We start from the raw sequence: 62,670 nt of genomic DNA, 5'->3' as shown, positions 1-62,670 counted from the left end.
GTCACTTCTACATTGTGATATTGTATCAGAATCAGAATCAGAATCAGAAATACTAATAATCCCAGGGGGAAATGACTTGATGTTCACATAAAAGATCCAGTTAGTATGTAGTATATAACTAAAATCCTCCATTAGCAGTGCACAGGAGACCAAGCAGGTACAGCGGCACCTTGTGGCAAACTTGTGCATCTTCTACAATTCCCTTCAGTGCATCTGAGTTGAATCCTTAAAGTGTCTTGTTATATGACACCACGAGGAAACTAAGGAGCTATGTTTAATGAATGACAACTATGTCTTAACTCAACTTCCTTATGGGATCAATGGTTGATTGTGCAGTGAGGCATTCACTAACAGGGGAAATATGAAGCTTTATACGACAACTGCGAGCTTTTATTTTGTAAAACTAACAATGACAATATATTGGTGACAGATATGAACCGGCCACATGTTCACTGTGTGCAAACAATGGGGGCAAATCAAGTTGTTGACAGCTGGACATGCTTAGTTGCACTTTTAACATGACAGCTGGCTAGCTACAGTGAAGCTACCTGCTAAGCTACTTTGCAACACAAGAGACCGCCGGCGTTTGGTCGCTTACCTGCGCAATCCCTGCTCCCATCTGACCGCTTCCGATGATCGTCACATGCTTGATAACGACGTTCCTGACCGCCGAAGAGGAGAAACCTCTGCAGACTTGGTGAGAGAAGAAAGCCATGTTGTATTAACCTGATACAGGACTTCTGCACTGAAACAGACTCGGATTTTTTTTGTCCCAGGGTGGCGAAGTCATGACCCGCCCTCCTCTGCCTCTGATTGGCTCAGCCTGACGTTCTTACTCTGATTTTAACCAATCCCAACTCCTCACGCCTTCCAATAAACGAAGGCAGTGAGTACTAGCCAATCAGAGGCAGAGTAGGGCGGGTCATGACTTCTCCAGCCTGGGACAAAAAAATAAAATAGGTTGAAGGTCGACAGTCACGTGACCACGAGGACACTTCTATGACCTTTCACATAGATAAACTCAGGTGTTACTAAATATTAGATTGTTTAAGTAAATATATGACTCCAATATTCAGAATTAGCAACAGGGGATCTAAAAATACTGCATTCAAAATAAAAAAGGTCAAAGCGAATTTTACTTTAAATATCAAAAGTAAAAGCAGTTAACTTAACTTTCAGTCTGGTAACACAAAACTGTTTTAATATCAAACAGTGAGATGGGCTATTCTGTTCCATAGTAAGTATGGAGTTAACTCAAGATAATTAGCTAATAATACTTATTCCCCTATTAAATGAAATAAAATAAAATGGAAATAATCAAGTAAAGTACAATACAAATAAATCAAAATTATACTTCGCACAGCAGTTGTAATATTTTGGAGCTGAAGTGGATGTTTGCTTCTGGTTCTGGTGGGGATGAATGAAGCACATTGACTAGTGTAAACAAATGGATGGACAAGTCAGCAAATAGAAATCCATAAACTTCCTTAATCCCCCCATTAGGTGTTGATGGGCTGGTTTGGAAAGTCCCAACTTGCAGTCAGTCACTTCTCCCAACCTGATCTTAACTCCACTCTGCACAGTATGTGTGTATTCTAGATACCTTAGTGTTTATCCAGTAAACTCCTTATAATAACAATTTGGAATCAGATTGTTCTTTCAGAATATAAAAAAGTTATTTAAATGACGATATTTAAGGGTGCACATGTCAGTGGCTCTAGGGCAGTGGTTCAATTTCACACTGGCTTTGTACTCAAAACATAATTGTTTAATTGAACCACTGACATACAGTAAGAATTTCACATACAGTATTTTTGTTCTGATGAAAGAATAGTCTTCTCATAAATTCTTCACTGGACTGCAATGAATCCCATCCTAAAATGTCAACAATTTAAAACAAAAGCATTGAAAACAGTAAATAACTAACCAAAAACATGCATTCATGACACAGTCAGGTAATCATTATTCAGATAATCAGTTTTTTATTGACAAGTTTCCAACAATCCATTCATAGAGTCTGTAAGGAAATACATTTATAAACTCTTGGACAGAAAACTTAAATCTTTCTTTCTCTAATGCCCTTATAGGGGGAATCATATGGACAGATATATATAATAAGTGTGCACTTATTTCCATTATTAGTGGTATGCAATATAAAACAGTAAAACAATTAAATATCAATATAACACTTAATGGCTCAAACAGCTGATTAAGAAAAAACTAATCAATAGAATTTTTAAAATATACCTTAATTATTACTTGATTATCAAGCAAATATACAAAGCATTTGCTGTTTCCAGCTTTTTAAATGAGATGATTTGCAGCTGTTCTGGATCATATCATTGTACATTTAATACAGGAGTTCAAGGTTTATCTCAAGGTGACCGAGAGCCAATTTCTGGAGGCAGCATATGACTGAGGGCTGCACAAGAATCCCCATGAACTTGATTTTGTGATTGGTCCCCAATTGGAGTTTAACATAAAATTCCTTGAGCACCAAATTCACCTGGCACTGTATCTGTCCCCTAAGGTCTGAAGAAATAAGAAATTATAAATATTTCCTGAAATCTCCTTTTCTCTTCAACCATACAAAGAATTTTTCACAGTGGCTTTTTCATTAACACTGAAATAGCTAGCATTGATGGCAGACCAGAATTTCACACTCCAGATGCCGTTAATTGCCATGCAACCAGAAGGTTTTTTACAAGTTGTCATTCCTAACCAGACAGACGCTCTTTAGGGGGGCGCAGTTTGACGCAGTAGCCAAATAGTAAATGAAGGCTATTGAAAGTGAACGTATTGAAAAGGACTGCTGGTGATTAAAGTATAATGTATGCATTTCATGTTATGTGAGGGTTGACATTGGCACTTGTCAAACTATGATATAATACCTACTGTAAGACATCACCTTGGATTCATTTCTGACGGGTATTTGTCATTATTTTTGAAATTGTATGGACAAATTAAAAGTATAACAGGTGCGTTGGAGTAAAGCACAACTTGAAAACAACTCTTGCACACTTTAATGCACAATGTAATGTTCTTTGATAAATTGAAACTTGTGTCCCTATTTAGTTTATAGATTAATTTAACGTTAATGTTGATTTAATGCTTCATAACACTGTACAAAACTTGTAACATGTTTGCCCTTAAATTGACTTGTTGACATATAAAGCGTTGTCATGGTTCCTATATACCTGATGACGGTTGTGTAGACTGAAACGTTGTGTAAATAAATATAATACTTTTTCAGCAGTAACCGAGTGTGAGTGAGTCCCTCTGTTTTGAAATTTCGTGTACTAAATAATTTCTTGAATAATCAATAAATGAAGTGATAATGAAATCTGATATGCAGCCATAAAAGGCAAAAGAGCTACATTTAAATCAAAATATACTTTTTATATTTTCTACAGATTATATTGATTCTCCAGGAGACCTTTACCAACATCTTTGGCCTTTTGCAAGGTGCTTGATAACAGAGCCCCCAATTTACAAAAAATCTGTTAAAACCAAGCTGTTTCATCTACGAGGGCTCACACACACAGTGAATGGGCAGGGTGCCAGCGTCAGACCGAAGCGTCCGTGCATGGGAGGAGGAGGCGCTCCCTCTGGGAGTCTGAATTTGAAGGCCTGCAGTAAGCTGGTAACTGTCAGGAACAGCTCCATCTTCGCCAGCTGTTCACCCATGCACACCCTGCGCCCTGAAGGATTCAGAGGATAAATCATTAGAGCCTGGTGCACAGACAATTTAAATTAATTTATAGATCAGTGTTTAAGTTATTTAGCCAATATGAGTAAGGAATAGCATACCGATCCCGAACGGTATAAAGCACTCTTTCCTGAGCAACTTTCCTTCATCATCCAAGAAGCGTGCTGGGTTGAAACGGTCTGGGTCGTCCCACACAGTGGGATCTCTATGGACAGACCACAGATTGGGCAAAACAACTGTTCCTTTGGGAATAGTGTAGCCTCTGAACTCTGAAAAAAGGAAAACACATTACAATGCCATCACCTCAGATGCTTGTGAAATTATGAGGAATAAACCAATTTCAGCTCTGTAGATCTTTATTATCCCTGACATACAGTTATCCTCTGAGATATCAGAGATCTGACTCTGAGCATTAACAGAGGATTTGGTGAAATATGAGGGCACACAGGGGTTGTTTAAGTTTACCTGTTCTCTCAGAGGCCATGTGAGGAATAGCCAAAGGAACCACTACAGTCAATCTCTGCACCTCCATGATGGTGGCTTCAGTAAATGGCAAACTTCCCTTATCGTTGAAAGATGGGTCCCGGTCTCTGCCCACCACTTCATCAATCTCTGCCTGGACCATGTCTGAAAACAAAACAGTAGAAGCAAAGCAACATTAAGCACATCATTCTTGCATGATTAATGAAGCCTTCACGGACAAAAAGTAAACAGATCAGCAAATATTGTGTGTGTGACTCGTGGACGCACCTCTTGCCAGTCAAAAGAAGTACCAGAAAGCGGTAGTGAAGTGCATGTTTTAATGTGTGGTTAAATCAGCATGGTTGTGAAACACTTGGAGAAGTGGTTAAATTTATAATGGAGTCAGACATTTTGCCACCTTATACTAGGAAGTATTCGAGCCGTGGCTTTTTTCCTCAGCAAATTTCCAATTCCCTCTTCCATTTAATTAGGGAACTAAATCTGTGGTTCATATCAGACTAAAAACATTTCACATTCGGTTCTGCAACACAAATTTCACCCGTCAGTATCTCAGCTACCCGCTTTGAAGCTTATATTTTATATTATTTAATGTAAACGTATTGAAATTACAAATGAATTGCATCGTTGATTCAAATGTAGTAAAGTGTGTTGATTTCTAAAAACTAATGTGTGCAAAAATGTTTGTGTCACATATGATTAGTTGTTTTGTACACTGTTTTTTTTCTTTATTCACCCAAAAAAAAATATCGACTGGAAAATTTGCCCTGGAAACTCTGAGCAGAGGTTCATGTCTGGTTGGCCAACAGAAAGAGATAATCGCCTTACTCCTTTATAACTTCCTACAGAATCTGATTAGAGAACGTCCGATGTTACAGCAGATGGTCCCAGCTCCACAGCTCCACTCTGGTGTCATTGTGGAGGTCAGTATTAAACACGCAAACTACACATAGAGCTCCAGCTCACAAGGTAATGCAATGGCTGGACTATAAAAGTTGCTACCTTTACCTTGGATATCAGGATGTGAGACCATGTAGAGCAGAAACCACAAAACTGAGTTAGCGGTGGTGTCAGTGCCAGCGATGAAGAGATCTCCTATTATATAAAAGAGATAATCTTCAGTGAAGCTGCTGTCCTCCTCTCCAGCATCTCGCTTGGCCAATATCTCTATCAGGTACATGTCTGTGAGATCCCTTGGGTTGTCACGATCTAATGTTTCCCGGTGCTCCGCAATACACCTCTTCAGAAAGGCTGTGATGTCTCCTTCCACTTGCCGTAACTCCTTGAAGACCCCGAAAGGTAAGTAGTACAGCAGAGGAAAGATGTTGATCAGGACCGCGGGGCTGTTCACGCAGATCTCCAGCCCACGCGCCATCAGCTCCAGCATGGTGCAGAACTCGCTGTCTTCGTGATGGAAGCGCTGACCCAGGATCAGCGAGCAGATGACGTTTGACACAGCATTGCTGATCAGTGGAGCCGGGTCCACACCGGCACCACCGGACTCCTCATCCAGTCGCAGCAGCTCCGCTTTGATGGTAGCCAGGCCTTTCAGGATGCAAGGCTCCAAGCTCAACTTCCCCAGGCCAAAGCTCCGGAGTGTGGCGTGGCAGAACCTGCGCTGCTTTCTCCACACTGGGCCGTAAGGTGCGAAGACTATTCCTAAAGTTCAGTTAAACCAGAAAGGGAATAGCATACAAGGAGAGCATTTAGATCAGTCTTTTTTTTAAATCCCAGCTGTAGGATTTAGGGATGCTAAATAGACTGTTTATAAGTTACAGCTATTGACCAGTGTAAATGTGTATATTTGTCAGTATATTACATACAATTTTCAACTAATGGAGTCCATACTATGGTCCTGCAATAAATCCTACCAACGTGAAAATAGTGTTCTGTTTTTTGTTTAAATTGTTTCAGTATTTATTCAACTTTATGGTCATTATGATTACAACAACCAAGAACTCCTTCAATGTGTAGTATTTTATTGTAAATAATGAGGATTATATAAAGATAAACATGAGAACCTATCCTTTATTCTTACTGTGGATATATATATATATATATATATATATATATATAGGTGTTTCTACTTATTTACTTTGTCTACTCCATTTACTGTATCAGTAAGAGCAGACTTATATTAAAAACATCTCTCAGTATAAAGCAATAAAATACAACACCACAACAAACTATAGGCTCCAAAAGTGCAATAAAGTTGAATCAACACTTTTCTAAAGTTTAAACAAAAACGTAAGTTATGGCTGATTGGACTGCATTAGTAAGTGAGTCCAATAAAGTGTAAACTGTTTATGCATGTCTGTCTAACGCATGCTTTAGGTTTAACACAACACAGAAATAAGGTTAAAGATGAATGAAATGTCCCTTTAATGCACCTTACCTTTGCGTTCAGTCATGATAGTAATAACAGGAATAATTGGCCTGTCGGAGAACACCTCGGGGTGGTTGGAGAGAGCATCCTTGACCACTTCATAGCCATTAAGCACAACGACCAGCTGGCTCCCTACAAAGAGGCTATAAACATTACCATACACTTCGGCTTTTTTCATTAAATGAACCGCAGCGTTAACGTGGGTGCTCTCTGCTTGTTGTCCAAACCTCCTCTGCATGAAAGTGGGGATAAAAAAGCCGCCAAAGTTGCCGACAACCGGCCACGGTTTCGGACCTGGCGGGATATTTGCGAGGTCCCGTCGTTTCTGATAAAAACGGATTAAATAACCCACGATGAAGAACACTATCAGAGCTACAGTGTTTTCATGCGACAGTACAGAGCTGCTCAGACTGTCCGGCCACGACAGGGACACCATGGCGCTAAAGTTAAAATAAAATGAATTCAGTGACAAGCCGATAATACTATCCCATTTTCGGAGTAATGATAAAATCCGTGTTAATATGCCAACCCAACGACACCGCCGGTTAACTAGCTCAAGCTCTTCCTGTGTTGTTGTGAAAACGTATCCAGCCAACGTGGTACCGTTACTGGCTTTCTATTGGCTGACAGCGCTGTGGTCTGCTGTCATTGGTGCACTTGGGACAGCGAAGACGGAGGGATTTTGAGCCCTTTAAGGTGTCTTACAGGCTACACACCAAGGCTTGCTATTGGCCAGGAGTTGTTAGTTACACTACTAGTTACTGGGGTTAAGTATTATTATTACTGGAATATTATTACTAGTAATGAGTTACCCCCCAACACTTATAATATGTATGTAAATTAGTGAAGTTTGACACAGTAGCTCCTGGCCCTTAAAGTGAAGCAATGCAGTTTAGCACAAGCACTTACACTACATTTTGCACTGTTCATCTCTTTCTTACTTTTCAAACTATTCCCTCTTTTAACTTTTATGAATCTCTTCAGAAATTGTCCCCTCTAGTTCTGTTGCAACTGAAAATTACAGTACATGTGCATATTTGTTCAAGATAGACATAGCGGATAGAAGAAAATGTTGAGGACAAAAAAGACCATATAAAATATTTAATCCAAATTTAGAAATAGATTTAATGTCAAATGTGAAAATAGCTTGTAAAGTTAATAATGAAAACTTCTATAGCATAATGATTACTTTGATTGATGATTTCAAATGAAAAAAATACACACATGGCTTTGTATGGTTAAATTTTAATACAATAGTACAATGTTGAGGCTACAGCTAGGATATACATAATCAAGGCTACTCAAATTAATACTTGAAGAACAACAATAATAATAATATTTATCATAATAAAAACTCATAGAAAAACAAAACAAATACACCAAGACTCGTAATGGCAGTTTTGAAACACCTACTGACGTTAAACATACTAAGGCACCTTGTGACTTGAGCACATTGATATCATGTTGAGGTAAACCCCGTCAACACACACAGTATGAAAAACTTATGGTAGCACATCTAAAATAATCTAAAACAAGTCTTGCAAATACAGCAACAAATCTGTGAGTCAGTTGCCACTAACTGTCAGTTCATGTACGAAATACACCAGGATCTGACACAAGTATCATTTACAAAAACAACACTGGCTTTGCAGGACTTAACTCATAAATAAATTACACTGACGAAGAACACACAGAGACAATATGATTATCCTTCTAGGCACATTTTTGCGGAAACATTTCTCTCATAGCTATGCATTTGGTATCAATATGTCCTGTCCAGTAGACAAGACTGAATGGAGGAATACCACTTCAATGGATTATCAGGAAACGCTGCTGGGGGTATCAGGGTTGCGTCACTCCTCTCGTGTGCTCTGTACCATGGAATACTTCTTGCAGGGGTTCTTAAGGCAGGCAGGAGGCCAGGTTATGGGCCAACTGTAAGAGCATGGCACCGAGGTTTGGACGTTCCTCTCCAGGAAGTTGAACAGTGGGTTCCACCAGGTGTTGGTGAGGTAGTTGTTGGGCGAGCATTTCAGAGTCTGTGAAAAAAATAAAAGTTGTCATTTAGAATTATATAAGTTATTATACATTTTTTAAAATATATATTACCTTCCATACAAGGAATGCAGCTCAAAGTGCTGCTGATGAAGAGGCCAAACTCTCCATGACTTCCTTTTATTATAATGTGACTAAGTTGTCAGATAATTCAAGTAGCCATATCACAAGGATGAAGCATGTAGACCCTTTCTTGTTGTTACTGTCTTAGTGCCCTAGGAGTGTAAAAGTTGCATCAGAAAAGAACACACCATTTTTTACTAATATCAAAGGAGGTGTTTTTGCTTGCTGTAATCATTCTTCTTGTTCATACTGGCATTTAAAAGATCCCTCCCAACAGTATGAGCAAAAAAATATTCAAAAGTTTATCAGAAGTTAATTTGAGCCTTCAGCAGTCTGAAGGCTGCGTTGACACTGCAGGCAAAAGGGGCCCAAATCAAGTTAGTATCTTCTGAACCCAATTCTAACATTAGTCTTTTAGTAAAGAGTTTCCATGCTGAGCTGTTGCAGAGGTATAGTAACACAAAGAGAGAATTTTGGAAGATACTTGGTCTCTTTACAGGCAGTATGAACAGAAGAAATTATTGCAGTAAACATAAACTGTTTCAAGGTACGTATGGAAACCTGACAACTATTTTAAGACTTGAAAATCTATCCTTTAATACCCTACCTGAACAGTATAATTTGTAAACAGTTCAACTTATATCAACAGTATCAATATGGCACTCTCTTTAATAGTGGAGATAATATACAAATATTAAATATTATTCAACCTTTGTCTTTATTTAATTTTTTGTTTTGTTTTTGTATTCATTGCAAAGTTGTTGTGAATGTGTTAAACATGTTAACCATAAGGTCAATATTTAAATGTAACTTAAAGAGTCATTTTGCTTGATACCACCCCATATCAACTGTCTGTTTTGGCCAGTAGAGGGGGTAATTCACCACGTTGAAAAGCTGCATACTAACTATGAGGGAATGTCATCCAGAGAATTCTGAGAGTCTAAAAATATACTTTGTACTTACTGTAAAAATATAATTATATGTGATATATAGACCATTTCTTTTAAACATAAACTGTTATACATTTTTGTGGTGACATGCAACTTTTAGCCGGTACACTTAAAGTAAACTCAGTGAACAAAATACAGCCATGTACATGTATCACCAAACTGACAATAAAGCCTTACATGCATAATGATTCATGTTTAACAGTGTTCACTGAGAAGGGAGACTTCAGCTCTTGAAGCTCTTTTTTACTCTCTTGCACTCCAACACACACAAACCTCCACCACCACCCAGTATTCAGCTTTGCGTTCAGACCTGTAAGTTGGCCATGGTGTGGTACCACCAGAAGAGGCGGGAGGTGATGAAATAGGCCACGACCACATCCACACTGTAGTGTTCATGTGCCACCAAGATGCACACCACACCCACAGCACTCAGCAGCCAGCACATCAGATGGTACCACCAAAACGACCGTGGCGAGTCTTAAGTGAGAGGGAAGGAGAGACAAGAGTGTTGGTAATATTTATGACAACACCCATTTGCGGTCTGTTCTTCCATGTTTCCGCTGTCAAAAAAAGGCAGTCCGTAACATTTCAGTGCAATCTGACAAGAACAGAGGGATTTCCTGCAACACACAGACAAGCAGTAAAGAATATGGTAATAGGGGAAACTTAACCACTTAATCTCTGTCTGTAATAGTTCATCCTCACAACATATTTTTGAATTTTAAAAACCTTTTTTTTATGTACTTTGTACTACCATTTATCCAGCATACACTCAGTTGCAAATTTATCAGGTACATCTGGCTAAAATTAATCAGTTTAATACAAAAGCCCAGCAAAAAATTCCTACCTTAATGAAGGTTATAACATTCAAATTGTGTTGAAACTGTTTTATAGGAGTGTTGATTTAATTCTATGGTCATTTGTATGTAATTTGTGGTGTTGTTGAATAGTATTGCATCACACTGAGGGATGTTTTTAATATTTTGTCTACCCCTACTGATACTGTAGGCAAAATATTAAAAACACCTCTCAGTACAACACAACATAATCCAACAGCTCCAGAAACTACAGCCTTCAAAATGACAATAAAGTTGAATTAACACCTATCTAAAACACTGTTTAAATTAAAACTGTACATTGTACAATGAAGGCACAATTTATTGCAGGGCTTATGTAGGTAAAGTGACCTACAGCTTTACATGTTATAAAACATATCTGCAAATAAATAATACAAATAATTTGAATGTTAAAAGAAACATTGCAATAGTGGCAACACACCTCACTTTTTCTCACCTCACTCACCTCAAACCTCACTTATATGCTGTTAGCACCTAGCCCATGTGTTCATATATTATTCAAGGGAATTTCACATAAATTATTCTATACAAGCAAACAAACAAGTGCTGCTTTGAGTACTCACACTCCTTAATGAACAGGTAGGTGAGAGTGAGCATCACAGTGTGTCCACTGTAAAGGAAGTCTCCACACAAGAGATGAGAGCTTGTAATGGACAGACCCCCGCCTGATACCAGTCGCAGAATTCGCTGGATTTTTGCATGGGAGTCTCCGTGGAGCTGACAGAGAAACAGGAACATAGAGATGGAGAGATGGAGAAATAAACACTGGCTCAGCAGCAACATTAAAGCTAACAATTATTGCCATTATCAATTCATTTGTTGGATGTTATAACAATTAATTAAAAATGAATGCCCAAATTGCATGTTTTGTCCGACCAACAGTTACAAAACTTACTGCACCCTTGTTGTTTTAGACTTTCTGTTTTTTGTGTGGATTACTAAAGTGAGATATAACACATAATAGTGAGCTTTAGAGGTTCTGGTAGGCGGATTTTGTAACCATTGAACAGAGTCTAGCTGATTTCCGCTGTTTTGGGTAAGAAAGTGGCAAAAAAGTGAAGAACTGTATTTCCCAAAATGTCATACCATTCCTTTAATTTCATGTTGCTCTTTTCAACTCTAGGCAACATAATTTGAACTGTGGTCAAAATGAAAAGTAAAACAATTTAACACAATCATCAACTACACATGATCATATCTTGCGCTCTTGTGCTTGTTGCTTGAATTAGTGAGGATAATTCACTTCTTATGAGTAAAATTACTGAGGATAACTCATTCTCATATTTCTTAGGAGCAGCTAAAGGCTTTCATACACTCTCCAAAACATTCCAAAATCTTGCGAACTAAACAACTACTAAACAGTCTGTCCTCCGATTCTTTTGCACTACACAACCCAGCAAACAAACCGCCAGGAGCACATGTTTTTGATCAAACAATGATGCACCTTAATATTGTTGGTGTCCTGAGGCAGTAAAAAGTCAAAATGGCTTTTTTATGGCTGCTTTTCTTGCATGGTTGTGCAAAATGAGTCCCAGAGGGTGTACGAGAGTATACGGCTGAGCAACGGCAGCTGATGCCTGCTCTGATGTCTGCATGCTACTCACCTTAGGAGCACATGTCATATGCATGCCAGGTACAGGAAGGGTGGTGATGTACATAGTGACACAGCGGTACAAGTATAGGGTGCCGATGAGGAAGAAGAACCGTCTGCTTGCTATTGACCTGAAATTTTCAAATAATTTTCAAATATTCATATTGAGTTCAGCAGTAACAAGTGTCACAAAAAGACAGAAAATACAATTTCATTGCGGATGTTAGCCTTAACAGACTGTAATATGATGCAGTACACGAGTAACAGGAAGAGACGTGTAGAGCGAGTTACAGCACATAACCACAAACTATTTCATCACTCAATGTGAAAAGGAAAAACTGTGGCCTGAACCATTTTTTTTTTTGCTGAAGTGAAATTTAATTTTCTCCCCTCATTTAATTTCCAGGTGTTTTTGAAAGACAGCCTTACATTGAAACTAGATTAAAAGATGAGGCTGGAGTCACTCTCTACTTCTTGTAAACAAACCCCCCAAAAATAAAAGATACCAAAAAAATATAGAATATCTCCAGGCTTATCTTTGAAACTAAAGTAAAACTATTAGTATAGGTAGTACCAAAGGTCCTTACTTGTATCTGAAGAAGAACAACTGGATCAACCAAATTGCCAGCAGCACCATGCCATTGATCTCTGTCACTGTAAAGGCCCAGTTGACCCTGTCAATATAGTCAAAAAACTTATCAGGGAGAGGTGGGCTGCTTTCTTTGGGTGGGACCCTCTCGTGGACTATGGTGATGACGACTGTGGTCAGGACCAAGTTAAACCCAGCATAAAAGAAGGCGATTGCTGTCTTCCACCACTCCATTGGCAGACGATTGACCTTGGACTCTGGCACAGAAATCTTCACGTAGTCATTATGCCTCCCTATGCCTTTCCGAAAGCCCCTCTTTGTGTCCTCTCCACTTGGGGTGTGGACAGGACAAGTTTTACCGCTGCTGGGAACAGCAGCACCCTCCATTACTGGGTTCAGATTATCAGTGACAGAGTCTCTCGCATCCACAAGCTCTTGTGATGCCATTGGTGCCTGCACTGTCCATCCACAGACACCACTCCCCTGGGTTGAGGCTTTTTAGCTGCCGTGAGAGAAAACAAAAGGTTGGAAAGTGTCAGACTCTTAGGTTTGGACAGCACAAGCATACTATTGTCATTTGCACAAGATAGAAAAGCACATACGTAAACAGCTTGGCTGCAATAAGACTGCCAAACCACCATTAAGAGAAACAGGGATGAGATGAACTATCGTTTATTTTTTGCTTCTCTTCCTTATTCTACGGATTAGCAAAGCAAAAGATAAAGTTTTTATTAATACAGTTGTTGATTTCACTTTGCTGTAAGGACCATTTCAGACTTTAGAGTTTAGAGCAACCAGCTATTCTAGATGTGGTTGTCTGAGTTAACACTATGTGTTATATTTTCCTTTCCCTGGACATTCACCAAAGCCAGGACAGTTTTCTGTTTGGACGTCCAGTCAGACTGTTATTTTGGGCCTTCCAAAGTCTTTCCCGCCGCTTTGGTTTTGTCTTCAACAAGCAGCTGCTATGGTCACAGCGGTTTTCATGGTCCAACATTATCGGTTGCAACAGAGTTATAAGTTTGAATCTGTATGCAAACATAACTCAGCTAAATTGAACTAAACTTATTGAAACTGAAAGCTCATTCTTGACCTTGGAAACAATAGTTGACAAAACAGTCTCACCACCACCATGGTCCATTAAGCTGCTGTTCTGGAGCTTTCTATAGAATCATGTTATATTTTTCTACAGATGGAATTTGCTCAATTGTCATGGAATTTGCAGATAAAAACTTCTTCTAAGGACTTCTCGTGAATAGTGGCTTAGAAGTCAATGAAAACTAAGCTAACTCTTGCCTGATGTGAGACAGAACTTGTTACGCTCACACACACAAACGCTTCAGTCAACTTGGTGGAGGGTAAGGCGAGGTAAGCAAGATTGTTTCCTCGACATTAAAACAACTAAACTAACCAAAGCTAAGCAATACTACACTATGTTAAAGTAAAATATAATGTAAACTAAACTAAACTAGTTTAAACATAAATAATGGATGGATTGTTGGGAAGCAGAGGTGAATAATCAGTATTCACACTCAGAAGACAAACAAAGTTGAAGATGAGGTAGTACAATGTTTGTTGTTGAGCTCTTTTTCAGTTAATGACTTGAGAGAGCACTACAGCAATGGCCATTTTCATTCTTTCATGTCTGAAAGGCTTTGAGATGCTTTAACAGCTCCATTAATGGATTTGAGGAAACTGCTGTCAGCCCTTAAATGCATCACAATAAATGTCATCTGGGATACATACAGAATGGTATGTTTACTTGGAGACAAGCCTGGCAGGACAAAAGATGGGATAGAAATAGAGTGTGGCTAGATAGAAGAGAGCTGCTGAAAGTATCAGTTTCCTCAGAATCAATTTTTGGGAAAATATTATTACAGCAGAGAAGGGCTTACAGAATGCCCTCCGACTAACCCGTAGCAAATTCTGCCTCAGTTATGCAACTGATCGATGGCTATAGAACAAAAAGTCTGACAGACTTTAAGGTTGTTAAAGGGGTTATAAGGTATATTATCACTGACCAAGATGGCAAATAAGATCAACAAGAGCAGACAGACAATATAAGCCAATTACAATGCCATGTCCCTTATGTTATTAGTGAGACTAAGCTGCAGCTCTGTGGTTGGTTATACTGCAAGTTGCGATCCTATATGTCAAGGGCAGTCAGGCAGTCACTCTATTGCTGGTGTAGCGAAGCATTTAGAACATGAGTGTGAGAAAATGTAACGTGTTCTTTTTTTCTTAGAAAAGAAAAAAAACATTATTTCATTTTTTTTTTACATCTCTAACAATTTCTAAAAATAAACGTTCAGTTTAAACTGTGAATTTTAGGAAGTCTGTGCTTAAGATAAACATCAGAAAGACGTAGTGTAGTCAGTGGCTTCATGCAGCCCTACATTTTAACACAGCTTGTCCTCCAAGACAAAATAGGTTATTAGTTATTGGCTTCCCAAAATGCCAAAGAGACCCCGACATTGTTTTTAGTGCCTTCCAAAACAGTAGGCCTCTGACCTACCACCTCTGTGCTTAAAGACCAACTTAACATCAGCAGAAAATGTTGTTGACCTTGAATTGTTAAACTTCTTACCATGCTGCAGAGATGTAGAAGTATACTCCAGGGTGTGTTAGTACACTACGACATTACTGGTGGGTACAGAATACACTCTTAACCAGAGACGACAGGGAAACACTGCTTTTAAGCCTGGTGATAAGGTTTTTAACCACTTGGTTATGATTAGATAAAGATTATGGTCAGGGTTAATAGGGCTTCCAATCATATCACATATTCTTCATCAATAGACAGTGTTTTTAGCAATATTTCATTATTAACACATTGATTAAGCACATATATTCATATTATAAGCCTATACTCATTGCGTAGATTATTCTGATTCTAATCCTGGTGCTGTTGTCTTTTCCCCCATATTCTCATATCCCTCTTTCTGAGTTATAGAGGCCTCTTCCATCCACTGGGAGAAGAGTTTTGACACCCATCTTTACAGCTACACTGTGCACACATACAAGTTCAGTATTCAGTAGCTGTCATGATTTCATCCTTAATATTCTAAAGGTCCAGTGTGTAGGATTTAGTGGCATCTAGAACTGTAGCTATAAATTACAAACTCCTCATCTCACCCACCCATTCCAAGCATGTAGGAGAAACTACAGCGGCCACAAACCTCACTATAAACATGAAAGCTGCTATCTATAGCCAGCATTATTCCACACTTATTTATTAAAAGACTGTGGCTTAACAAAGCCCAACTTTGACTGTTGGTAGAAGATGAGATGTTAAGCCGTCTCTGTTGTCAAAATCAGACATAAATTCAACAGTTATTATTCACAGGTTGTAAAGCCTCCTGAAACAAAATATGATTTTGTGCAACATAAATAACATTTTACTTGCTTTGACTTTACTTTATGTATATTTTCTTGTATTGGTGCATGTTCTGAGACAGATCAGTGTGAACAAAGGACATGGGAGATACTATTTTGTTTACGGTGAGACAGCATGTGTGCTGTACATGGGAGGTCAGCAGTGTCTCCATTAGACTAGTTTTCCACTGGTCCTCTCCTCCCTAGTGTACAGTGCACAGTGTTTTCCCACCAGCCGGAGCACCCAGCAGCACTCTAAAGGGATGGGTGGTGATGGAAAACTGGCAGAAAAACCTATTCCACATGGTCACAGGGCTGTAATGGATAATTTGGCTGCCTCCACTCACTCAAGCTATTTCAAGAGAAGCCACCCTGTTGCCTTGAAGGCTGTACTTTACTCCAGGGTTACCAGGGCTTTGACTGCATTTTGGGGCCTTCATAATAACATGCTACTATTGCTGTCCACTCATTTTCCTCTTCACATCATGTGGATTGTCTTCATCAAAGGGAGGATAAAAATAAGTCACACCAGAGGTGACCCAGCCCTTTGGAAGTGGTGACTTACAGAGAGGAGTTGACTATATGTTACAAAATGTACTAACTACTAAATCAAGTCTTGAAACTGCATGTTCAGCAGTACATCATGTTTAGGTTTTTGGTGCATGTTTCATTTCAGTAACAAATGCTCAAAGTGTTAAATGTAGTTTAAAAGTCTCAGAAGAAGATGGGCTTGAAGTATCTGACACAAGTTTGTATAGCAGATGGGCACTACACTGCTGTTTGAGAGTCTGTAATAAAAAAATGATCTCATTTATGGCTTTGTGATAATAAGATAATTTCTTTATGCCTATATTTATGCTAGTAGTAGCAGTGGTGCATGCTGTTCGGATCCTTTACTTAAGTTAAAATGTGCTGAGCTGCAAAAATAAAACTATACAAATTTAAAGTCAAAAACCTGCCTTATAAGTGTTACTTAAGTAAAGGTACATAAGTAGGCTGTGTGTGAGCATAGTATAGCCTACCTAAAGTTACAAAAGCAAAAGTTCTCTTTATGCATAAAAAATACCCCAGTGTTATATTATTATTCTTATTATTGGATTGTTACTGGTGCATTAATATCTAAGTAGTATGCCACGTTTATAGCTAGTTCAGGTGAAGCTATTTTAAGCTACTTTATACTGTAAATGAGTTTAGAATAAAACAATACATCATATTATATAAGCACATCATACATTATCTACCTAAACTGTTTTCTAAATCTCTAAAGTATAGCTGTCCACTAAATGTACTGGAGAGTGAATGTTTGCCTCTGAAATGTAGAGTAACAATATGTCAAAGTTGTTCTTAGAGTGCTTGAGAAAATGTAAATGTTTTTACTTACTTCTTTTTACCACTGAATGATAGTACTAGCAGTAATAGTAGGGGGTCATTTTAGAAGCAGTATTAGGAGAAGAAGTATTCATAATAGCAGTATTTGTCTGTAATAATCCTGCATATTTATATACCAGGGAACATGCCATAATAATAATGTGAATGACAAAAAGCAAATGTTTGAAACTTTTGGTTTTACCACACTGAAGTTCCCTTCTTGTACTGGATCCCATGACTTATATAACACTAGCTGACAAAGATGTTCATCAAAACACACAAACACATTCTTTGTTGACAGAACAAATACATTGTGCTTTCTTTCTGAAAAGACATTCAATTTTATAGCATGCAAGCCAAAATGTTAAGACTGTACATAGAGCCAGCCCTACTTTTCTGGGTGCCATAGCCACATGTGGCGGTAATGTCAGGTTCAGGACTGGGTGTCTCCCATGCCTCCCATATATTACAGGGCAGTCTGTCACATGTGATGCGTGCGGTGCAGCCAGTTTTGAAGTTTACTTTTGGGGTGTAGCACAGTGGCCCCACACATACTTTTAAACACCATGTTCCATTTGAGGCTATACTGGGTGGGGCAACAGGTCATTGGATGTCCTGTAATTAAGCCGTTTCGTTTTCAGTGAAAAGCTATTGCAGTTGGGAATTAACAACTGGATTATTCAAATGGATTTAAAGCAACTCTATCACAAGTCTCTGTACTGTATCTATATATGACCCAGAAATAAATGTTAAATAATGTTTTTGATTTGCATTTTAAAGCTTTTAGAGCTTTGATTTGTGACAACATCTGTGTGCGTCACGTGATGCTACTGGTAAATACCCCGATAATGCTGTGTATAACTGGCATCATCATACCATAAACACGACCGTAAACCACTTCATATCTAACGATCCTTCGAATAGAACTTTTGGCATGAATGTGTGCGAATACACGAGGCCCTATAAATGGAAATTCAAATATTGATTATGTCTCTTAGAATTCACAGTACATCTATTTCTGTACCAGTAAAAGCAAGTGATAAAAAAAAAAAGTTGAATGTCATCAGGAGTCCTATAGCATCCTATCAACGCACTGATGCCACAGTGAATCCAAACAACATGAAACCCAAACACATGCCGATGAGAAGATGGAGATCTGGATTCAGATTCACATGTTGCACAGTTATAGCATCCTACCTGCCTTCCTCGGGCCTCCTAGTGCCTGTTCCTGTAGGCTACTTGCAGTTCCTTGAATCCCTGATGCTGCGCCCTGTTTGATCGCTGCTCTGCTCAGTCTGGACTGCTACATTACGCGACAGTGCCCCTCGCTTTTGAGAGAGCGCTCCTCCCCGCGGCCCAGCATAATCTCAGATCCATCCAGCCTCTGTACTCAGCCTCCTGCCTCCTCGCATCCCCTCTTTAATTCCGAGTAACTGTCCTGTAATCAGCACAAGCATCACCCTGTAACTCTGCTCATTTTAAAATAGGTGCTCTGAAATATGCGCAGTTAGGTGGAGTAGCAGGATATTTTTATTATTTGTGGTTAACTGTGGATTTATTATTGGCATAAACTATTTTCTATTTGTACTATTATATAAAATGTAAGTTACCATAAACAAAAATGTTTTATTTTATTTTAAATGTATTTATAATTCCTATTTTTTGAGAGCATGTCAGATTTTTCTACGCATGGCAGTAAACGTTATCATTAAAAAAAAAAAAAAACACATATTCCAAATGATTAAAACTCATTATAGCTTAATGAGAACTGTGTTTTTTCATTGCGACTGCGAAAATTTTGCTTTGCGGTTACTGGCCTCAGATCAGTTGACTCATCGAGTCCCGTACTGTGCTCATAGACGATAACGAAACAAAACTGACGTGAGATCAGTTTATTTTAACCGCGCCGACTGTCCGGCTGAGGAAATGCGTCATCCCGTCGCCGGTGACGTGGCTGCTGGGGAAAGCTCTTCCCGGTTGCTGTGCCAGCCTGCTCGGCTCCTCGGCTTCGGGCTCCTCCATTCATTGGAGATACCTGTGCACAAAAAAAAATACATAAATAAAGAGAAATACCTGTACTAGCTACTATTAGTCTTTTTTTTGGTGTGAGCTTTAAAACAAGTAGCGTGTTGCATCAGGCGCTGACTGCTGCCACCCATGGAGACGTACGGCAACTCGAACAAGAAACAGAAGCTAAGCAACGCTCCCGAGAACTGGGTGAGTTTTCTTTGGCCGAGTTGTGTAAATCCAACGCACCCATTCATCATGTCCGTCTGCCTAATGAGCTAACGGGCTAACTGGTGAGACACCGGCTAACTAGCTCATTATCATACTGCCGTACAGTAATGCTAGCTCTGCATTTAACGCCTCGGTTGCTAGCAGCGCCGTGGCTGAAAAAAATAAATAAAATAAAAACAAATAAAAGTGGCTAATCGGTCAACTGCTTATGCGGTTATAAAGCAACTGTTTGCGTTATGCCCTGACAACTTTGCCAACATCGACGTGAGCCTTCATGGTTTCAGCGTCGTTGGCAGCGAGATACTGTTTGCATAACCTTCACTTCACTCCAACTCTCAGGTGCAGTATTTACAGGATTTAGTTATCAAGAGTCGATGAACTAATGAGTCGACAACAGTTTTGTTAATAGATGAGTGTTTCAGCCATTGTTCAAAGGCCTGCATTCTTAAAATCAGGATGTGAAGCCTTGTCATAGTCATATGTGATGGTAAAAGTTTTATGACTTTTGTAATTAAAATGGCTAATTGAGAAAACAGCCAATAGATGAATAGGTAATGAAAATAAACATTACTTTCAGCTCTACATACATTTTCCAAGTTGTGTTATAGGGCGGCAAGTGGGCTGAACTGACTGAAGCTGAACTGTAAATGTGTCTGTATCATTTCCAGGGAATGCAACGTGCCACTAATGTCACCTATCAAGCTCATCATGTCAGCCGAAACAAGCGCGGGCAAGTTGTGGGCACAAGAGGAGGCTTCAGGGGATGCACGGTTTGGCTGAGTGGTAGGTTATGAAATATCAGCAGCTTTGATTCCTCAAAACAAAATGTCTGGGTGTGCCTTCTGCACCCTGCGTGTCACCTTCTAGCTGTTTCACAAGGCTGTTGTTTCCCTCCGTGCCAAGGTTTGTCCGGTGCAGGGAAGACCACAGTGAGCATGGCTCTGGAGGAGTACCTGGTGTGTCACGGTATCCCCTGCTACACACTGGATGGGGACAACATCCGTCAGGGGCTGAACAAGAACCTAGGCTTCAGCCCGGAGGACCGTGAAGAGAACATTCGACGCATTGCTGAGGTGGCCCGGCTTTTTGCTGATGCCGGGCTGGTCTGCATCGCCAGTTTCATCTCTCCCTACAGCAGGGTGAGTGACTCTCCAAAAAAAGCCCCAGCGGTTGGATGAGAGAAACGACTGATGACGGGGATAAATGTGGCTGGACCTCACTGATACACTAGTAAATGTGTCTCTCGTTTTGTTACACAACCTTTATTCAACCACTTTTAGATAAAGTGTTGGCCTTCTGTGCAGAGTTTTGTTCTAGGCTGAAAGGAAATTGGCACTAACGGGATAGTGCTTTAGAGCATTGTAACTTTTACATCTGTTTTCAGATTACTTGATGCTTGGGTTGATAATCATGACGTTACTGCTCATGTCACTGTGCATCATCATTATCCAGCTGAGACTGATGAGTCCAGATCCAACGATACTTTTGGAAGTTGAGCTTCTGAAGACAGGATTTTATATGTTCTTGTCCTGAATTTTGAACATACTCAGCATAATTTTAAAGAGAACAGTCTGAATCTGCCTTATAACTTCTGCTATAATTTGGCACTACGCAAATACATTTGAATAGGACTGAAGTGAAACGAGAATTGAGCTGTTTTATTATTTTAATAAAAACCGAATAAGATTTGCAAAACATAACTATAAATACTGGATTACACCATATGCAGTGCTACAACTGTTATTTTATTTCTTATTACTATAAAGGACTCTGAGGAATGATTGATTAGCGATTTAATGTTTTTACATTCACTGTCTGTTACTGGAAGCCAATTCTGAGCTGCAGCAGGAACTAATTTATTGCACACTGCGGTGAATTGTGTCCTATTGCAGCAGAAAATTAATACAATTTACAATTATGCTATCTTACACTAACTCTTAATCTAAATCATGTGTGTCTCACTGTGTGTTTCAGGACCGTCTCAATGCCAGGAAGATCCACGAGGCTGCAGGGCTGCCTTTCTTTGAGGTGTTTGTGGACGCTCCACTGGATGTCTGTGAGCAGAGGGATGTGAAGGGCTTGTACAAGCGAGCAAGAGCGGGCGAGATAAGAGGTGGAGTGTAGTTTAATACTGTTTATGTGCATCAGTAGATTCAAGTCCTGGCTTCTTGTAATCTGTTATGTGATCAAGACTGTCGTGGCTCATACTTGGACTGATAATACAGTGACAGCAGTCACATAGTACTCATACATACAAGAGACTTTTGTAATTCCAGAACAGAGGGCAAATCTGCAAGTTAAAAAAAGTGATCTGTAGCTCAGTAGACACACGTGCAATGCATTTCCATTTTCTTTAGTTTGACTTCTGCTGTTCTGGCACATTCCATTATCATAATTTCTCACTCTTTCTTTAAGTGCTGATCCTTATCATATCAAATTACACAGAAAGAACATGACAGTGACAATAAAACGGATGCATCATTGTTAGAGGAACCGTTTCTTATCACGTTGGGGTGATCTTCATTCAGTTTCCTGTGCTTTGTTTCATTTCTGTAGAGCAGATTGACCTTTGTTAGAGTCTATTCTGTTTTAAGAGGTTGTTTTTTAATTGGATGGAATTTGGTCCTGAACAGTTCTCTGAATCTCCCCATGAAGATTTCTGATTAATTATAACTTAAAGCATTGTTTTCAAATCACTGGATATTTCCTGACTTCAAATCAAGAGGGACATTTTTTAAAATTTAAAATAATATTTACAAGCGCTGTTGTTAATTACAAATAGAACAAAAATAAGCATGGTTCTTCACGTCAGTTAGGTGTTGTATATTTTGGATAGAAGCTTAAGTTCACATTGTGCATTTCATTCTCTTTACTTTATCAGGTTTCACTGGAATTGACTCAGAGTACGAGAAGCCAGAGGCTCCAGAGCTGGTGCTAAAGACTGACTCCTGCAGTGTGAATGAGTGCATACAACAGCTTATTGACCTGCTTCAGGAGAGGGTGAGGGGGAGAAATATCCTGCTTTGACATGTTCAAAATATGTGTATCATGTTTATGATTAACTGCATGTTTTTTTTCTACTGGTTATGTCCCTTTTAAAGGTTATATATATCACTTGCCACTAGGTGTCGCAGACCAGCAGATAATGGTGGACACATTTCAAACTGGACTGAAATAAAATTAAATCAAATTCATCAAAACCATCTTTATTAGTCTTTCCAACAAGCACCAACGTTGGTTTGAATGATTATAAACCATTAATTCACAGAGATTAGAAAATATCCACCAAACGGGTTGCTATGGCTGCCATGCAATGTTCAGATATCCTTAGGGACAAATTTGCCCTTCACAAAATGTCCACAAAAAGTCCACAAAAAGTCACATGAATTCTGATATAACACTGAGGTCACAAATCTGACATGTATCTGATTTGGACTACATATGAAAGTGTCCCAAATAGAAACTGAAAAGATCTAGCTAGCTATCTATCTATCTATCTATATATCTATATATATATATATATATATAAATAACCTTTTAAAGAATATTTAAACTAGAAGCTTGAAGTTTATACTTGATACATACAATAGTGCCATCATTCATTATTGACCACTAGGGGGCAGTAACACCTTATATTTTTATGAATGTTGGCATTTACATTGAATTATGTAAATCAGTATTTATTTAGTGAATAAAACACCTTTGCCAAAGTTTTGATTATGTGGGAGGTTTTGTATAGATTTATTCAACATTTATTAATTTCACATTCTGTTGATTTTTCAGGATATAGTTCCTGTTGATGCATCTTATGAGGTGAAGGAGCTGTATGTTCAGGAGAATAAACTGGACCTGGCGAAGGCTGATGCAGAGACCCTGCCTGCTGTGCAGATTGGAAAGGTGCTCCTGATTTTCTTTTTAATTTAGATAAACAAATGAAGCTAGAATAATAATAATTGATAGCCACTGTATATACTGTATATAGAGGAGTTATTAGTAATTTATCTATTCACAGTTTACCAATATCCTTTTATTTGCTCTACATATATGATAAGTTGTTGGTCAATATGTAACTCACTCTATGTGACTGTGTGTATGACCCTCAGGTGGACATGCAGTGGGTGCAGGTGCTGGCCGAAGGCTGGGCCACTCCTCTGAATGGCTTCATGAGAGAGAGAGAGTATTTGCAGTGTCTTCATTTTGACTGTCTGCTGGATGGTAAGATGTTCACGTTTTTAAGAAAAATGTAAACGTTAAAGCTCCATTGGAAAATTGTGTTGCTATACTTGAGAAAGGGCACTAGATGGAGATGAGTGCTCACAAAATGGACTTGGGACACATTTCTTACAACCAGACGTAAGTGCAAATGTTATACTTGTAAATAACTTTCTGGTGCTACCATCACTGTAATGTCCTCCATATATGCTTGAAACACTATGAGCACCAAGATGTGTCACTCAGTTAACCTATTCTTTTCAGCTTACTTGAGAGCTCCTAGCCGAAGGGTTAATTCATACTGTATCATTTGACACTTATGAACTTCAAACTTTAACCACGACAGAGCCAGAAGCTCTTTGGGTTCTCCTCGCTGATTAAATGGAGCATTAAATTAGATTAGCAAATACTCCCTGCATGTGTCCCAGTAAACTGCAATGCATATATTGTACTGCTGGATGTGCTGAGAGGCTTGAATAAAGGTTGAAGTGCTTCATTATACAGCAGTGATGTACAACTTGGCTTGGTGGCAGAATGACACATCCATCATAAGTGGATTTTAATGCAGAATTTAAAGAATCATGGTGTTGTATATAATGTTGGTGAAGTAAGCTCATTTGCAAGTCTCAGGAATGTTTTTTTCTTTTTGGCACTTTTTAGAAAATGAATATCCTACTGGGTGAGTCTCTTGGTGTAATTACAGCAATTTCGCATGTATTGTTTGAAATTCCAAGAAAAAGTCAATTTATTTTTATTGCCCATAAGACCACTTAAACCTCAGCTGTGTGTTGTTATGCCAAATATTTTGTTGCATACACACAGTAAAATGAAAAATACATTAAGCAAATTGAAAGTTGACGTAGCCTGTATTTCATTTTCAGAGTTTGACAGGTATATATTATATTTGCTGTCCTCACTGAAGGATAAAACCATCAAATTCTTACAACTTAAAAAGAAATCACAGATGATTTAAGTTCTTTCCTCAGAAAGATAGCTAGCTTGAGAAACTGAGCTGTCTAGACAGACTGAGGCAGAAATATATATTGATGTGAAAAGTGTTGATTCCACTTTTCCTGTTTGTCTGGAGGAAGAGAGTCACAGAGGAAGAGACGTCTTTATTGATTGACACCACACACCGCCATTTGTCCATTTTCACTTCCTTCCAGGGATTTGACAGTGAAAGGACTCATCGCCCACACTTTAACAGTAAAACTGGTTGGGAAGGAGCAAACGGCATGTTTGACTAATCAAATAGTCACAAAAAATAAACAGACCCGAATTCAAGCTCGTGTCTCTCTCTCTCTCTCTCTCTCTCTCTCTCTCGGACATTTGGCAGTCTTACGAGTGTGCATTATTGGAACCAGCTGTAAGCTCTACGCTGTGACATAGGGGACGACAAGAGGGTCCACAGGGAGGGTTGGGGCAGCAACAGTCAGCGTTCCCTCCTGTTTCCACTGCATTTGATCTGATGTGATGTGAAAAGCGTGCCGGTCCAAACGTTTTCAACAAAATGAACTCGCCAACAGAACGCTGTCACTACGCAGCCCAAATCAAAGAAGGAGAAAGGTCAAGATCCAGCTTAGCTTAAGAGGGGATTTTTTTTCTCCACTAGCTTCTTAAATTGCGGCCTTGAAGTCTCACTGTAGCCTGTGGTTTAGCTGTATATTCCACATTTAGCCTGAAGGGGTACAGAATGGAAACTTAATTAGAATGGTTGAGCTGTTTTGTTGATACCTAACCTTTTGAACATTTTAACCCGCCTTTTGTTAGATGTCTGTTTTCAGTGTCCCAGTTCTTTTGCATTGGGATCCTTTACATAGTTTTTTCTGGGATCGTTGATAGTAAAGGTGTCCTGTGCAGTTTCCTTGTAAACAAAAAAAAAAGTTCACACAGTTTCCCATTAAAATACATTGTTTTCCTCTTTGGATGCTAGCTAATTGCGTTTAACGGATTTATTTGCAAAGCGGATTTATATAAAAAGAAAAGTTGTCTTCTTCGCATCTTGATGTGCGACAGGACTGTGTATCCCATTGCCTCGAAAGTCCGTGCAAAAACATTCCTCCGGAGTGCTACTAGTGGGCCTTTTAATGTAGCTTGAATTGGAGGACTGTGCTCTTTGCGTACTCTGTGGAATCAGAAGACAAAAAGGGTGATAACTCACCAGATATTTTAGCGCTGAAGCATTTAGTTAATTCTTTATTTGTTGATTGACAACAATAATTGATTGTCAGTCAAGGTCAGTCATTTATGAGGCAACAATGCCAATATTCTCTGTTTTTTCTTGGATGTGAGAATTTGGTTGTTTTTTTTTTAGTCATGCTTATGGTAAATACATTGCATTTATATCACCTGATATATCCCTGAACAATACTTGATTTTAAACTGGATATCTTTGGGTTTTGGAGTGAACAAGCAAGAAATATGTCAATTTGGCTTTGGGAAATAAAAGGCATGTTTTACTATTTTCTGACATTTGTTAGACAAAACAATCACAGGTCCAGTGTGTAACATTTAGCAGGATCAATGGGCAGTAATATAATATAATATTCATAGGTGTTTCTACAGTAGCCCAGAAGGGACAAACCAAACACTGGCTCTAGAGAAGACCATTTGCATTTTTTGCATGTTTTGCGGGCCACCATAGTTTCTCTTTTGTGCCTGAAAGGGGAGGGTGAAGCAGCAGAGCCATATGCCACTAAATCCTACACACTGGTCCTTTTAATTATTTAAGCAAACGACCAGCAGATTAATTGCAGGTGTAATGTATTTTCTTTCGGCCTAAATATGCCTTTTCCCCTCATAAAAATGTTCTCGTTTCTCCAACTGTCTCAGGTGGAGTCATCAACCTGTCCGTGCCGGTGGTGTTGCCGGTGTCTACTGCAGATAAAGACCGTTTAGACGGCGTGACCGCTATAGCCTTGGTCTACGAGGGCAGACGAGTGGCCATCCTTCGCAACCCCGAGTTTTACGAACACCGCAAAGAAGAACGTTGCGCTCGCCAGTGGGGCACCACCTGCAAGGACCACCCGTACATCAAGGTACATATTATGTTCAGGGTCAGGGTCACAGTTTTGATTGTCCAAGAACTGAGGCTTATATGTTGGAAATGCTATAGAAAGCCTAGAGCTCGACCTTGGGGGGGAAAAGTACTGAGCAGCATCACAGAGCTGCAGACAGTCTGTCTCAGTGTGCTATGTGATAAACAATCTGCATGTGAAAGCAAACTGCCTCCCTGGATTCGGCACTGATAGAACACAGATCCGAGCTGGCCTTTTCACATTGCTTATGGAAAGACTGAATAGGTGGAGGACCAAGCTTTTCTCACAGTCTGTCAGGACGCCCAGTGTAATCACTTGATCTTCTTGGTCCACCCTCGTTTTGCAGGTGTTATATTTGGATGCTGAGTCTCTCGCTCAGCCTCCACCAAATGTGTTTTAGAATGTGCTGCACGGCTCAACAGGCTGCGCAATCCCTGCCAGCTTCCACCTTTCCGCTCGCCCAACCCTTCTCCAAATATACCCGGGAATTGTTTCCATCTGTCTCCTATCGACTGCTGTGGGACCCAGGTAGACTCGGTGGCGAGATAACGTCCTGAAATGATCCTTGCACACCCTGCGAAAAAGTGGCATTGTGGCTTGTAGCTGGAAAAAGTTGGAAAACTGTCTAGTGTTGCAGACAAAGATTGCCTCTTTATAAGCCCATCTGTGTGGACTGGGAGTGCAAGGTTACTTTTAATAGCTGTTTGTCCAGCTAAGTTTAAAGCCCATTCTTTTCAGGATCAGTGCAGTTGGTTGGCCTCTTGTATATTGGCAAAGGTGCAAGACAAAACTAATGGCAACCTATGTGGTATTTCGTGATTTCACTCCCTGGGGTCAGAGTTACTGTAAACCTCACTGGCTCATTTTAAAGCCATGTGCTGCTAAAAATTCTGGATGGAGATTAACTGGAACACTAGCCTACAGCTGTCTCAATATTTCACCACAGTTGGTAGACATTGTTAATCTCAGCAGATATCTTTATTTGTCTCACCTTGTTCATGATTAAATCTGGCTTTGTAATGTGTTTTACGATACAAGAGGCTGCCAGTTTTCATAAATTGGTACCATGACTTTCCAGTGTCAACACCTGATGGCCCAGCGCTGGCTTTAAACACATGCTGAGTGCTCTGTATTTCCACAACTGTCAGTCTTTATCCACTTTAACCTGTCACAGCTGAACATGTGTGTTCAGCTTGCTGTGATTAAGGTGTCACTCATTAAAGAGTGTGTGTACGTATACATAAGTGTATGTTTTAACTCCCCGCACCGGAGCCAGTCTGTCAACACACCTCTGCGCTGGTAGCTGCAACTTTTTTTTTTATCCCGTCTCTTTCCAACCAGAAACGACCTGCTCCATATTACATGTAGTTAATCCACTGTTTCCTGTTTACCTGTTCGTCACTCAGACAAGAGCCCCCTTCATCGGAAACTATGGTGTAGTGGCTGTTTATTTGGCCAGGGCCCTTTTCACATGTGAAGCCCTGGGGCACTTATAACGGTTAAACAGGGCACATGTGTATGTGTAGGCATGCTTCTTTGATATATCCACGCAGACATTAGATTTTCCATTCACTTATGTTAGGAAAATAAATTGTGACTGTCTATGCTGTTGATCTCTCCAATGAATAAGGGCGTTGAGCATCTCTCATGAGTCTTTTCAGGCCAGCAGTGGACAGGTTGGATTAATTGGCGCGTGGAAAACAAATCGCAATGCAATCCTGAAAACTAGATGTGTCTACATGGCTCCGTCGTAAGGTTTTGCAATCACATCACGTCTATGACACCTCTACTGTTGACAACTTACTGATTTTGAAACTGTTTCTAAAGTATACATATCAAAGACTTTTCTTTTTGTATTTTTCACATGACTAATTACATGTCAACAACACCAAGTGACATCTTTTTTTATCAACTTCCAAAATCGACTTTTCGCGATGCCTACGAACTTCTGGTTTCATTTGTGGCATTTGTTTTTGAGTTTTCTCCATCTCAATGCTGGAGCTGTGCTGCTTTTATTACCCAGCCTGTAGAGAATTGTCACTTTGTATCACATTAACATCGCACAGGCCAGTGTTTTCAGTAACTCTAGCTACGGTCTCATAAATGCCACAAGAGGCAGGCTAAAGATATTGCCTGAAACAATAGCAGCCTTTCCTGGATCCTCCTGAGCACTTCTGTGACATTGTTGGATTAATCTCTTGAGGGGAACATTTTTTCTCCAATGTGGTCATGAGCTCATCACCAGGTTATATTGTGTAATACAATCTGATTTGGTCTCTGCTCTGTTATTGAAATTAAGATAGTTGATATGGCCAAGTGCAGAAGACTCGGAATGCCAGAGTTTTGTTGACTGTTTAACAACACGCAGTCTTTGATTTATGCTGGTGTCTCCCCGTTGTAACTGGGTAATAACTTGGGGGTTTTATTAGAATTCACGCTGGCCTGGTTCCAGCACAGTGAAGTTTTTATGGACCACAGTGTCTTAAGTCTGGATTATGTTTGAGTTGTGTTCCCTGTCATGATCATTGTGACTGCTATTTCAGATGGTGATGGAAAGTGGGGACTGGCTGGTCGGAGGAGATCTGCAGGTTCTGGACAGGATCTGCTGGAACGATGGACTGGATCAGTACCGACTGACGCCCACCGAGCTCAAACAGAAGTTTAAAGAAATGAATGCAGGTATAGGCCAAGTTCTGTTGGTCCTTGTTTATATTTTAGGTCTATAAAACAGTGATCTGAACTTAGACCAAGGACTTCAAGAGAGACTGTAGTGTCACAATATTTATACACAGCTTGTTTTTTTTTTTTTGTTTAGTCTTTGGCAAGGAAACAAAAGAGACAGAGTAGGAAAGTCATGGGACAGAAGGCTCTGGTGTGATTCAGTCCTTGACTGCGGTTTCAGTGGTTGGGCACTTAGCTGCTTGATTATCTCTGGGTACATTGTGGCCTTCTGTTTGCTTTGTACAGATGTGTTCAGATGTGTTTGGTTGCAGTCTAACAAACCCTTCTCGTCCTCCTCCTTTCTCTCTATTTAGATGCTGTATTTGCCTTCCAGCTTCGCAACCCAGTCCACAATGGTCATGCTCTTCTGATGCAGGACACCCACAAGCGCCTCATCGAGCGAGGCTACCGCCGGCCCGTTCTGCTGCTCCACCCGCTGGGAGGTTGGACCAAGGACGATGACGTGCCGCTGCCCTGGCGCATGAAGCAGCACGCCGCGGTGCTGGAGGAGGGTGTCCTGAATCCAGACTCTACCATCGTAGCTATCTTTCCTTCACCCATGATGTATGCCGGGCCAACTGAGGTGATGATTATGAAGAATGTTGTATTTGTAGCGCTTGAGGTTTCTTTTAAACAAAGCCATAATTTCTTCCTCAAAACTGACACGAAACAAAAAATGTGACTGCAGTGGCGAGTAATGATGCTGTCATAAACTTGGTGTCTGCAAATTTTTGAGAGTGAAAAATGGCAGGAAGGAGGGTTCACAATTGTCTTAAGGCGCTCTGTTTAGTGTTTCCATGCCATACACAAACATCCTTGTGTGACTGAGCGTAGCTGTGTGGCTGGGAATCTTTTAATCATTCAGTTACGATAATGGGAAACTACAGCACAAATTATTGAGAGCAGATTGGAGGCTGGCAGTGAATTTATTCAGTTTGTAATTTTGAATGGGAGGTTTATAGAGCCAGATTCAGCTCCAGCCTCATTGCTCTGATCTTGTTTACCCTTTAATAACCACATATACCCCTTGGTCTGCCTGCCGCGCAAATATTAGAACTACCTCTCCAGTGTTGCCAGAATGTTCTTGAGCAAGACTCTGAAGGCCTGCAACTTCCACTTGTTTTGTCAACCCAATCTGATTGTAGATCCTAAAATACAATCTACAAGGGCAGGAAACTAATGGCACTGGTATTAGTAACTGTCACACAGTAATGTAGAGATTAGGCAATTATTGATAATGAGAAACAGAAAAAGACCCTCAGTGCTTATGGTGAATGCAAATTCCTAAGGGTAAGAGTTGGAGGCTGGGTGAACTAGTAAAGGTAGCTGCTTTTATTTTTGTTTATTTTACAACTCAGCTAATCTTATACACTTTTACTCCACACAATTCTTTATATCACATTTTGAGTTAGTGAGATATTATAGTATCTACAGCCAGGCAGCCATAGAAGAGACTTTGCTTGGAGACTAACAGAGCAACATGATTTCCCAGCACACTGCACAAGGGGCTCACAATCTATACACCAACTACAGCAAATACAATGGGGTGGAGACTGAACACAAACAAAAACAACATTGCAAAAAGATTAGGAATGGCTCTATACCACTTTTTCATGTCTGATACCGATGCCGCAAACTTGAGTATCTGGTAATACCAGTCACATAGTCTTTTCCCCTCTCAGAAACAACTAAGCTGTAAAAAATATATTTGCATGGATGCGCTTTGCTTAACCTAGCCAAATATTCTACTCCTATGAAGGAAGAAATACATAGCCCACAACATGAATCAGTCATTCAATACTGCTGCTTCTTTTTGTTTATACTTCTGTGAGGTAAAATGGTATTTCTCTGTTTTTAATGTTGCTATAGTATTCACAGCTCTTCTTTCTTTTTATGCCTCGTCCACAGGTTCAGTGGCATTGCAGAGCTCGAATGGTGGCTGGAGCCAACTTCTACATTGTGGGCCGAGACCCCGCAGGTATGCCCCACCCTGACACAGGGAAGGACCTCTACGAACCCACTCACGGGGCTAAGGTCCTCACCATGGCTCCAGGCCTCATCACCCTGGAGATTGTACCTTTTAAGGTTGCTGCTTACAACAAGGTCAAAAGAGCAATGGACTTTTACGATCCCAAAAAGTGAGTAGCTGTTAATGTTACAATTTTATTATTTTAAAGCTGTTTCCCATAGTCTTTTCATTTTATTGGGGTCTTAGAATACAGAAATAGTTTAAGTCAAAGTGGCAGTACTCACTCACACTAACTTAAATGGCTTATTTGTATATTTGTATAGTCCAGAGTAATACCTCTCATTTAGTTCAATTAGAACCAGCAGCCTAAACACAAAGTACATTCTCTAAATGAATTACTCATTAGGCTTGTCTTTTAAAAAAAAAAACCCTTTCATCCTTTTTATTTCCTTCTTCCCTTCGATCTAGAGCAAAATGCCAAGCCAAGAATAACAGGAATTGTTTTTCTTTCTTATACAGTTAAAAGGTTTTGTGGATTAGTATTAGCTTTGTAGTTTCTCAAAAATTGCAAAGACCTGCTATTAATTAAAGTCTGTATACGGACACTGCACATGATGACTAACAAAAATCATGCAATCTCACTACCTCTCGTCCGGATTTTATGCAGCCTCCGCCATCAGCTTACGTAACTTTCGCTGTGTTTGGCCAGGAATGTTAAAACTAAATATGGCCAGACTAATCAAAAGATTTGCTTTGTTTTCCATGATGCATATTTATGACGTTTAGGCCAAACCAAATTGTCGATCAGGAACATCTAGTGCTTTTAGGGTTGCTAAAAATGTTTTTAATGGGTTATCTGACCAAATATTTGATTTTAATCAGTGTGTAAGAGAAAATCTCTCTGGCTGTTGAATGTCACCTTTTTCCACATTGGGATGAAAAGTTTGTTTATCATGTAGAAGGATTATTTTATTTTTTTAATGGGGTTACAATCTATAAAAAATACGACTAACTGTCAGTCTTATTTATTGACTGAAGATGAGAAGAAACAGTGACGTTTGTTTGTTGTCATCAGCCTTAAATTAAAGCTTTTATTTATCACATTTACTAGTAAAAAGTGAAATGCAGTGTTATATACTAATTAAGACTAGTGTGAAAAAGTACAATAAATCTTACAGGCTCGAGTGCAAATAGAAATATATGTGAGTATATAATATGCTTTGTAGTTGGAAAACATGAAAAACCATCTCACTGGCCTTCAGTGAACTTTTTAAAAAACATTTCAGAATGTCATTTAAAATCAGTAAATCACTCCATTAAATACACTTTGCTGTCTTCTTTTTAATAGAATCTCATTGACCCAATGGCTTGATATTATTTTAGGGATAAAGCTAGAGAGCAAATGCAAGATGGTAACTGGATTTCCAAAGTCTGTAGTCTTCGCTCTGTTAGATTTATGGCATTCCATTCTCTCATGCACGCTGACAGTGCCTTGCCAGATTTCAGGAGGAATATGGATGCTTATCCTAATCACCAGCAATACCCCTCAGTCTTTCTCTGAAGTGTAATGGCTCAGATCACAGTAAGCTGTTTCTAATTTGACACTGTATAAAAATGTTGTAAGAAGAATTTGCCTGGAGCTCTTTTACCTCACGCCATGTTAACTGTTGGATCTTCTTCACAGTTTCTCATTGTTTCAGAGTAACTTGATGTGCTCTGTCATGTAATAATGATTATAATTTTTTTTCCCTCATAAACAGCAGGACTTTGACCCTCTCCGAATGCAATGTAACAAGATGTCTAAAACTGCCTTGATTATCCCTGACAGTAATAGACGAGGCTAGTGAAGATGTAATGAACTTGTGCCAGTACTTCGCTGAGCACCGGTTTTAGATGAAGACTGTCCTTGGCTGCTCGCTTCAAACAAAGTTGTTCAAATCTATTCTGAACGAGGTGAACTGAAAGTGCAGTGAAAAGCCGTCTGTCATGGAGAGCGAGGACGGAGTAGACAAGAGAATGTTTGAAAGTTACAATCTACAATCTGATTATTGGAAAGAAGCTCCCTGACAGTTTTTAATTTGAAATGTGTGGCAGCCACATTCCTTCACACAGACAGTTTGGTTGGGATGTTTGACGGTAGTACCCCAAAATGATAATACAGGTTTTTTAACTTGTCTGAACTAGTTTTTAATATATTAATTTATGGGTGCGTTAGAATTTGGTTGTGTTAGTAGCACTAATTTATTCAATTTTGGGTCTTTTGTTTCACAAAGAATTGGATAAAAGATGCTTTAATATATTGGTAGGGAAGCAGCCTAAAATTTTTATTCCAGGCAATCAAGTGGATAATTTATAGATAGGAAAAACAACCTTTAGTAGATATAACAACACGCTGTGTATCACACTTTATTTTTCCTTTTTTCTTTTTTATATTGCTTCTTTCCTTATACAAAAGCACAAGTGGGTGGAAGGGACACCAAAAGTACTACTACTGGGCATCATAATCGTTAATTTCTTTACAGTAAATTTATTGTTGTTGGAGATGTTTGTTGTTAGTTGTATCACCTTCTCTAGAGATCTAAATTGTGAAAAACAAACAGGAATCTTAATCTGATGTTTTTTTTTTTTTTACTTTTTAAATAACCTGTGTGTATGTATTTACATGTAATATTAAAAAATTCAGACTTTGGCAACTCCTACTGGTAGTAACAAAAAAGATCCCATGGCAGACAGCATTGCGTAGTAAAGTACCCATAAAGTGTTTTAAACACAAGCATATAAATTATACATCTACTCCAACGCGCTGAATTTGAAGAATTCCTAAATGTTGAAACTCAGCTGCACTGGCCTCATTTTACAACCAGTCATTGCAATAGCGTGCTGGTGCTTACTGGGTTGTCACAGTATCTCTCCAGCCACGGAGTGATTTGCGAGGTGTTACCAATAAATCAGCTGTCAGAAATTGTCTGCATGTGAAATGTAGAGTTTAGCGATTTGGACTTTGGACTGTGTTTTCCAGAAATGCTAACTGGCCTGCTCCCACGCCTCGATGTGCTTGATTCCAAAGCAGCAGGCAGTTATTGTTGGCTCATTTTTCCTGTTGATAAGAATCTTTTCATCGATTTGAAGTCTGTCTGTTACTCAGAACTCTTTTTCTCTCTCTTTTTTTTTTTTTCTTTTTACAAATTGCAGCCATCAAGATTATGATTTCATCTCAGGCACACGTATGCGGAAGATGGCTCGCGAGGGAGAGAATCCTCCTGATGGCTTCATGGCTCCAAAGGCTTGGGCTGTGCTGAAAGAATACTATAAGTCACTGGAGAAAGCCTAAAGGTTGAGTCACGGATGACAAAACACGGAAACACTCGAGTTTCTACTGATGCTTCAAATGTCGAATGTGGGGACCACTCATCTACTATCACAAACCATACTCTGGCTTCCGTCTGTCACTTGTACACTCAATCTTTTATAGTCTTATCATGTTTGTGTTTTAACTGTGTGTACTTTTATCTAACTTAACTTCCTCTGACTGTAAAATACAGTAGGAGAAGTCAGAGGTCAAAAAAATCTTCAGAGTAGATGTTTGTGTTTCTCACTAACTTTATAACTGTATGTTCTAAAGACTGATTACAAAATATTGTTTAAAAAATAATGGATCAAGACTCATAATGACCTCTACAGAAAGTACTGTTGACCAGTACTTGAATAGGTGTGAATGAATGTTGAGTATTCGTGATGTCCAAATTTAAAACGTTACTGCACCTGCTCGAGTTCACTTAACTCACAACTGAAACCCAAACAAGTTGCTTTGTACTGTATGTTTGCAAGTGGCGGTGGTAGTTGCTCAGAATTTGGTGTACACAAGTATTTGATGTAAAAGTTGAGTGCCTTGGTCTTCAGAAAGTGAATTCACATGATGACTGGTTATAATTAGGATACACAGACACAGACACACACACACCTGCTTTTTGTCCCACTTGTCTTAATGTTACACTGAAACAGTCCAGTAGTTTAAAAAAAAATGGTACGCAACACTTTAAAGATGTTTTTATTGGGATATAACTTCTTGGAAAAACTTTTAACATTTTTTGTGTCATATTTAGTCTATTTATTCTATCCTAACATTACATTTTTTTTTTTTAGTCTTTATCTGTTGTGCATGTAGTTTTGATGCTTGTCTCAGCAGTCTTTGATATTTTGTTAGGTTGTGATCATTTGTATCCCCCCCCCCCCCTCTTGGGTTGCTAATATTTTCCATGTGGTAATTCATTTTAAGGAGTTGGCCTGTATAAACAGATGGTTGATGGTTACCATCAAGGGATCAGATTTGTAATCTTCCTTGTCCAATAAACCATTTTTAGCAAAAAAGAACGATTTGTTTACTTTTCCTTTCTGTAGTCTTTGGGTTTGCTACACACGATGCATGGGTTTTCTTTTCTTTTGCTGCACACCAAAGGGTTTTAAATGTAGAACATATTCTCAACTTAAATTCTTAATTTAAAGTAAATGCACAGAATTTCATGTATTATAGAAACTAACTTACAGTGATGAGATGTCATCAACTGTTAGCAGCCAGTGACAACTCAATGGCTCGAAATGTCTTCATATCTTTGTCACTAACCCTGTTTGAAGTGCGTTTTGTCATCTACATGAACCAAGCTCTCTCCAAACCAGGGTTTCTTAGACCCTGCCTATTTGAACTTTTGTGACCCTCCAGTTGGTCAATCAGCTGTATATTGAATGAGACAGACCCTCTAGTGACCCTAATCAGGCTCAGACACACTTGCACACTGTATACAAAGAGCTGCAGCTGGCTCCCAGATGCAGTGATGCAGTGAAAGTGGAACATAAAGGGTTAAATCCAGACCCAGAAGAGTAGCTCTGTCAGAAATACCCTGGATACTTCGTCTAATCCAGCTCCCAAGATGTAATGAAGAGACCTGCCAGCAGCATTTTTTTTTCTACCTTTCATCAGATCTTGTTCAATCTCAAATGGTAATCAAGCTGGGTCCTCAGTGCAACTTCAAAAGAAGAGGGTTAGGGGTCTTTTTTTTCGCATAGAAATGATCAAATGATTTTGGAGAGGTTGTCATATGATTTTTGTTGTTTTTGTGACTGTCTGAAGGAGATCAGTGTTCTCTGGGTAATGCAGGTGTCTGTATACTATGCGTATCTTTAACCTCTTGATGTTATCTTACTTGCACTGTGTATTTTTAGTCTGTTCCCCCCATAATCGGATCTTGCTTAAAAACTTTTTATCCCTCTGAGTGTTGCTACAGTGTGGCACCCATCCAGAGAAAAGGGATGAAGGTGCCAAAAGAATTTGCTGTCTTCTGACTACTGTTTACACGACATATGCCTTTACTCACCTGCACCACCTAATTTTAACTAAAATGGCTGTTGTACAGAATACATAAACAACATTTTGTCAAAGTGAAACTGAAGGACGTTTTTTTTAGATCATGAGCTTAATGGCAGACTTGCAACTAGAGTGTTAAGTTAAAGAAGGTGAATATTAGTTAGACTGTTTATTAATGGGGCTAAAGAAACAATATGCTTGATTATCTGACATCTATCTGTCATTTTGGTACTTGGTAAACTCTGTTTATGTGTTAAAAAATGCTTTTGAAAAGATACTATAATATACTATACTGTACTATACTGTACTATAATGTACTATACTGTACTATAACTCTTCCTGTAAAGCATTCTAATACATCAAGTAATATACTGGAATTATAATTGTAATTTTAGTTAGAGTTTCTTATTCAGTGCACAGCAGGTCAGCTACAGCTAAACATGCATAATGTAAAATTTGTCTTACTGTCTAGTTGTAAATTACAGAATATGTCTCCATAAACCCGTGTAAACCTTGGGAGGGAATCAATGTGATTTTTTGCAGTCATTAAGACTTTAGCTCTTCTTTCAAGGAAAGGCATCTTTATATGTAACAAGTGCTTATGACAACTACAAATGGCTACCATATAATTTCCTGGTTCTTTCTTTAAAAAAAAGATGATTTAAGAGATGCATTTAAAAGAGACAGAAATAAAAATTCTCTATTGTAAGATCCATTTCAAAGTATATAAATGTCACCAGTGTAACCATTGTATTACATACAATATACTATTCTACATGCATGCAACATGCAATGACATCACTGCTATCTCATCCCATACCACTGAAAGGTTCTGCTCTTACATGGACTCCAGCTGCATTTATCTCCAATTTCCTTCCATCTGGTTTGAGTTTCAGTCAAAGCCAGTCATGATAAAAACAGGCTTTACTTTGCAAAATGCAATACAGTGGTACAGGACATGGTTAAAATTCAAGGAAATCTATTCCTCAGTGATGACTCTGAGGTGTGTGCGGGGCAGAGTCAGTGCTCATCAGTGGTAATGGTTTTGAGTGATCATCTGGATCTTCATGATGGCAGTAGAAAGAGTTATATTACATATTGTTTCATGGGCTCCAGTAGAAACTAAAATATGGTTTTAGGAGGTCCTGACATATGGTTAACATACTGTACTGTTATTCTCCTGTTTCATCCTGAAATACACTTTTCATATATAGAAGAAATTTAGTCACTGTCTGACTATGTTAGATTTGAAAGATTGAAACGTATTAAAATGCATTGACCAAAAATTTCATATTTATTTGGTTCTTATCTGGTAAATGATTCCTACACCACAGTGTAAACATAATGACATTTCACTTGAGGTGTAATTTGTCTTCATACCCTGTCCACACATATTCTTCACTTTCTGCTCCCAAATTATGAAATATATTGTCGTAGCTAAAAAATAAACACAATATGTGGTGCTAACCCTAACCCAAACCCCTGCATTATAACAAAATGGACTAAATTAATGTATAATGGTTAAAATTGAATTTCAGTGATCGTATAATATCATTAGTTCCTGGTGTAATGGCCAAGCCGCTCATAGTGCACAGAGGTACAGACAAATAATGTATGACAAATCCTTTGATGTTTATGTATAGTACATGATGGTAGCCACAAATCATTAGTCATGCCACCATCATATATGTTGTACTTCTTCCTCACACAGGCCTTTGATATAGGATTCAGGAGACACTCATTACTACAAGATTACCAGAGCCTAATAAATCCTTCTGCTTTATGATTCTCTTGTCAACGCACCATGTCAGAATGAGGCTAGACAGCCTCGGGAACAATGCCTCAGGAGCCAGAGGCTTAATATAAAGAAATCATACAGAGGGAGAAAGATCATGCATCAAATGATGGTTTGTGAGCACATCAAAGGAAAGCATCTGTTTCGCAACCTTGGAAGATTCTGTAAAAGAAGAATTCCAGGCTCTTACACAACAGATATACTGTCAGGCACAAAAGGTGGTCTGTAAGCCCATAGCACCCTCCACAGCTTGCATGACCCTCCTCAGTGAGGGTCCCACCTACAGTACAGGATGCAGCAGCTGAGACAGAGGAAACAGTATATCTGTACCTGTCACCAAAAGAGAGGATAGACAGCTATGCACAATATCAACAGAAATAAATTACAGAGACAGACTCTACAGAGACAGGACATGAGCAAGGATGATTTTTAATTGATTGATGACATTTTTTGTAACCGTGAGGAAGTGATAAGTGGATGTTAAAAACATGTCTGAGGAGCCGGATCTGAAGTCATGTGAACATGCTCTGTGAAATATTACTGAGGCATCATTTGAGTGTGGCTGCAGTATTTATCCAACCAGAGGCACATGGATGGTAAACAGGGGGTCTGGAATTGAACTTCCACAAGTGAAGCAGAAAATAAGTTTTCTATCATAATGTAGATCATATACACTATCTGAGACATTACTTAAGTCCTGTCTCTGTCAACTCCAGTTGAACATGTATGGTCTATTATTAGAGTGCACCAAGGTCTGTTGTGGTCAATATTTACATAATTTACTTCAGTAGAAGTAACAATACTGTACAATGTAAAAATACAATGTAATAATTAAAAAGTAAAAGTCCAACATTTAAAATATTACTCAAGCGAAAATATTAACAGATACATTTAAAGTTTCAAAAGTAAAAATCCTCATTATAAAGAAAAATCCCCATGTCAGAGATAAGTTATTTTATATTGCTTTATTAGGTTAGTATTACCATTAATGTATAAGAAGCATTTTATTAATTGAGGTGGAGCTAATTCTAGATAATTTAGATAACTATTTTATATAAGTTATAGTATATATAGTTTGGTCTATAACAATGCTTCAGTCCTAATCTGCTAAGTAACAAGTAACCATAAAAAAATGTAGTAGGCTAGAGTAAAAAGTACAATATTTGTCACTGCATAAGTACAGATACAAAAAGCATACAGTTTGAGGCAAAACTGACAATGACACCAGAATGAATACATCCAATGTATGAGTATTTATCTGTATATGCATATATAAATATAAACAATACAAAGTTGTTATTGTACATGTTTTTGTCATTTTTTTTGTCAAATCTGATTCTTTTTGCATCTGAAGAACCTCCTGTTTTTGAAGAGAATATATTTTCATATGATACCAAAACAAAAACTGTCCCTCAGCATGCAAAAGGTTTATTGCTGTCAGTGTTTACAGTGTGTTGAAGAAGTCTTTCAAGCACACAAAAACAGCTACATAAAATTATATATAACTAAATCAATAATAGTTTCTTAAAATATATGTTATTGCAAAGTCCAGAGCATCCATTTTCTGTGACAGATTTTCTGTGGGTACTCATTAGGACAGAGTCACAAGCTGTTTGGTTGATAAACAGAGGATTACTTTAAAGACTTAAATATGATATATACAAATTAATATTCTTCCCACCAGAGTCAGTGTGATAGGGACACATTTCTCTATTTCTGTATGCAGACATTTCAATCTGTGGTTCAAGGTTTTGTCTCATGACTGTGTCACAGGCTGTCATCTAAGTTACTCTGGTTTCTATCTTTGGGACAGAGTGTTTAACTTTCAACAAACATTGGATCAGACTTGATTGGATTGAATATTGGAGTAACTAAATTGTGCTGTAGGTGGTTTTTGGACGTTAAATTGACTAAACCTCTGTCAGGCCCTTCAACACAAGTCCTTTTCATTTAGTTAGTCATGCCAATTCCTATTTGGAATTCAATGGTTTATTGAACCTGGGTAGTGTATAAAAGGCAGCATGTTTCTGCTGCTGTTATCTTTTTTTCCTATTGATGTTCTACAATATGTGTGTTCACAGGTGCAATTCAATGGAAGAAGGAGATCACTGCTGGCATAAAACATCACACTCAACAGATCTTGGAGGATTGTTTGATGGAAGCAGAGCATTTCCCGATTTGAGACTGCAAAGTCCTCACAAGTTGCCAGAGCGTGTAACCCTGAACACTGGCAGGGGTAGTACGTATCAGAGCCAAGCCAGAAGTTTAACAGATAGCATGCCTTTGAGAAACCAGTATATGGAGAAAGGAGATTGTGCCATAGGAGAATTGCAGTGAGCCTGTAATGTCTCAAAGTAAATGAAATTTGGGAAAGGCAGCGAAAATTGCACTGATAAAAAAAGGAAAACGTTTTCTGTATATCACATTATCATTACTTAGTCATTCTCCTGGCATTAAAAAGTTACATTGATCTGAACTCAGACAACAAGTTGCATTATTCAGTATGTATGTAGAGCAGATTTAATTGCCGAGTTTAAAAAAAATGTGATTAAGTGTATTGAATAATTTAATTTTTAGGCAAAAGATGTGTAATATCAGTTGCTTCAACAAGCATATAAAAACATATTCATATTTTGTGGAAACCTGTGGGCCTCACAGGTGAAGAAAAAGGTTATTATTATTATCTCATAATGACTCTAATGGTATTTTAACAATCTTAAAGAAGGTAGTCATGCTGCTCCCGACATATGACTGCACCAAAGTGTAAATGTTTGTCAGTTTTTGTCTGACAAATCACACAATTAAGATGATCCGGTGTTGGACATGTAGCAATTAGAGGCTCAGTCAGATGCCCCTTCAATATCCTTCACATTTATATGAAATAAGCACTCAGATGTAACTGTGACATCTATGTGTTTAGTAGTCTGATTACAGTGAGGTTATCCCTGACGTGAAGAGAGTTTGGGTGAATTATTGCTTTATAGTTTCATCTTGTGCATCAAAACAATCTTTTTACATAACACATGGGCAAATAGCGTCCACACAATAAAGAAAGCTTAATTATAATGTTGAGATCATTATTTTTTTTCTGATTCATGTGGGCGAGGGCAAACTTAAAATAACGCCCTATTTTGGAAGGGGAGAGATAAAATTTGCAATGCAGTTGTTTGTCCTTTTCAAAATAAGTAAGATGAGAGTGGATCAAATGTGAGGGTGCTGCTGAGCAGATGAATCACAATGCACAATGTTATTTAATTGCACTTCACTAAAGCTGTATTGACTAGTGCATGGCAACATCTGGACATGTAAATCAGTCTATGTTTTCCCAAAAGGCTGCAGGAAGGGCTGCACCTCCTACCCAGAAGGACTTACAGAGTGTGGGAAACGTGTGGGGATACTTCTACAGCAGGATGTACCAAAAGTTTTCTGAACAAATTAAATAATTGAGTGTGTGGTTGAATAAAATGAGCCAGTAAAGGAGCGTCATTGCATTATTAATTGATCCAGAAAGATAGAAATTAAAACTGTGGCGTCCTTAATATAAAGTTGTTCGTCCAATTGTCCAACCATATAACAAGCCATGTACTTTGGATATATTATATTAGCCTACATTATATAAATTAGCACAAAATTATGTTCTGGCAGAACATAAACTGTGCCATCACACTGTGCTGAGTCAGCTGACAGCTGGCCTACCACGCCCCTCACATCTCAGGGTGCTGGCCTGGCAGCCGGTTAAAGGCCTTCACACTGTCACTTACTCTGTATACTGATGTTTGATTGTTGCTGTTGCAACTGCTGTTGTTGGCAGAAGTCTTCTTCACTTCAGCCTGCTTTAGTTTTCTGCAGTTGTATAAAATTAGACTGTGTTTATTTCTAGATTTACATTGTTTATGATGTTGTATTCCATGTTTTTATGCTATATAGTCACAAAAAGTAGCATACTGGCAATGTATATAATATTCCGTCTCCATTTTGGAAATATATTTGTCACTGCCACCAATTTATGATTTAATATTTTTTCCTCATTTACATGAGACTGAAATTTAATACCTGTTCACTGTATCACTTGGTATCATGTTGGGATCAGAGTAGCTGCTCTGCTATACACACATGACATGCCTCACTCTCCATAATAACAAACCAAGCACACCCTTCCAATCTGGTCTATTTAAACTGCAAGATTTTTACTGCTGCCCTGCATCAGTATTGCTGCCTGTCGTTCTGTAAGCCCCTGCACCACTTGACCCCAGCATCCATCTTTAGGCTCCAGCTAGGGGGTATAAGGTATTTTCTCATGAGGTTGGAGCCTAGACGCCAAAATCTAACTTTGTTGTAGTGCTGTAATAAACATTTAAAACATGAGTTGTCTGACTGAAATAGTGCTATAGGCAAGCCAAGTGCTGATTCTCAACAATGTTATTTGATTTGGTCAGCTAGTAGTGCTGTTGGAGATTTATTGCTTACAGTCTAACTGTGCTATGAATATATATCACCCAATAAAGACACAAAATAAACCAACTTTGAGTTTAACAATGCACTTCTTTTAAGACATGACTCAGAGTTGAACTATCATACAGCTTAGAATAATAACACTTAAAAAAGGCCTACTGTAATTACACTAATACACTGAAAGATTAATTCAAGAATTGTAAAAGTGTACAGTTACTGTACACATTGTCAAAGGCAAATTTGTTTGATACAACGTGTGACAGCTGATTGCTCAGGATAGTTAGATTGATGATGTCACTGGACACTGCAGGTCCTCAACAGACTTTTTTCAAACTTGTCATAGTAGGAAAAGCACTGGTGTTACTAATAACATTAATAATGGCTACGTCCCAGTAAGCCATGACAGTGTGACACCATGAACATTACTAGGACCCTGAAACCGAGGCAGCTAAATGGAATAAAGACATCATTTTATTATTCACACCTAAGATGTGAAAAAAAAAGAAGCAAATTCTCTCACATCTCAGCTTCATAGCCGGCCCCTCCCATGTCTCTTAAAAAGACAGAATTCTTCCTAACGCAGATCAGTGCCACAGTTTCTGCTCATATTTTCTAAACTCGTACAATATATGGCAGCTGGTTTGTATAATCCGGCACCCGTATGCTGTTGACCCCTATCATATTCTGTGAATCATAAATCATATGCTGCAGTTCACTCTGAGTTCATGAGGTCGACTCATACATAAAGACATAATGAGTACCTGTGATTGACTTGCAGCCGCTTTTGCCTGCAAAAAAGTGTGGTGATGCGGTTTCAGCCTCTCCCTGGCACGGCTCACTCAGGCAATCTCAAGTTCCCCCATATCATCAGATGTACTGCTATCCGATGCCACGATTGTATTTGTCTTGGACATTGTTCTAGCTTTGATCATAAATTGCAGTAATTACTCCAGGCCTTATCCCTCAGTCTGGAAACAATGCGTGGAACAGGAGAAGCCGGTGCGTACACATGAACCGACACAGAGGCCAACAGTATGTGGGTGCACCGGTGAGAGGATAAATAGCATGATTAAATGCAGCCTTTATGTTTTTCATTCACAATGCACTTCGCAGCTCAGCTACCAGTGTGCAGCCACTTAGCAGCTGATCACTTAAGCCCGGATGTGCTAACGAAACAGGGTGTTCTGTAATTGAACCAGATCTATTTCTGCCTGCTCCTCCGTCTTCCCTTTCCTTTTATCCTCACGTCTTTAAGCACAAACAAATAAATGAGCAGAACCTGAGACGTGACTACAGGGAATTGTTCATTATGATCTCTGGAAAACAGCAGCAATCAGGGCTAACAACAGGCTGTGTGACTCATTTTGGTCCCTGAATAGTACAGGGGCCACACAATTAACCCCCACTTGCCACATGGCCTTTCATCTACTTTACGCAAAAATGATGTCCTTTGTAGCCTCCCCTCAACAGGAAACAAACATGTTTGAATTCCAAGTGATGCGTGCATACCATGATAAAATTTTGTAATTAGGATTCCTGTCATACTACACTGTAACTTCCTGGAATATCATGAACCTCTGTCTCTGGGAATTAAACATCAGGCCGCGGTGGAACCTCAGTGCGGTTATCCAAAAATATGGTGAGAGAAATTCCAAAAATTCTCTATTTATAACCATAAAACCTTTAATGATGTGAGATCTAACCATTCCAGTGGTGTTAGGACATGTTTTTTAAGGCAAAGACATTATGAGAGAGCTTAGCATCTTCAGCACTCTGGTTTTCCATTCATGAAACATATACATGATATCTATTGTATATTTTTGTCTTTGCTTATTTGTTTGCTCTGGTAGGTAAACAACATATGCAAAATGTGACCTGATATTTTGCATTTCCTTTGTGAGATTGTCCTCCCAGGAAGACCAAGAGCATCAGATGTTTCTACAAGTGCCTCAAAATGATGTGTTTACGTCCATTTTTGTGCCTAAATCTAACCAACACCTTAGAGTTTGATTATAAAGCGGATTTATTTTTCAACAGCGATTTACAGCTGTTTTGAAAGGCACAGACAAACGATGATGTCCTGCACACATTCCTATGTGTTGTTCCAGAGGTCATAGACAAATAACGTACTTTGGAGCACAGCATGCGATCGGAGAATTTCCGCTTCTCACTCACAGAGCTGTTCATTCCCTCCCCTCCCCTATTCAAAGCCGCTTGGGGCTGCTTGAAAAATCACACTGCACTCAACTCAGACTTCCCCCCTGCTCCACTAAAAAGACTCACCATTTGGTCAAAAAAAGAATAAAAGCTATATTGTATCTTAACTTTAGCTTATGCGACACCCCCTTATCCAGGAACAAATAATTTATTAGGTTATTGTAAAGCATCAGCTGTACATGTGATAAATAACAGAGAGCAGGCCAAATTCACAAAGAGGAGGCACAGGTTGTGACCTGTGACCTCCCTTAGGTTTGTAGACAACTTCACAGTGGCGAGGGGAGCACTAAACCATTTCAGTCTACTGTAAAGAAGGAACATTCCTTCACATAGAGGACTTGCTGGCCCTGGCCCTGTTAAATGTAAATCATTTTTGGAAGACGTGTAATTTTTACATTACATTTAGTAACCAACCAAATCACATGGTCCTTATCAGCAGATTGAGTTTCTCACTTCAAGGCAATTTTACTCCAAGGCCACTTTAGGTAAATAGTAAAGGGACTGCATTTATATAGTGCCTTTCTAGTCTTCCAAGCACTCACAACACATTCACACACTGATGGCAGAGGCGGTGCCAACTAGTTTTAAGTCTGTATCTTGCCCAAGGACACTTTGTCAAGCTGAGGGAGGAGCCAGGGATTGAACCGCCAGCCTTCAGATTTGTGGGCAACCTACTCTACTCTACTTCTCTACCCCCACAGCCACCCCAAGGTAAGATTAAAGTGAGTCCCAAGTGCAGCAAATATCAGCGGTGTCATGTCACATTGTGTCGAGTTCGAACCAACAGTGATACAGTTGAAAGCTCTAGATCCGCTACAAAGTGGACCTTAAGGTGACACTGTTTTATCAATCGTTTAACAGGCAATGACAATCTAATAAAAAGTACATGAACCATTGCAGGATGATGCCTGCTTCATGCTGAGAACTCGACATAATTTCCCACATATTTCTTATTCAGTCACTGCAAAGCCACAGGCTGAGACATACACTGCTCTAATGTCAAAAATATGACTGGGATTTGACCATTGTTACTGGGATTTGTGCCAAAAGTCGAGAATAGTAATCTAGGGAATGTCATACTTCCAGGAATTTAAAACCAAATTCCATACGCATTAGTTCCAGATCAAATGTTCAATGTGTATTCAGGACTGAACAGCACTTTTTGGACAATTGCAGTATCTAGTAACGTTTACTTGAACTCTAAACCCTGACTGAAAGCATCACAATAAAATGAGTCAGTCTTTGCCAGTACCTCTAAAAGAGCTTATTCTGATGGAAAACGAGACTGAATGTGATTTCAGAATGAGTCCCAGCCTTGCAGTGAATTGTGCAACATTTGGGTACTGTTGATTTCCACAACAGTTCTTATTGGAAAACATCCTCAGTACACAGCAAGGGAAATATGCACCCACCAACAGTATCAAATGTGTATCCCGAGGGAGGTCATTACTTTATGATGTGGTATGTTCTGATGCCAACGTGTAATGATCCACCTCAAGACGGTTTGTTCACTGTCTTCTGCAAGTGAAATCTGCTGTTGAACATAAGTAGTCTTGACATTTCCAGGGACAGGATTTAACATTGTTCACAGAGATAAGTTCTGCTTTTGCCTGTTACCACATGAGGAAAATCATGTTCTCACATCACTTCTGAGCTCAGTTTTTGTTTAAAACTCAGAATTCTGTTATCACGAAAAGCATTGCATCTACGCCAGCAGATCACAACCTGTTAAAACATCAACACAAATACATTTGTTTTTTCTCAATATTTTAGTCTCACAAATGACTATATCACTGGAATTTAATATCTTCTCTCTTTTGTGAAGAAAATGCTAATGACATTAGTGACCTGAGAATGGTGCCTATTTACACATCCAGACATACAGACATACCATTCATTTAGAGTTGAGTTTACAGCCACCTGAGGAAAGTAAATCCAATAATTAATCTCCTTTTAGCTCTGTTATGGTCTCCACCAACTCCTAAGGGGAACTATCTGTGTTTTTAGCTGCTAAATGCTCCACTTATGTTTACCAGCTAGCTGTATGTTGCAGCCAAAGATGATGCTGTTTAGAGCAATCAGACTGAATCAAAGCAGATAAGTTGTGGGCTAAAAACCAAAACAATAAACTGAAATACACTAAAATGTCCAATTCTATTGAGAGGGGACTGCAGAGTGAGAGGATAATTCTCTGTTACTACGAGCAACACCTTTTCATAATAAATAAAATTATAATTTCATCCATTGCTAAAATACTGATTAGTGCAGCTTTAAAACTGGTCTAAATACAAAATATATCCACTGAAAGGCTTTTTAAACAGTAGTAATATGTAACCTGCGTCTAAAAAACCTCACTTTTTGCTGTATGCTAACCCATTAAACTGCTTGCATGAAACTGATCCAATCTTAATGGTTTTATGTTTTTCCATATTCTCTGTGGTTTCCGAAAATCAAACAAGGTCTGTAATAAACTGCCCTCAAATTAATTTAGCTGTACATCAAGGTGAAGTTAATTCATAGAAATTTAATTTTGTTTACTATTCCCTCTAAAGTCAAGCATCTATCCAGCTCTGTGTGGTTGGAGTGTTTTGCCTGAGGCTCAGTTTGCTCTTTCAGTCATCAGTTGTGTTACAGCCTGAACCTCAACATCATAATATTATCCTACATTAGCCTGGGGATAAGGACCTCCTGTAAATGAACACCCTGTCTGCTGGAATCCGTGTACTGTAAGTACACATAAGCAGTAATATCATACAAAGTGTAAACAGATAAAAAAAATGTTCAGAGTTTGTGATTCTTTTCCAGGAACTCAGTTTGTTTTCTGCAGTAACAACCCATTCAAAAAGCTTCTTGTTTTACATCGTACACTGTTCCCACTGCACTTCTATTTGGCCCATTTTCTGGCACAATTCTGACCAAAGCAGTGTTCAGTCTTGTCCCAGATTCAACTTTAGAAATTTAGGTGAAGTCTGATATTGTATCTGGGTAATAAGGGGGTTTAACTGTAATAGATAATGTTCATGACATACTCTCCAAAATCACTGCATGAGTCATGCATGAGGGCAACACAATGAACTTTCTGTAAAAGCCATAGAGCGCATCCAATCACGTATTATGTGTTTTGCATTAATTAAAATAAAAAATGTTTATATAAAATCTGAAAACAGAATGAAGGCTGTATCCATTAAGTTAAGATTTTTTTTTCATTTATAGCAGCTCAACTCATTGTCTTTCACCAATAACTATCAAATCTGACTGTCGAGTCCAAATAGAGACGATTCTAGTTGAAAAAAGTACAATTTCTAGGCTACATATACAGAATACATACCCAAAGTTGTTTTATTAGTACTTTGTTATTATGGCAGGATTAATGTTAAAACTTACCAATAGAAAATACAGTGCGACAAACCACAGGGGATCGATTGTGGACATTTGTGATAAATTATGTGCCCAATAGAAAGACATTCAGTGAGCAGAGTAATCATACACTACTGATGAAATGACAACGATTCCATCGTTGTTTCTGTCCAAAATGTCAGCTCTTCATAAATTAAGAATAATAACTTTCTTTTTAACTCAATGACAATACATCTTTGAGTTTACCCAGTGGGTTTTAAAAGGAATTTTAAGTACAAGGGCTCAGAACATTTCTACTACCCAAAAAAACTCCACATTGATGTGAACACATGTTGAGTTATGAGGTTATAGCATGACAACGACATGCAATATCACACACGAAGAAACAGCTTTCCTTTCACCCAAACTCAGCCCTTTTATGTTGGTCAAGAGACAAGTTTTTGGTGTGTGGCAAGCCGTTTCCTCATATTTGATTCTTGTACATTTCCTGGATTTGACCAGCACCCAACTGCTGTGGAGGATATTCACTCATGGTTGCTGATATAATTATGGCTTAAAATTCACTTGCATGAGGAAAAATGATCCAAACAAAATAATTTACAGTTTTCTGATATATCAGGATCAAACAGGCAGATTAGCTTTACTCCATTGTTTACAGTTACTTAATTCCTAAACAAACAAATCTATTATGAATAATTCAAAATTCATGTTTTAATAACAGTAGCTCAGTCAATTTGAGTCCTAGTTAAATAAACAAAACCAGCAGTGGGACCCTACTTGCACTACAGATGTGTGGAGGGAAGCTGGGCGCAAACCAATCCTAATAGTTTGATAACCATGATTTAAATGGTATATTTTAGTTTTGTTGCCAGTATAATGTGAGCTTAGTTGTTCACTAGCTTGTTTGAGGGCCTGACTGACTTCAGATACTGCAGCTACTGTTCACAGAGAAATCAAACTCCTGTGCTGTCACTAGCTCATGACGTGACCCCTCTGTAACACCCTAACACTGACACATCTTCTCTTGTACTCACTGTGTATGGCATCATAAAAGAATGTTTATATATCAGCTCGGTAGTCTGCTTCTTTTGGCAATCTTTACCAATAACACAGGACTTGGTGACGCTGAATGGTACTTTATAATTCAGTTGTGAGAAATGTCTTTCTTATTCAATCTTATTCAAGTTCTCCATTTTAGACTCCAAGATGATTTTTGCTGGAAGGTTTAATGTAATAGGTGAAGGGTTCCAATTTCCCCTGGCCTGGAGCTATTATGTTATAAAAAATTGGAAATGTTTAGAGTGTCATTTACAATGCAAGAACGAGGACATTTTGTTCCTCACTGTCGCCTGAGGAATGGATCTTCTCGTTGTGCCATGGTTTTCCCCACTGACCACACACACTTTGTTCACTTTCTCAAGGCAGAATTCCAACCACCAACGTCCACGGCATCTGCACGGTGACTGAACAAAACATGCCCAAATGCATTACATCTGCCCCCAACAACTCCCCAGGGGAGGCGATGGGTCAACATGCCTCTGAGAAATTCCCCATACCCCTTTAGCATTCGAGTGTTGTCAAAACCACCATGACAAATGTGGTTCTGCGCCACAATTAGGGCCAACTGAAATTTTACCAAATATTGCTGAAGACTAGTTCATGACATGCTCTCTAAAAATGAGAATTTAAATTAGTTTTATTTGACTGGGCTGTGTTGCTCTCTTTGCCAACCCAACTATTACCGTTTAATTTGGTTTGACTTTGTGCTTTTTAGAATCTTTCTAATGTTTTTGAGACAGTCAGTGTAAATCAATGGTCTTTTCAAGTAGCAGACCTCCACGAAGTCTAACATCTGCTATGTAAATATGCTTGCCCCACACAGCCCTGCCTCACATCACTCATCATGTTGTGGTGTCATCTCATGCAGTCACAGAAGCTGTCTTATATCATTTTAACCAACCTTGCATACTGCAGCATCACTAGTCTACCGCTGCTATTTTCCCGTTTGTCAAGGTCAACTCTCAGGTCTTTTATACTTTATTGCTCTTCTACATGAGGGTGGTTGAGCGCCTGGCATCTATTACAGCCCATATTGGATTCACACACATACAGACACACAGAGATAAACACACCAAATCGCAGTTTGTGTAGTCATATGTCATACCTTCCCTGCATACACGTGGATCTTATTTATAAAGCGAGTCAACAGACCTTTTCATCTTTCATCTTGGATTTAATTTTTTCGTTCTGCCTTTTTGCCAGTGACACATTGTTTGAAACCAGTGGCGTTGCTGGAAGCAACAAGTGCTTTGGTTTTGACTTTCACAAGTGAAAACAGAGACCTCATTGCACACAGTTTGAGTCAGAGTCTGTAGGAAACCTAAAGGAATTTTCTTATATTTTTCAACCTAGGTTTAACTTTGCCTCTATTGTAGAGATTCAGAAAAAAAAAAATCTGTTCCTTTAGAAGTGTGTAGCGATTTAGTGGCATCTAGCGGTCTAATTCACCTCACCTTTCCATTCCAAGCATGTAGGAGAAACTACAGTGGCCATGAAAATTGCAAAAGGTGTTATCCAGAGCCAGTTTTTTGTTTGTTGTTCTGGGGTACTGTAGGAACCTTAACCAAGCTGTGAGAACCATAAAACATAACCATAAAATGGTTAATTCTGCTGTACTTTGCTGCAAGTGTATTGTATTACATGGGATATTTTGGTAGAAAACCAAATGAAATGTGTTGTCATTGAGCATTCTGCTGAAACATTCAGTAATCCAAACGTTGTGGTATTAAGTTTCCTATAAAACATATTTTCTGTTGCAAATTAGGAGTACTGTATGTAATGAGAAAGGGTTGATTATTTTCAAACCAGAATACGCAGATGAAGAGCTAAATCAAATGAAAGAGGAGAGACAAAGAATGGAAGCAGAGGCAGAAAGGCCCACAAGACAAAATAAGTGAAGAAACTGGTGGTGTTCCTGTGGTCACTGCCCTCCACAGCTGACTGAGGAGGAAAACTTTGATGCAAAGAGTAAGACTATTTTGAAGAAACAGCAGTGGGTTGGTCCTGCAAATCATATTGCACAATTGGAAAAAAGGAAAAAGTGTATGAACATAATACTAAATGAAATGAGTGTAGACCCTGAACAACAAGCAATGTCAGAATCATATAAAAGCAGCTTCCATCAGTCACGAAAGCCTGTAATTTGTATTTATGCCAGCTGAGCATATGTGAATGTCTGTGAATCTGTGATGACTGATCTGAAGCTTGTGGCTGATGTTGCACAATTGAACATTTTTTAAGTTGTCCACTGTGAATACTCCTGTTTTCAGGCTGTTGTCGCTTCTTAGGTAACAACAGAGTGTTGGTTGTTGAAGGGCGAGCAAAGGAAAAGGATGCAACATGCTTAAGAGGTACTGTAAACAGCAGCTTTGGTCAGTCCGGCACAAAGGAGCCAGTGATTATATATTGTAACTGGAGAGGGTGCACCTCGCCACATGGTCAGAAACCATAATTTCTGAGTGATGAGATCATGCACTGCTAAGATAAGCTCTCAGCTAATTGAACGGTGGATGTGAAACAAGACTGCTGGCCCTTATTTTCTTGTCGTCCCGGAAATGTCTTGGAGTGCTTAGTGTACTGTAATTGGTCAAAGACACATGAAAGGAAGCTTTCCTTGAAAGATGCTCTTTCTAAAGTTGCCAGGTTTGACTTATCACTGTTAGTGCATACAAATTGCTTTAGTGTAACTTTGCTGTAGAGAAATTGGAAGCATACTACAGGAATGTGTTTCATCTTTGCTTAACCTTTAAAGGTTTTTTTGTGGTACAAAGACAAAACAAGTTTTACCAGGTCAAAGTTAACAACTGAAGACATCTGGTCCCATCACAATAAACCAAAAACAGAAAGGACCAGGACAGATGACAGTAATAAAAAACACCCAGACACCCAGATTCTCAGTTGTTCTGTGATGTATGGATGTTTGACACACCACTGCAGTTTGGAAGGCGTCCGGAGGTTGTCCAGGGGATAAACCCTGTGCCTATGGGATATTGCTGATGCTAGAAGGTTAAAAGGTTGTGACAATTTGAGAGGCCCAAAATTCCAGTAGGATTATTTAATGAAGAGAAGTGGGTGTCCAGAGAGATGATAGTCCTTCTGGGCGGCTGTATTTCATAGTTACGCCACTGCACATTCAGTATTTGGCTCCACTCACCAAGCTCAGACACCCAGAGACCAAAGATTTGTCTCCTCTTGTCTCACCTGAACTAATCCAACATCCAAAATTAAAACAGGAAGAGTGAGCAGACTTTTCACTTTTCACCATTTTTAATTTGCATGGAAACAATCCTGGATTGCCCAACACTTTCCTACTCCCAACATATAATTTTGAAATCTGATTTATTACAACTTTATTTTTTTCATAATTTTGGCCATGGTTCATTTATAGAAATGGGTCAGAGGTGAAGCCACACTAGATTTCTGACACTTGTGCAAAGCAGGCTGTCTTTGGTCCTTAAAATCTCTGAATTGTCAGTTGGTTGACGTGTGTCTTGGAGTGTGACCACCGTTATGATTGATGACCAAAGATTTCACCACGTTTCTCTCATGATTATGATTTTTTGTCTGGGACAGCCCAAAATCACATTGTGTATGGGTTTTTGAATAAACTGTTATGATCGTCTGGCTGCTTCTTTGTCCCATCAGATTTTATTGTAGTGATGATGCCATGTTTCTGGATCTCAGTAATGTACTGTTATCATAACTGAATGAAGCGATGGCCAAAATTACCCTGTTAGAAAATTCCAAGTTTTAATAAACTGGAATCATCCTTTAACGATGTTTGGTAACAAGTTTGCAAAACAATTAGATCTTCCGGCTACCCTGAGTGGGAAAAACAAGATCCATATCATGTCAGGACGTCAGTGATTTAGGACTTATGCACAGCAGGATACTGCGGCAAGAATAAATGTGTGTTAAACTATTTTCCTCTGTGGGTGAGTGGTTGTTAGTGTTGACTGACTGCTGGCAGATATTTTGTCCATCTCTGACCAAGAAGACTGGATGTCCGGAGATGAGTGATCTCTTTACGATTGGGAAGGTCTGACTTAACAATATCTTCACACTTGTCCAAACCAGAAATATTCCAACACTGACCAACACATCTGAGTGACCCATGACTGAACCGGAAAACATTTTAAATCAAAAGGAGAAGTCACAGATGTTTGTGGTAATGTGGTGAACGGTGGTATTGAGAATATTGATTTGAAATGAGTCTATAGTTTTTTTTCTGACACCCTGAGGTTGGAATGAATTTATGCTTTTTTACATCGTCGACACAAAGAAAATGACTGTGACACAACCCACGCAGGAGCTGTTCCCGTGCTCTCATCCTCCAACTGCTTCACAGGAGCTGCTCTGTGGCCAACAGATAGGACTGTGTTTGTATTGGTCAGCTTTCAGGTTGTTGACCATGGATCTCATTTTGAACGGGAAAGGATCCTGGCAAAGTTCCTCGGATCACACATTCACAATTTAACTCTCATAAAAAAAATCTAATCCAGAAGGAATCCGAGGACAGTCAGACTTGATCTGAACAGACTCGAGGATTAGTAAATATATGTATAATGCCATGTCTGTGTCAAAAATGGGATAGACGGTAAAGATGGGAATGTGGGATGTGAGACATTTGTATTTGTTTCATTTTCAGACACTTCCATATTAGTAAGTGGTAAGTTGGAAACATCAGAGCTTCCAGAAAAATAGGAATGACTTGGAAGTTGATGTGAATGCTATTTACAAGTCGAAAACTCTTAATTAGGCTGATATGATATGAATGCGGCATAATAGCGCTCACTTTTAGACAAGCTTTCCTGTAAGGCATTTATAGTGATGCACTGATGATGTTACTTTCTCAACCTTGCTGCTTTCTCAGCTCTGATCAGATGACCAGTTGCTGTGTAAAATGAACATGCTTGTTGGTTTAGGGAAGTTACAGAGATTTTCAGATGCAGCCCCAATTGTGACATTGGAAAAGACAGGTTTCTGGCTCCCTTTGACCATCCAACGAGGACTTAGTTGGAGCAAACTGATGCCTTTAGACCAGATCGAAAATGCAGTTGCAGAATGATGAAACGCCAATTAACAAGCAACTATAGTCAAAAAGAGAGGCAATGCATTCAGCATGCATACATTTTTCCAGCACTTTACAGTTCATACACTCCGTCTCGAATAAAAAGCCCTAATATTCTTCATGATTATGACAAACCACATGATCATAAATGGAGTCTGCTCTGACTGAATATGTTGGGTTGGGTCTTTGATACAGACCTTCAACCTGCCAGTGTGAATGTGAGTGAACAGGGCACTTTTGACAAAGAGAGCATTGTCCTCTGCAAAACTGAATCATCATCAAAAATGTAAAGTACATATGATTTGTGGTTAAGGAGCTAATTGCAAACACACTAATATTGTCCATTAGCATCTAACACCTCTGCCATCTAAAGCTATTATCTCCACTAAATACCGAGTCCATACAGTGGAAGATTTGGCTTGGTAGCAAGTAAATGCTAAATAACAGCCAATATAGCGCCGTGCATGCCACATTGTAAGTAAATCTATAGTCTATTAAAAACAAACCAGGCAGGGAATGCCCTGGAGTTTCATATATATACATGGCTGGATGGAGTATTAACAAATGTGTAGGGATAAAAAGATCTGAGAGGGAATTACACTGATAGAAGCCTACGCTTGAAATGTACAAAGAGGTCCACCTCCGTGACTTTCCTGTGTACCGACATCACAGGTTTGGGGACAATGGAGCATTGTGTGGCAGTCATTCAATCCAGTACTATGCAGTAACACTGATAGCGAGTGATCACAGAAAAAAATGATGTCACCACAGCTGCTTGCAGGAACAACAAAGAAGTACCTTTTAGGATGGGCAGATCTGAAGTCAGATTAAAGCCAGAAGGGGACTCAGTTTGAGGAGCCCCAAATAACACACACACAGACATTGATTACATGGCGCTGTTGGTTGAATTTCTCAGAATATTTTAACTGTAACCTGGGCCAGCGTTCAAAAGCATTTTGAGCATTCATCTGATTGCAGTATTACATCTGATTATTAAATTCACATCCTACCAAGTCTGCCTACTTACTCCACAAATCTGGGTCTGTAGTTGTTAAAGGTCCAGTGTGTAACATTTAGGAGGATCTATCATTTTAGGAGAACATCTATAGTTATGTTTTTATTCGTGCATAATCGCCTGAATACAGGAATTCTTATTTTTTCCTTGTTTTCCTGTTTTTATCTACAGACGCCTTCCATGTTGAACTGCCATGTTTTTACAGTAGCCCAGAAGAAACAAATCAAACACTGACTTTATATAGGGCCTTTTGCGAGTTTTACAAATTAATTGTTAAAAGACAATACATATTACACTTTTTATGCTCTAATATGTTCACCAGCGAGCTGCTAACTTTGTCTGTCTGCTGTTTGATGCTGGGCAGGTAGTGTTCGTTTAGTGGGTTAATGAGAGATTTATTGCTCAACACTGCTGCAGGTTCAACAGAAAATGACTCTATTGAGAGTAGAGACTCAACTAAAATAATAAAGTTGTTGGCTAAAAACCTAAACAATGAGTGGAAAGATGTTAAAAAGCTCTGGAGAGCTGAGAGGAACTGCAGAGTTTTGTTTAAATAAAAAAATATTTTTATGCAGCTTTATATTTTGCTAGGGACATTGTTTAATAAATATGTATAACCTATATGTTTTCTATAGTTTTCTGGTTGTATTCCTATATGGTATTACATAACACAACTTCTTAACATGTATGAGAATCAAAATTAGTTTCAGTTGTCTTTTAATCCATCTGTAATCTACCTATGTGGCTTAGAAAAATAACATATTAGTTTGGAAATGCATGAATTAAAGTGTGTAACATTTAGGAGAATCTATTGGTAGAAATTGAGCAGAATATGAATAACTATTTTTATTTCTATTAGTATATAACAATGATGTATACAAAGTATAGCGTGCTTGGAATGGAAGGGTGAAACCAGAGAGTTGTGATCTGCAACTACAACGTTGGATGCAACTAAATCATACACACTGGACCTTTAAGTACAACAACTTCACAACTGTTGATCTGACTAAAATTGGCTACAGCTTTCCACCTTGTAATAAAATTAGTTAACTTGCTGACACAGCTATTGGCTACAGTATCAACAAAACCTGAAAACACTGTTACTGGACGTACATAGACGTGACTGCGAGTCACAGGCCAAAAATTGTATGCTATTGTAATTACTGCAGACATTTCAAAGCAGCACTTTAGGGTAAACTGCCGAGTGCATGCGTGAGACAGACTTAGTATGTATACCACTAGGCCCTCATGCATTTGGCCGGGGCTGGCTTCAATTAAAACACTATTACTGTCAAAACTAATCAACACTCCTCATGGGGATCTCAGCAGGAATAATTAAGCTTACGTTTATCTGTGCTGTCCATGGAGTGCTGGGCTCTAAGTATGCTATTAAAATCCCACAGAAGGTATTATCTAATTTTCTGGTTTACCATATTGATTCAGTGGAATATTTGGAAAATCACAGTTTATCATGAGAACATGGTATTTATAGCCTACATTGGTCAGGCACATCATAAATCTCATTTGGAGAGTCGGCCACAGGCTGTCAGACTCTGGCCCCAGTGCATACTACTCTGCTGTACCTGGTGCCTGTTATTCATGCTTCATGCTAGTCTGAACCACAGGCTGAAATTGTCTTGCGTATTGTCAAATATGTCAACCTCAGCATAGACAACTATATTTAATCCCTCCTCCTCCCATGTAATATTGCAGTGGCATTGGTGTTAAAGAATGAACAAAAGCCTGTATGCATGTATACACGCTATTGTTCTGTGTGATACCTGTGCTCTAATGTCTCTTGGTATACGTCTTTGTAATCTTTCACATTTGCCCATGACACATGATCTTGGAATGTCAAAGCTGCCTTTTCTCTCATATCAATTGTCTATAGTGAAACTTCAGGAGGATGGGCAGCCACATCTTTAAAGAAGACTTCAAATAACAGGGGCAACAGTGACAGTGCGCCTCTGTGTGTCGCCACTTCCCACAGCCCAAGGCAAAGAGGGCATCGTTTGATTTAGAGGCAGGAATGGCCTTCTGGGCCCTTGATTACCAGAACCCTGCGTGCTTTCATGTGGTCAGCATTCTACCAGAGAAGGGTCACTGTTATCGATTAAATAATCTGAGTCAGTTAAAGACAGAAACAGGGTGCATTCATGTTCCCAACTGAAGGCCCGACTCTTCGGAAATGGCCTAATCCATCTTCCTGGGAAATGAGAGGATAGGAACAATTATCTGCCAAGCAACGCGTCCACCCTTTTAAACAGAGCCATGCTGACGGCTCACAGCAGCCTCCAGTTCATCTTCCTGGAATGTGTCGTTGAAAAAAGTTATGAAAGCAGTGTCTGACTTTTGATTAAAGTGATGTTGTTAACGATCCAGATCAGAGCTACAGGACGTGTACTGTATGTACATTGAGCATTGCTGGAACAATGAATCGTTTGATTTTACAGGAAGTTATTTAGTGACTTTCCACTGACTCGAAACTACTATAGTCACAGAAGTGATCATCTAGAGCTATTTTATGCTCCTGTATGCTGGGTTAAGTCTTACAAATGACTTTCATTCATTGACTAATGAACAAACACATATGGCAGAGATTACCTAATCAGAATTTATCCAACCCTAATGACAAAATAATTACCTTTGCCCAAGTACCGTTGATTATTAAGCACTTTGAATGGTTTTTGTGTCATTGAGGTTACAACTGTAAGGAAAACGTTCATATATCATGTTTGATGTATTGTATGTATGTATTATTTCTACTAATAATCTTTAAAGCACTTAATGGTCTGGCTTTTCCAGTACATTTTTAACCTGCTGATTGACTACAATCGAGTGAGACCTCTCAGGTTCTCAGCTGGTAGTTTTCTACTGTAGATCTGGTGAGGATGCTTTCGTGCTCTCTAACTGAAATAAACAGCTTAATGACAGCCAGAGTTATCCAGTCACAACGGTTTTCATTTTCAAAAGCAAACAGACTGACTTTGCTACTTTCACTGGCTAATTTTTGTTTTTTTCTTGCATTTTCTTACAATTTATTTATCATATCCTTCTGCACATGCTACTTGTTGCTGTGTGTGTTTCAAATGTGGTATATATACATATATATAATTAAATATTATATATATAAGTGACTTGAATTACGGCATTGAATCCTGTTTTTAAAGGATAGGTTGACAGTTTTTCAAGTCTATCGTAAAAAAATACTCACATGCCGATATGTACTTTGAAGCAGTTATTGGTCGTTGTAATTGTTTTAAGCCATTTTATTGTGAAATTTCTTCTTTGTGTTACTACTGCTGCGCTCCAGCTCTGCAAGGAAATGCTGTGTAAAGCCCTATTTGCACGCAACTAGTATTGCCAGGGGACCTTGTGATTTTGATTTGGTCTGTGTTTTGTGTGGCGCATTCGCACGGGATAAGCGATGTCTGTATTTTGCTCAAATTTACTGACACTGGACGCGCAAAGAGACACTCAGTTGAATTGCTCTGTGGGGTGAACCACGTTACGAGAAGCAATTAGATCAAATAGTGCACAACCACAATGTTTGGGAAAATATTTGAAAAAACCGCTCCCTTACTGCATGTCATCCATCTCATCTCATCATCTTTCGAGACTTCGCTCTTCTGATGGATTTGCAAAATTTGCAACCAAAATGCTGTCAATTTTCATTTAGAATTGCCAACGCAGCATTACGTGGGAACAAGGTAGAAGGCATGGAGAAAAAAAACTAAATTTTCAATTAAATAAAATCACACAATTGCAGATTTACACGGGACTAATAGTATCACATGTCCTTTCTGTTTGGTGACATATGGTAGGTAATTTGAGGTGGAATTTTTACTTTGCAAATTACAGACATGGCAGATTTGCGGAAGATTAAGATCACAGATGACCTCGCAATTATTACAAATTACCAGAGGTACCCCGGTAATACTAGTCGCATGCGAATAAAGGCACATACTAGCTTAAACTGAGCTTTAAAAGTCATTTGTACACAAAGCAAGGACTGTGTTTTGTCCCCTATTTCTTACATTGGAATCCCATTAGGATATCTTTATAGCCAGTATATTCAATGAACATATGAGCATGTGAGTATTGTTTTAAGATAGACTTTTTAGGCATTTAAGATAAAACTGATTGCAAAAAGGGCACAAATCAGTCCGTGTTTGAACAGGGATGGATCAGTCTTTATTATAAACATATGTGTAGGATGTTTGTTTTTAGTTAATTTGGAAAGAGCTGAAAAGACTTTTGCAAGTGTCGAAAGAACACTGTCCAGATATCTACTCATCTCTACTATTGAAGGTTCTTATAGGATTTTGTTGGGGGGAAAAAATAAGTTAACCAGTGAAATACGCAAACCCAAATCCTGTTCGGAAAGAACTCTTAATGAGAATAGATTTCCAGATAATCCATCATCATTGTCATCCTGAAAATTTCCGGTAATGAAAATAAAAACAGTCATCTGCATTTAAAATCAAAACAACTCCCAATGCATGTGTTTTTCTTGTGACGTCCAAACACTTCAATGTCTGGAATTAGACCAGCTTCCTCTTGGCCCCTCGCACTAATGGTTAGCCACCTGCCGTATGATCCGCGTCATCAGGCCGCCAGCTCACATCTGCAGGCCACGGAGGTAGTGATCTACGAAAGAAGGGAGGGACAGTCTCTTGGATCATTTGTTTATCATCTAGTATGGGTGTAGTCCATATGCATGTTCTGTGTGAGTCACATCAAAGTCAGCAAGACAGCTTTTCACTGAGCTCCACCACACTAACACAGCATGATTTACAGACATGTTGCTGGGTCTCAACTGTGGGGAACCCCATATTCTGCACAGAACATAAACACCCACATTTCTGAACAACCCTGAATCAAAGGCAGAGTCAGGGTGGGCTGACTGATGTGTTGTACTGATGCGTGAATGCGGGTGGTCAACCAGGAGGGTGAAACCAGTCCTGGACCATGTGATCCATTAATAAGAACCAGTCTCACTGTGCCACAGTGAAACTGGTTCTGCACTGTCTTCGGTTACATGAAAGGATCAACCCACAATCACTTTAACCTCAATCCAATAATTATAATTATTGGAAATTGAGACTTCACATAGCTTGTAAGATGTTGTGTCTACAGACTACTGCTTTCATGAAAGTCACATTATTTGGTTTATACATGGTGTCACAGCCATTTAACTCAGGCTTGATTGCATTTTACACGATGTGAACTCAATATGCAGATACCAAGGAACACTAAAGAACTTAACCATTACCTGTGCTTTGAGTCACTTGTTGGAAATGTGCTTTATATAAACCTTTCTTGCATTGTCTTGTCTAGTGGCCAGATTGACGTCAGTGAAAATCTTTCTGTTGAAAAGAACAAAGAAAAGAAAAAACGACTATGGTCACCGGTGAAAAGACATTTCAAATTGGTTGAAAAGTGTTGTTTCACCAACTATTTGAAGATGATGATTGAATGTTTGCATTTAGACCATATTTCACTGGGATTTGCATTAGTGAAATCTTTCATCCTCTACAATGTACAAATAATAGGCTATTGTCACTTTGGACCATAAAACCAAATCCAAATTTCTCAGCCAGTATAAATACAAACTTGCCTCACAGAGGACTCAAACCACAGTCTCCAGTGGGTATTTTTTGTGATTAACCCACTCATCCAGCCCATTTTCTTGCCAAAATGTTTTCACTTCTTTCACTACTTTAACTTACTACCTAAGGCCCTTTTGCCTGAGAGTGCCACAAAGCACAACATATTAATTTTTATTAATGTACAGAATTTCTCAAATTTAAATGTGCTGCTTCTTGTTGGCAGCACACATAGCCTAGTTCTGTAATTATTACATTTTACATTTTACATTAAATGCGTTGAAATTACATCTTCGTCACATTTCACCTACCAGTGCAAGGTACATCCTTTCACCAGTGACCATTATCATTGCCATCATTTCTTATCTTTTCAACTGAAAACTGTTCAATGGGACTGATCAATATCATCTCTACAACTAAAAACCTAAAATTGTGTTTGTGACACCTTGATGTTTTAACTAATAATAATAATAATTTTAGGTTGAATAGAGGGTGGAATATCTTCATGTTTTCAACTTGAAAACTCAGTTAGTGCTTACTGGGACTTGACTTGGACAGCCAAGTGTGCTATGAATATCAAGTAAAACACTTTTGTCTTAAAATCTTTTTTTTTTTTTTGGAGCATCAGATATAATAATAATAATCATGCATGAAATACAAAGTTGGGGGAGAGGGTCACTAAAAATCAGTATAAACCCACTGATAATCATAATTACCCTTTTGTTGTGAGATTTATCACAAAAGAGCTAACATGAACTTCACAGACATGTTACTATAGCAGTTAAGTAGAGTTGTGTTTTCCATGTTAATGAAAAGAGTCCATTTGTTTGTGTTTAACAGATGGATGTATGTCCAATCTTCACTTGGCTTTTAGCTCTTTTTGGTCTCCACAAACTCTCAATATCTGATGCTCCACCATATTCTTTTTTTACATAGTCATTTCATCCATCATTAACATACACTATATTGACTAGAGAAGCTTTAACTAAGATAAAGCAAGGAAGAGTAAAAGCAAATCAGTTTTATTATTTATGCAATAAACTACACTCTCTCTAGTCTAACTTAGACTTTGACCAGGTTTTAACTTTATTTATGCTAAACATTCAGTCATGTAAGCCAAAGATTGAGACTGTGG

General features: G+C 38.8%; 4 protein-coding genes across 4 annotated transcripts in view; 1 reads left to right on the top strand and 3 right to left on the bottom strand.

Annotated features, from left to right (window-relative positions):
• Positions 1–805, bottom strand: part of hadh (hydroxyacyl-CoA dehydrogenase) — a 3,935-nt gene extending 3,130 nt beyond the window's left edge. Inside the window, exon 1 of the mRNA XM_035660506.1 lies at positions 599–805. Coding sequence (XP_035516399.1) covers positions 599–715 — 117 coding nt within the window. The 5' untranslated portion in view covers positions 716–805. The remainder of the gene's footprint in view (positions 1–598) is intronic.
• Positions 806–1,965: 1,160 nt separating this feature from the next.
• Positions 1,966–7,135, bottom strand: LOC118327218 (cytochrome P450 2U1). Its single transcript, XM_035660505.1, has 5 exons — positions 6,585–7,135; positions 5,198–5,848; positions 4,175–4,336; positions 3,811–3,978; positions 1,966–3,701 (listed from the first exon to the last, which is right to left on the bottom strand). Exons 1-5 carry the CDS (start codon positions 7,009–7,011, stop codon positions 3,520–3,522), a joined length of 1,590 nt encoding a protein of 529 aa, XP_035516398.1. The 5' UTR covers positions 7,012–7,135; the 3' UTR covers positions 1,966–3,519.
• Positions 7,136–7,813: 678 nt separating this feature from the next.
• On the bottom strand, positions 7,814–18,845 carry sgms2a (sphingomyelin synthase 2a). Its single transcript, XM_035659448.1, has 6 exons — positions 18,621–18,845; positions 12,679–13,182; positions 12,105–12,222; positions 11,064–11,217; positions 9,954–10,120; positions 7,814–8,614 (listed from the first exon to the last, which is right to left on the bottom strand). The coding sequence occupies exons 2-6, from the start codon at positions 13,125–13,127 to the stop codon at positions 8,429–8,431; spliced, it is 1,074 nt and encodes a 357-aa protein (XP_035515341.1). The 5' UTR covers positions 13,128–13,182; positions 18,621–18,845; the 3' UTR covers positions 7,814–8,428.
• A 515-nt stretch (positions 18,846–19,360) lies between these two features.
• On the top strand, positions 19,361–35,944 carry papss1 (3'-phosphoadenosine 5'-phosphosulfate synthase 1). Its single transcript, XM_035660647.1, has 12 exons — positions 19,361–19,640; positions 20,330–20,444; positions 20,565–20,800; positions 21,636–21,774; positions 22,543–22,661; positions 23,445–23,558; positions 23,765–23,876; positions 26,706–26,911; positions 29,455–29,590; positions 29,947–30,215; positions 31,541–31,770; positions 34,794–35,944. The coding sequence occupies exons 1-12, from the start codon at positions 19,581–19,583 to the stop codon at positions 34,930–34,932; spliced, it is 1,875 nt and encodes a 624-aa protein (XP_035516540.1). The 5' UTR covers positions 19,361–19,580; the 3' UTR covers positions 34,933–35,944.
• The last annotated feature ends 26,726 nt before the right edge of the window (positions 35,945–62,670 follow it).

Source organism: Morone saxatilis, unplaced genomic scaffold (genome assembly GCF_004916995.1).
Source record: "Morone saxatilis isolate NCDOM2014 unplaced genomic scaffold, NCSU_SB_2.0 Contig17, whole genome shotgun sequence".
In the NCBI taxonomy this organism is placed as follows: domain Eukaryota; kingdom Metazoa; phylum Chordata; class Actinopteri; family Moronidae; genus Morone; species Morone saxatilis.
The sequence above is the reverse complement of the archived record's forward strand: the minus strand, read 5'-3'. Positions and strand labels throughout refer to the sequence as shown.

What these genes read in the sequence shown, in the direction of transcription:
- papss1 (XM_035660647.1), top strand. Translation starts at nt 19,581, where the DNA reads ATGGAGACGTACGGCAACTCGAACAAGAAACAGAAGCTAAGCAACGCT. An exon ending in TTGACCTGCTTCAGGAGAGG is followed by an intron (nt 22,662 to 23,444) that starts GTGAGGGGGAGA and finishes TTGATTTTTCAG; the next exon opens with GATATAGTTCCTGTTGATGC. An exon ending in AGGACCACCCGTACATCAAG is followed by an intron (nt 26,912 to 29,454) that starts GTACATATTATG and finishes CTGCTATTTCAG; the next exon opens with ATGGTGATGGAAAGTGGGGA.
- LOC118327218 (XM_035660505.1), bottom strand. Translation starts at nt 7,011, where the DNA reads ATGGTGTCCCTGTCGTGGCCGGACAGTCTGAGCAGCTCTGTACTGTCG. An exon ending in CATGGCCTCTGAGAGAACAG is followed by an intron (nt 3,979 to 4,174) that starts GTAAACTTAAAC and finishes TCCTTTTTTCAG; the next exon opens with AGTTCAGAGGCTACACTATT. An exon ending in CTTTATACCGTTCGGGATCG is followed by an intron (nt 3,702 to 3,810) that starts GTATGCTATTCC and finishes TGAATCCTTCAG; the next exon opens with GGCGCAGGGTGTGCATGGGT.
- sgms2a (XM_035659448.1), bottom strand. Translation starts at nt 13,127, where the DNA reads ATGGCATCACAAGAGCTTGTGGATGCGAGAGACTCTGTCACTGATAAT. An exon ending in TTGTTCTTCTTCAGATACAA is followed by an intron (nt 12,223 to 12,678) that starts GTAAGGACCTTT and finishes TGAAAATTTCAG; the next exon opens with GTCAATAGCAAGCAGACGGT. An exon ending in ATATGACATGTGCTCCTAAG is followed by an intron (nt 11,218 to 12,104) that starts GTGAGTAGCATG and finishes TTTCTCTGTCAG; the next exon opens with CTCCACGGAGACTCCCATGC.